Raw genomic sequence first — 71,512 nt, 5'->3', positions numbered from 1 at the left:
TCGTCAAGCTAGTTTTCATCACGCTCATATGATTCGCGTTCGTTACTTTGATAATTTGATATGTGGGAGGACCGGTGCTTGGGTACTGCCCTTCCTTGAACAAGCATCCCACTTATGATTAACCCCTCTTGCAAGCATCCGCGACTACAAAAGAAGTATTAAGGTAAACCTAACCATAGCATGAAACATGTGGATCCAAATCAGCCCCTTACGAAGCAACGCATAAACTAGGGTTTAAGCTTTTGTCACTCTAGCAACCCATCATCTACTTATTACTTCCCAATGCCTTCCTCTAGGCCCAAATAATGGTGAAGTGTCATGTAGTCAACGTTCACATAACACCACTAGAGGAAAGACAACATACATCTCATCAAAATATCGAACGAATGCCAAATTCACATGACTACTTATAGCAAGACTTCTCCCGTGTCCTCAGGAACAAACGTAACTACTCACAAATCATATTCATGTTCATAATCAGAGGGGTATTAATATGCATAAAGGATCTGAACATATGATCTTCCACCAAATAAACCAAGTAGCATCAACTACAAGGAGTAATCAACACTACTAGCAACCCACAGGTACCAATCTGAGGTTTTGAGACAAAGATCGGATACAAGAGATGAACTAGGGTTTGAGATGAGATGGTGCTGGTGAAGATGTTGATGGAGATTGACCCCCTCCCGATGAGAGGATCGATGGTGATGACGATGGTGATGATTTCCCCCTCCCGGAGGGATGTTTCCCCGGCAGAACAGCTTCGCCGGAGCCCTAGATTGGTTCTGCCAAGGTTCCGCCTCGTGGTGGCGGTGCTTCGTCCCAAAAGCTTCTTCCTTATTTTTTTCTTGGACTAAAGAGTTCATATAGCAGAAGATGGGCACCAGAGGCCTGCTAGGGGGCCCACGAGACAAGGGGCGCGCCCCCCACCCTCGTGGCTAGGGTGTGGACCCCCTCTGGTTGATTCTTTCGCCAGTATTTTTTATTAATTCCAAAAAGTGCCTCCATGAAGTTTCAGGACTTTTGGAACTGTGCATAATAGGTCTCTAATATTTGCTCCTTTTCCGGCCCAGAATTCCAGCTGCCGGCGTTCTCCCTCTTCATGTAAACCTTGTAAAATAAGAGAGAAAAGGCATAAGTATTGTGACATAATGTGTAATAACAGCCCATAATGCAATAAATATCGATATAAAAGCATGATGCAAAATGGATGTATCAGCAAGAGTCAAAGTTTTTCTCTCTATTCCTTTTTATTTTTATCCTTTGGCAAGCATCATGTGGGAGGAAAGATCTAGGCACATATGTCCAGTTGAATATGGGTAGCATGAGGAAAGATAGGCACATAACTGTTTATATAGCAATGGTGGGCGGCGGAGGGACGGACGTATGGTGCCGGAGTAGTTGCCTCGGTAACCGCGTATCATTAATGTGGGCGGCAGACGGACGGACGGACGGACGTCAATTGTGTTGTTTGAAGGCGGAGCAATCGCCTGCACCGGGAAGCGGTGTGGGCGGCGATGACCGTTTCGGGCAGAAAGCGCGCGCGGGCGAGGGAGGCGGTCTAGGTGGGCTAGGGCAGTCAGACTCGTGCTTGGCAGCGGGTCGGTCCAGCAGCCGGACATGCTGGCTCGCCAGCGAGCTCGCCGAGCTGAGCGACGACAATCAGACGATGCACGTAGCTTCCGACCAGGAGTCGGCGCCACTGTCCAAGCCGGTTCATGCCGTGTTCACCATAGAGCAGGTGCGGCCGCACTTCGCCGCCCTAATGGCGGAAGAGCTACCAACGCAGGAGGACCTGTGCTGCAACCTCCGTCTCCTCAACGAGCACCGGTGAACAAGCGAATGACAATGCCATCGCGGACATGTGGCCCTATGATCCTGGCTTCTCGAATGAGCAGCGGGCGCTGTATCAGACCATCCGTAGGGCCCGCGAGGCCCTCTCCGTCGTCCTTTGAGTTGTTGCGCTCGCCCTGGCGCCGCCGTCTCGCGTTGTCAACATGGTTAACGGACATGAGGAATGAGGAGATGACTTTACTTGGAGAGGATGACAATGGGGACCCACCAGGGCCATAGCCGCACGTACGTAAGTGCCTCCTTATTATATACAACTATATTTTTTTTGCTTCCTCCTAGTTTCCTGACATCACGGTCCCACACCATTGTCAACCTATGTAGTCAATAAACGAGAGAATTGCACAACGAGCGGCCGACAGCTGGGACCAAGCAGCTCGAGCAGTATTTGTGTCTTTGAGGTGTGAGCACTGCAGAGGTTTTCTTGAGCGATGTTTTCGTTGTTGTTCAGAGGAAAGCAGAGTATTAACTGGGCGGGCTGTGGCCCGTCTAGCCCAGGCCAGATATCCAGCCCAGATATTAATTTTTCTCAAGCTGAAAATGGCTAGCCCAGCTATACTTTTTTTTGAGGAATACCCAGGCAAGGTCAACTGGTTATTCTCCGCCCCGCTGGGCTGCAAATCTTTTCTAGGAGGGATGCATTAGGCTTAACAAGAAAATGGGCTTTAAGAAATAATAGATGGGATGTAATTATAAAAACTGAGCAGTAACTATAAAAAAATGCACCAAACACGTAATTAGTTTATAAAATATTATTTTTGGATTTTGAAAATTTTAATTTCATTAATTGTTGCGCGTGCAATATTTCGTTGGATTTTTACGTAATACAAATTTATATTGAAATTGTATTTAATCTGACTAAAAATTTCGGGATAAAAATATTTCAGATCCCATCAAAATGTGGGAAATTTTATTGAATTCTGTTTTGAACGGTTGGCTGAAATTATTAATCGTTGTCCTAGCTAGAAAATGGGTTGTACTTTTAGCAAAATGTAAATGGGCTGTAGTAAATTCCATTAGAATTCAAAAATGGGCTGTGCATTCTTACAAATCGCAAATGGGCTATAAGTTCTCTGCCACAGACTTGTGGGCCTACTAAGTTGACGCGTCCCCTAAAAAAAGTAAGTTGACGCGTATGCAAGGCTTTGTCAACTTATAGTCAACACACGGTTCTAGCAGCAATGTCCATTGGATCTCCATCCAACAGATGTCGTGCTTCTTCTTCAATCTCGGATATTCTAGTTTCAGCCGCCCAAAAAATGATTCCTTCCCCTGACATCTGGGGCGCGCCATTTCGGAGGCTGACTTGTGGGCCTACTAAGTTGACGCGTACTAAGGGCTTTGTCAACTTAGTCAATATAAACGATTCTAGCTGCATTGACCGTACGATGTCCATCCAACGGCCGTCGTGCTTCTTCAACCTCTGTTCTTCTTGCTCCAGCCGCCCAAAGCAGTGCCGGTCGTGCCGCCTGCTCCTGCGTCCCGTGGTTGGTTGTGCTGCCGCGGAGGCCTCACCGCCCCTACTACTCCCACCGCTGGCCAGGCCATCCCTGTACTCACCCACACCCCCTGTTATTCTGCGGCGACGGCAGCCTCACACCGTAGCCGAACCAGTGAACCCTCGTACTCCTCTCCGCGTGGGCATCCACTTCTGCGTCTTCCCCGGCTCCGCGTCGTCCCCTTCCTAGGCCTCGCCGTCGTCCACCGCCTTGGTGCTCTCGGCGCGGCGTGGTCAATGTGGTCAACGAACGACTTCCATCGGAAGAGTACTGTACGTGGAGAGGCTGACAGCTGGGTCCACGGCCGCAGCAAGGAAGTGCCTCCTTATTACGCGGAAAATAATGATTCCTCCACCTGACAGCAGGGACCCACCGGACGGGCCACCGTATTTCACGAAAAAAAACGTTCCCCCTGACTGCTAGGACCCACCAGCTACATCTACGCATGCAAGGAAGTGCGTCCATATTACGGGCAAAAATATGATTCACCCCCTAACTGCTGGGACCCACCAGCTACATCTTCGCACGCAAGGAAGTGCCTGACAGTCGGGACCCACCTAGTCGAAGCATACGTAGCGTTGTCATTCTGGTCACGAACGTGTACGTACATACGTTTGCTCTGTCTGCAGGCTGCAGCTATGAACCGTGGCCGTGTAAAGAAGGGCACGTGTCGTAGTAGATGCGCGCACGTAGCATGTCACGCAGTCCCGTTAATATCGTGTACACGTACGTACAGCAGCCAGGGTGCAAGAAAGTAAATACGGCTACGTACGTACATACGGGCGGGGTCTCAAACACCTACTCGCGCATACGTACGGCCAAGGCTCGTGTACATGGCTAGGTCGGAAGCGGAGAAACTGCGTCGTCGTGTTCATGGGGAGGCAACGGAATGCGTCGTGTTCATCGGGAGGCAACGAAATACGTCGTGTTCATCGGGAGCCAACCGGCTTGGACGGAACAGCCGATCGAAACGAGGCCTGGCGTACCGCAGAATGGAGGAAACGGCCTTGTGTTCGACCGCCCACGGTCGAAACGGGATCCTGTTCATCGGGAGGGGTCTCGCTGAAGGAAATATGCCCTAGAGGCAATAATAAAGTATTATTTATTTCCTTGTATCATGATAAATGTTTATTATTCATGCTAGAATTGTATTAACCGGAAACATAATACATGTGTGAATATATAGACAAACAGAGTGTCACTAGTATGCCTCTACTTGACTAGCTCGTTAATCAAAGATGGTTATGTTTCCTAGCCATAGACATAAGTTGTCATTTGATTAACGAGATCACCTCATTAGGAGAATGACGTGATTGACTTGACCCATTCCGTTAGCTTAGCACTCGATCGTTTAGTATGTTGCTATTGCTTTCTTCATGACTTATACATGTTCCTATGACTATGAGATTATGCAACTCCCGTTTACCGGAGGAACACTTTGTGTGCTACCAAACGTCACAACGTAAATGGGTGATTATAAAGGTGCTCTACAGGTGTCTCCAAAGGTACTTGTTGGGTTGGCGTATTTCGAGATTAGGATTTGTCACTCCAATTGTCGGAGAGGTATCTCTGGGCCCACTCGGTAATGCACATCACTATAAGCCTTGCAAGCATTGTGACTAATGAGTTAGTTGCGGGATGATGTGTTACGGAACGAGTAAAGAGACTTGCCGGTAACGAGATTGAACTAGGTATCGAGATACCGGCGATCAAATCTCGGGCAAGTAACATACCGGTGACAAAGGGAAAAACGTATGTTGTTATGCGGTCTGACCGATAAAGAACTTCGTAGAATATGTGGGAGCCAATATGGGCATCCAGGTCCCGCTATTGGTTATTGACCGGAGACGTGTCTCGGTCATGTCTACATAGTTCTCGAACCCGTAGGGTCCGCACGCTTAACGTTATGATGACAGTTTTATTGAGTTTTGATGTACCGAAGGAGTTCGGAGTCCCGGATGAGATCGGGGATATGACGAGGAGTCTCGAAATGGTCGAGACGTAAAATCGATAGATTGGACGACTATATTCGGACTTCGGAAAGGTTCCGAGTGATTCGGGTATTTTGCAGAGTACCGGAGAGTTACGGGAATTCGTATTGGGCCTTAATGGGCCATACGGGAAAGGAGAGAAAGGCCTCAAAAGGTGGCCGCACCCCTCCCCATGGTCTGGTCCGAATTGGACTAGGGAAGGGGGGCGCACCCTCCCTTCTTTCTCCTTCCCCCTTCCCTTCTCCTACTCCCACAAGGAAAGGAGGAGTCCTACTCCCGGTGGGAGTAGGACTCCCCCCTATGGCGCGCCTCTCCCCTTGGCCGGCTGCCTCCCCCTTGCTCCTTTATATACGGGGGCAGGGGGCACCCCAGAGACACAACAATTGATCCTTGAGATCTCTTAGCCATGTGCGGTGCCCCCTCCACCATATTACACCTCGATAATACCGTTGCGGAGCTTAGGCGAAGCCCTGCGTCGGTGGAACATCATCATCGTCACCACGCCGTCGTGCTGACGAAACTCTCCCTCAACACTCGGCTGGATTGGAGTTCGAGGGACGTCATCGAGCTGAACGTGTGTAGAACTCGGAGGTGCCGTACGTTCGGTACTTGATCGGTCGGATCGTGAAGATGTACGACTACATCAACCGCGTTGTGATAACGCTTCTGCTGTCGGTCTACGAGGGTACGTGGACAACACTCTCCCCTCTCGTTGCTATGCATCACCATGATCTTGCGTGTGCGTAGGAATTTTTTTGAAATTACTACGTTCCCCAACAGTGGCATCCGAGCCTGGTTTTATGCGTTGATGCTATGCACGAGTAGAACACAAGTGAGTTGTGGGCGATATAAGTCATACTGCTTACCAGCATGTCATACTTTGGTTCAGCGGTATTGTGAGATGAAGCGGCCCGGACCGACATTACGCGTACGCTTACGCGAGACTGGTTTCACCGTTGCGAGCACTCGTTGCTTAAAGGTGACCGGCGGGTGTCTGTCTCTCTCACTTTAGTTGAACCGAGTGTGGCTACGCCCGGTCCTTGCGAAGGTTAAAACAACACCAACTTGACAAACTATCGTTGTGGTTTTGATGCGTAGGTAAGAACGGTTCTTGCTAAGCCCGTAGCAGCCACGTAAAACATGCAACAACAAAGTAGAGGACGTCTAACTTGTTTTTGCAGGGCATGTTGTGATGTGATATGGTCAAGACATGATGTGATATAATGTGTTGTATGAGATGATCATGTTTTGTAACCGAGTTATCGGCAACTGGCAGGAGCCATATGGTTGTCGCTTTATTGTATGAGATGCAATCGCCATGTAATAGTTTTACTTTATCCCTAAGCGGTAGCGATAGTCGTAAAAGCAATAAGGTGGCGAGACGACAATGATGCTACGATGGAGATCAAGGTGTCGCGCCGGTGATGATGGTGATCATGACGGTGCTTCGGAGATGGAGATCACAAGCACGGTGCTTCGGAGATGGAGATCACAAGCACAAGATGATGATGGCCATATCATATCACTTATATTGATTGCATGTGATGTTAATCCTTTATGCATCTTATCTTGCTTTGTTTGACGGTAGCATTATAAGATGATCCTTCACTAAATTATCAAAGTATAAGTGTTCTCCCTGAGTATGCACCATTGCGAAAGTTCTTCGTGCTGAGACACCACGTGATGATCGGGTGTGATAGGCTCTACGTTCAAATACAACGGGTGCAAAACAGTTGCACACGCGGAATACTCAGGTTAAACTTGACGAGCCTAGCATATAACAGCTATGGCCTCGGAACACGGAGACCGAAAGGTCGAGCGTGAATCATATAATAGATATGATCAACATAGTGATGTTCACCATTGAAACTACTCCATCTCACGTGATGATCGGACATGGTTTAGTTGATATGGATCACGTGATCACTTAGAGGATTAGAGGGATGTCTATCTAAGTGGGAGTTCTTAAGTAATATGATTAATTGAACTTGAATTTATCATGAACTTAGTACCTGATAGTATTTTGCTTGTCTATGTTAATTGTAGATAGATGGCCCGTGTTGTTGTTCCGTTGAATTTTAATGCGTTTCTTGAGAAAGCAAAGTTGAAAGATGACGGTAGCAATTACACGGACTGGGTCCGTAACTTGAGGATTATCCTCATTGCTGCACAGAAGAATTACGTCCTGGAAGCACAGCTGGGTGCCAGGCCTGCTGCAGGAGCAACACCAGATGTTATGAACGTCTGGCAGAGCAAAGCTGATGACTACTCGATAGTTCAGTGTGCCATGCTTTACGGCATAGAACCGGGTCTTCAACGATGTTTTGAACGTCATGGAGCATATGAGATGTTCCAGGAGTTGAAGTTAATATTTCAAACAAATGCCCGAATTGAGAGATATGAAGTCTCCAATAAGTTCTTCAGCTGCAAGATGGAAGAGAATAGTTCTGTCAGTGAGCATATACTCAAAATGTCTGGGTATAACAATCACTTGATTCAACTGGGAGTTAATCTTCCGGATGATAGCGTTATTGACAGAATTCTTCAATCACTGCCACCAAGCTACAAGAGCTTCGTGATGAACTATAATATGCAAGGGATGAGTAAGACAATTCCCGAGCTCTTCGCAATGCTAAAGGCTGCGCAGGTAGAAATCAAAAAGGAACATCAAGTGTTGATGGTCAATAAGACCACCAGTTTCAAGAAAAAGGGTAAAGGGAAGAAGAAAGGGAACTTCAAGAAGAACAGCAAACAAGTTGCTGCTCAGGAGAAGAAACCCAAGTCTGGACCTAAGCCTGAAACTGAGTGCTTCTACTGCAAGCAAACTGGTCACTGGAAGTGGAACTGCCCAAAGTATTTGGCGGATAAGAAGGATGGCAAGGTGAACAAAGGTATATGTGATATACATGTTATTGATGTGTACCTTACTAATGCTCGCAGTAGCACCTGGGTATTTGATACTGGTTCTGTTGCTAATATTTGCAACTCGAAACAGGGGCTACGGATTAAGCGAAGATTGGCTAAGGACGAGGTGACGATGCGCGTGGGAAATGGTTCCAAAGTCGATGTGATCGCGGTCGGCACGCTACCTCTACATCTACCTTCGGGATTAGTTTTAGACCTAAATAATTGTTATTTGGTGCCAGCGTTGAGCATGAACATTATATCTGGATCTTGTTTGATGCGCGACGGTTATTCATTTAAATCAGCGAATAATGGTTGTTCTATTTATATGAGTAATATCTTTTATGGTCATGCACCCTTGAAGAGTGGTCTATTTTTGTTGAATCTCGATAGTAGTGATACACATATTCATAATATTGAAACCAAAAGATGCAGAGTTGATAATGATAGTGCAACTTATTTGTGGCACTGCCGTTTAGGTCATATCGGTGTAAAGCGCATGAAGAAATTCCATACTGATGGACTTTTGGAACCACTTGATTATGAATCACTTGGTACTTGCGAACCGTGCCTCATGGGCAAGATGACTAAAACACCGTTCTCCGGAACTATGGAGAGAGCAACAGATTTGTTGGAAATCATACATACAGATGTATGTGGTCCGATGAATGTTGAGGCTCGTGGCGGATATCGTTATTTTCTCACCTTCACAGATGATTTAAGCAGATATGGGTATATCTACTTAATGAAACATAAGTCTGAAACATTTGAAAAGTTCAAAGAATTTCAGAGTGAAGTTGAAAATCATCGTAACAAGAAAATAAAGTTTCTACGATCAGATCGTGGAGGAGAATATTTGAGTTACGAGTTTGGTCTACATTTGAAACAATGCGGAATAGTTTCGCAACTCACGCCACCCGGAACACCACAGCGTATATGGTGTGTCCGAACGTCGTAATCGCACTTTACTAGATATGGTGCGATCTATGATGTCTCTTACTGATTTACCGCTATCGTTTTGGGGTTATGCTTTAGAGACGGCTGCATTCACGTTAAATAGGGCACCATCAAAATCCGTTGAGACGACGCCTTATGAATTGTGGTTTGGCAAGAAACCAAGTTGTCGTTTCTTAAAGTTTGGGGCTGTGATGCTTATGTGAAGAAACTTCAACCTGATAAGCTCGAACCCAAATCGGAGAAATGTGTCTTCATAGGATACCCAAAGGAGACTGTTGGGTATACCTTCTATCACAGATCCGAAGGCAAAACTTTTGTTGCTAAATTCGGAAATTTTCTAGAGAAGGAGTTTCTCTCGAAAGAAGTGAGTGGGAGGAAAGTAGAACTTGATGAGGTAACTATACCTGCTCCCTTATTGGAAAGTAGTTCATCACAGAAACCAGTTTCTGAGACACCTACACCAATTAGTGAGGAAGTTAATGATGATGATCATGAAACTTCAGATCAAGTTATTACTGAACCTCGTAGATCAACCAGAGTAAGATCCGCACCAGAGTGGTACGGTAATCCGGTTCTGGAAGTTATGTTACTAGACCATGACGAACCTACGAACTATGAAGAAGCGATGGTGAGCCCAGATTCCGCAAAATGGCTTGAGGCCATGAAATCTGAGATGGGATCCATGTATGAGAACAAAGTATGGACTTTGGTTGACTTTCCCAATGATCGGCAAGCCATTGAAAATAAATGGATCTTCAAGAAGAAGGCTGACGCTGATGGTAATGTTACTGTCTATAAAGCTCGACTTGTTGTGAAAGGTTTTCGACAAGTTCAAGGGATTGACTACGATGAGACCTTCTCACCCGTAGCGATGCTTAAGTCTGTCCGAATCATGTTAGCAATTGCCGCATTTTATGATTATGAAATTTGGCAAATGGATGTCAAAACTGCATTCCTGAATGGATTTCTGGAAGAAGAGTTGTATATGATGCAACCAGAAGGTTTTGTCGATCCAAAGGGAGCTAACAAAGTGTGCAAGCTCCAGCGATCCATTTATGGACTGGTGCAAGCCTCTCGGAGTTGGAATAAACGCTTTGATAGTGTGATCAAAGCATTTGGTTTTATATAGACTTTTGGAGAAGCCTGTATTTACAAGAAAGTGAGTGGGAGCTCTGTAGCATTTCTGATATTATATGTGGATGACATATTACTGATTGGAAATGATATAGAATTTCTGGATAGCATAAAGGGATACTTGAATAAGAGTTTTTCAATGAAAGACCTCGGTGAAGCTGCATATATATTGGGCATCAAGATCTATAGAGATAGATCAAGACGCTTAATTGGACCTTCACAAAGCACATACCATGACAAAGTTTTGAAGAAGTTCAAAATGGATCAAGCAAAGAAAGGATTCTTGCCTGTGTTGCAAGGTGTGAAGTTGAGTAAGACTCAATGCCCGACCACTGCAGAAGATAGAGAGAAGATGAAAGATGTCCCCTATGCTTCAGCCATAGGCTCTATCATGTATGCAATGTTGTGTACCAGACCTGATGTATGCCTTGCTATAAGTCTAGCAGGAAGGTACCAAAGTAATCCAGGAGTGGATCACTGGACAGCGGTCAAGAACATCCTGAAATACCTGAAAAGGACTAAGGATATGTTTCTCGTATATGGAGGTGACAAAGAGCTCATCGTAAATGGTTACGTTGATGCAAGCTTTGACACTGATCCGGACGATTCTAAATCGCAAACCGGATACGTATTTACATTGAACGGTGGAGCTGTCAGTTGGTGCAGTTCTAAACAAAGCGTCGTGGCGGGATCTACATGTGAAGCGGAGTACATAGCTGCTTCGGAAGCAGCAACTGAAGGAGTCTGGATGAAGGAATTCATATCCGATCTAGGTGTCATACCTAGTGCATCGGGTCCTATGAAAATCTTTTGTGACAATACTGGTGCAATTGCCTTGGCAAAGGAATCCAGATTTCACAAGAGAACCAAGCACATCAAAAGACGCAAGGAAGTGCCTGACAGTCGGGACCCACCTAGTCGAAGCATACGTAGCGTTGTCATTCTGGTCACGAACGTGTACGTACATACGTTTGGCCTGTCTGCAGGCTGCAGCTATGAACCGTGGCCGTGTAAAGAAGGGCACGTGTCGTAGTAGATGCGTGCACGTAGCATGTCACGCAGTCCCGTTAATATCGTGTACACGTACGTACAGCAGCTAGGGTGCAAGAAAGTAAATACGGCTACGTACGTACATACGGGCGGGGTCTCAAACACCTACTCGCGCATACGTACGGCCAAGGCTCGTGTACATGGCTAGGTCGGAAGCGGAGAAACTGCGTCGTTGTGTTCATGGGGAGGCAACGGAATGCGTCGTGTTCATCGGGAGGCAACGGAATACGTCGTGTTCATCGGGAGCCAACCGGCTTGGACGGAACAGCTGATCGAAACGAGGCCTGGCGTACCGCAGAATGGAGGAAACGGCCTTGTGTTCGACCGCCCACGGTCGAAACGGGATCCTGTTCATCGGGAGGAGTCTGGCTGAAGGAAATATGCCCTAGAGGCAATAATGAAGTATTATTTATTTCCTTGTATCATGATAAATGTTTATTATTCATGCTAGAATTGTATTAACCGGAAACATAATACATGTGTGAATATATAGACAAACAGAGTGTCACTAGTATGCCTCTACATTACTAGCTCGTTAATCAAAGATGGTTATGTTTCCTAGCCATAGACATAAGTTGTCATTTGATTAACGAGATCACCTTATTAGGAGAATGACGTGATTGACTTGACCCATTCCGTTAGCTTAGCACTCGATCATTTAGTATGTTGCTATTGCTTTCTTCATGACTTATACATGTTCCTATGACTATGAGATTATGCAACTCCCGTTTACCGGAGGAACACTTTGTGTGCTACCAAACGTCACAACGTAAATGGGTGATTATAAAGGTGCTCTACAGGTGTCTCCAAAGGTACTTGTTGGGTTGGCGTATCTCGAGATTAGGATTTGTCACTCCAATTGTCGGAGAGGTATCTCTGGGCCCACTCGGTAATGCACATCACTATAAGCCTTGCAAGCATTGTGACTAATGAGTTAGTTGCGGGATGATGTGTTACGGAACGAGTAAAGAGACTTGCCGGTAACGAGATTGAACTAGGTATCGAGATACCGACGATCAAATCTCGGGCAAGTAACATACCGGTGACAAAGGGAACAACGTATGTTGTTATGCGGTCTGACCGATAAAGATCTTCGTAGAATATGTGGGAGCCAATACGGGCATCCAGGTCCCGCTATTGGTTATTGACCGGAGACGTGTCTCGGTCATGTCTACATAGTTCTCGAACCCGTAGGGTCCGCACGCTTAACGTTACGATGACAGTTTTATTGAGTTTTGATGTACCGAAGGAGTTCGGAGTCCCGGATGAGATCGGGGATATGACGAGGAGTCTCGAAATGGTTGAGACGTAAAAATTGATATATTGGACGACTATATTCGAACTTCGGAAAGGTTCCGAGTGATTCGGGTATTTTTCGGAGTACCGGAGAGTTACGGGAATTCGTATTGGGCCTTAATGGGCCATACGGGAAAGGAGAGAAAGGCCTCAAAAGGTGGCCGCACCCCTCCCCATGGTCTGGTCCGAATTGGACTAGGGAAGGGGGGCGCACCCTCCCTTCTTTCTCCTTCCCCCTTCCCTTCTCCTACTCCCACAAGGAAAGGAGGAGTCCTACTCCCGGTGGGAGTAGGACTCCCCCCTATGGCGCGCCTCTCCCCTTGGCCGGCTGCCTCCCCCTTGCTCCTTTATATACGGGGGCAGGGGGCACCCTAGAGACAGAACAATTGATCCTTGAGATCTCTTAGCCGTGTGCGGTGCCCCCTCCACCATATTACACCTCGATAATACCGTTGCGGAGCTTAGGCGAAGCCCTGCGTCGGTGGAACATCATCATCGTCACCACGCCGTCGTGCTGACGAAACTCTCCCTCAACACTCGGCTGGATCGGAGTTCGAGGGACGTCATCGAGCTGAATGTGTGTAGAACTCGGAGGTGCCGTACGTTCGGTACTTGATCGGTCGGATCGTGAAGACGTACGACTACATCAACCGCGTTGTGATAACGCTTCCGCTGTCGGTCTACGAAGGTACGTGGACAACACTCTCCCCTCTCGTTGCTATGCATCACCATGATCTTGCGTGTGCGTAGGAATTTTTTTGAAATTACTACGTTCCCCAACACTGGCGTACCGCAAAACGGAGGAAACATACTTCTCTTGGACCTCCTACGGTCGAAACGGGGTCCTGTTGCTCGGGAGGGGTGTGGCGTACCACAAAACGGAGGAAACAGACTTGTGTTGGAGCGCTACGGTCAAAACGGGGGTCCTGTTCATCGGGAGGGATGTGGCGTACCACAAAACAGGACTCCACGGGATACTGTTCATCTCTAGCGTCGACCTCCTCCAGCCTCCACGGGCTAGTGTTCATCCACCGTTGACCTCCTCCAGCCTCCACCTGTGACTGTTCATCCACGGGCTCCTGTTCATCCAGCCTCCACCGCTCCTCCACCGGCTACTGTTCAACCAGCCCTCTCCACGGGGTCATGTTCAACCACCCCTCCACGGGCTACTGTTCATCCAGCCCTCCACCGGTACTGTTCAACCAGCCCTCCACGGGGTCCTGTTCATCCAGCCCTCCACGGGGTCCTGTTCATCCAGCCCTCCAGGGGGTCCTGTTCATCCAGCCCTCCACGGGGTTCTGTTCATCCACCCCCAAACCGGCTCGATCGATCGGGGTCCTGTTCATCCAGCGGCAACACCATGGGGTCCTGTTCATCCAACCCCCCACCGGGAACTGTTCATCCAAACCCCCCAACAACGCTCAATGTTCATCAAGGGAAGGAGGCAACAGGGTTCGATCGGCTTCAGTTAGCAGCAGTAGCGAAGGAATCACTCGGGTTCAGTTAACGGCAACGGATCGATCGCTCGGGTTCAATAACGTAGCTAGTGCAATCACTCGGGTACAGTTAGAGCCCAACGCCTCGCTCGGGTTCAGTTAGAGCGCAATGCCTCGCACACACGCGCGTACGTGTATGAGAGAAACGCGCATCGCTCGGCCCCTGACCACCCACCATAACCGGGAACTCCCCGATATTTTCCTCGCCCTTGCTTCTACCATGGTTATTTCCGTCATGGACGGCCCAAAGAATGTCATGCAGCTGCGTCTCCGGCCCGCCCAGGATGAAAAGCCCATTTTCTGTCATGATTTTTTGTCATAGAAGTAGGAGCCCACCACATTTATGATGATACCGGGTTTTGTCACAATTATCGTCATAGAAGTGTCATAAGCATGACAGAAAAAATTTGGTTCGGCCCAAAATGTCACGGATGTGTCTTTTTTTTGTAGTGCATGCTGGAGACAGAACTGCTCACAAGCTATTGCAGTCCGAATTTTATTGGCCTACTCTCTTCAAGGATGCCCGTAAGTTTGTCTTATCTTGTGATAATGTCAAAGAATAGGTAATATCGGTAAGCGTCAAGAAATGCCTATGAATTATTCACTTGCTATTGAACCATTTGATGTTTGGGGATTTGATTACATGGGACATTTTCCTTCCTCTAATGGGTATACACATATTTTGGTTGCTGTTGATTATGTTACTAAATGGGTAGAAGCTATTCCAACTAGTAGTGCTGATCACAAAACCTCTATAAAAAATGCGTAAGGAAGTTATTTTCCTAAGGTTTGGAGTCCCTAGATATTTAATGACTGATGGTTGTTCACACTTTATTCATGGTGCTTTCCGCAAAATGCTTGCCAAGTCTGATGTTAACCATAGAATTACATCACCTTATCATCCTCAGTCTAGTGGTCAAGTTGAACTTAGCAATAGAGAAATAAAATTAATTTTGCAAAAGACTGTTCATAGGTCCTGGAAGAATTGGTCTAAGAAATTAGATGATGCACTTTGGGCTTATAGAACAGCATATAAAAATCCTATGGGTATGTCTCCTTATAAAATGGTTTATGGAAAATCTTGTCATTTGCCTCTTGAGTTAGAACATAAAGCATATTGGGCAATCAAAGAACTCAACTATGATTTCAAACTTGCCGGTGAAAAGAGGTTATTTGATATTAGCTCATTAGATGAATGGAGAACCCAAGCTTATGAAAATTCCAAATTATTTAAAGAAAAGGTTAAAAGATGGCATGATAAAAGAATCCAAAAGCATGAGTTCAATGTTGGAGAATATGTTCTTTTGTACAACTCTCGTGTCAGACTCTTTGCAGGAAAACTCCTCTCCAAATGGGAAGGACCCTATGTTATCGAGGAGGTTTATCGGTCTGGAGCTATCAAAATAAATAATGCCGAAGGTACTAACCCGAAGGTTGTTAATGGGCAACGAATAAAACATTATATCTCAAGTACACCCATTAATGTTGAAAGTAATAGTATCCAAACAATGTTATCGGAAGAACACATAAAAGAGTCCTTCCGGAACACTCCAGAATCGTGAAAAAGAGGAGGTACGTGATACGTTAAGTAAACGGACTCCGAATAATCCGCAAAAATATTTTTTTTCTCTGTTTTGGAATATTTAGAAAATTAGGAAAATGAGAAACTACCGGGAAAGTGACCCTGGTGGGCACAAGACACCAGGGCGCGCCTGGCGCGCCCAGGTGGGTTGTGCCCACCTGGTGCACCTTCCGGACTTCGTTTTTCTTCCGCTTGCTTGTTTCCCAAGATAAAAAATCTTTATATACCCCCCGAACCTATAGACCACCGTATCGCGGAGAAATCTTCTGTTCTCTTTTCTCGCTGTTTTTGCTCAGATCTATTAAGCCAGACATCATGTCTTCTTCCTCCTCCAACAACGTAGAAGAGGATGCTTGGTTGGTGAAGATCGAGTTGAAGAGAGAGGAGCCCGTAGAAGCCGTCAAGGGAGACCAGAGCAAGGAGGCTACCGTAGATCAACCCCCGGTGGTCGAGCAAGCATTTCCAGCCGAGGAAGAAGAAGATATCCTTAAACCTTACTATCCTCATCTTACTCCTACTAAGATTGAAGCTTTTCGCATCATTGAAATGGTTCATGTGCAAAATAAGTGTCTTACCCGTGAAAATATTCTGCATCAAGAGCGCATCATCTTCCTCCGGAGCGTCATTCGTCGGTTCGAGAATCTCTTGATCATGAAGGACAAGATCGCCTCTACTCCATCAACACCACCATCTTCTTCATCACCGAAAGAAAATTGAGTATCGGGTATGGGCACTCCCCTTGGCTTCCGCCAAGCTTGGGGGAGGTGCCCCGTTATCGTATCATCCCCACTATCTTTTGCCTTTACTTATTTTAGTTTGATCTTTTGCTTCAGATGAATAAAAGTTTAGTTCGATCCTTTCTTTTCAAGAGCTTGCTTAGTGATCTATCCTTGTAATCGTGTGTGAGATATATAATAAAGTTTAGTTTGAGTTTTTGCTTTCTTTACTTTCATGTTGCAATAAAAAGAAAATAAATAAATGAAAAATATCATATGCTAATCTTATGGTAGGTCATGGCACCACATAAAGAAAAGTATAAGTAGAAAATTTTATTAGAGATTGACAAACATAGCATTGGTCAATGATGCAACTCATGAAAGAATTAATAAGGGAAGGGAAGATTCACATATAAATACACTATCCTAGAAATCTTTTGTGATTGTGAGCCCCCATCAAAATATTATATGCCAAAATTGTTGACGTTGGACAAGGAAGATAACGTAATGATTTATGTTTGTTCATATTCACATAGAAGTTATATTGTCATAGATCCTTCAACATGTGGTGCTTGCCCCGATCTTTGCTAGCCAAAAATTCCGCACTAAGTAGAGATACTACTTGTGCATCCAAAAACCCTTAAACCCCTATCTTATTTTCAAGAGTCCTCCATACCTACCTTGGGATTGGGAAAAATCCCTCAAGTAAGTTGTCATCGGTGCAATAAGGCAATAAAAATTGCTTCTAAAAGTGTGAGATCATTTAGTGTAAGAGAAAATTTAGCGTTGTGCGAACTTGTGATGGTGAAGAATAAAAGCGACAGACTACATAATAAAGGTTGCTATCACAAGGGGCAATACAACGCGATGTTGTTTTGCACTAAGGGGTTGAGCATGCAAACAAATAAGCGCATGGCAACCTCTGCTTCCCTCTGCGAAGGGCTTATCTTTTACTTTTATGTATTTACTTTTATGCAAGAGTCAAAGTTTTTCTCTCTATTCCTTTTTATTTTTCTCCTTTGGCAAGCATCATGTGTGAGGAAAGATCTAGGCACATATGTCCAGTTGAATATGTGTAGCATGAGTTATTATATATTATTGACATCACCCTCGAGGTGAATACGTTGGGAGGCAAAACTATAAGCCCCTATCTTTCTATGTATCTGGTTGAAACGTTTTGCTCATGTGTATGCGGTGAGTGTTAGCAATAATAGAAGACTATATGATGGTTGAGTATGTGGGCTTGCCTAAAGGCTCCGATACGTGACCCTTCCTGAAAAGATGATGAATTGTAGTTGCAAATTTGACTGAGAACATAGTTTGTTGGTTTCTAATAGAGTTTATGCTTTATACTTCAATTGTGCGATGAATTGTCACTTATTCATGGGGAGTCTATGATAAAAGTTTTGTGTTAAAGTTTGTTGATGTTATAATAATCTACATGATGCTTCTATGTCCGTATTTTGTTTTTATCGACACCTCTCTCTCTCTCTAAGCATGTGGACATGTTTTTCGATTTTGGTTTTGGCTTGAGGACAAGCAAGGTCTAAGCTTGTGGGAGTTGATACGTCCATTTTGCATCATGTTTTCCTACTGTTATTTATGATGTTTTTATGCATAATAATGCTTTTTGGAGTAATTCTAATGCCTTTTCTCTCATAATATGCAAGGTACACACAAACAGGGAGATTTCCGGTGGCTGGAAATCTGGACTGGAAAAGCTACGTCAGACCACCTATTCTGCACAACTCCAAACAAGCTGAAACTTTACAGAGATTTTTTATGGAATATTTGAGGAATATTGGTGCCAATAAGTACCATAGGGGGCCCACCAGGTGGGCACAACCCACCTGGGCGCGCCCTGGTGGGTTGTGCTCACCCAGGCCCACCTCCGGTGCCCATCTTCTAGTATATAAGTCATTTTGACCTAGAAAAAATAAGGAGAGGACTTTCGGGACGGAGCGCCGCCGTCTCGAGGCGGAACTTGGGCAAGAGCACTTTTGCCCTCCGGTGGAGCGATTCCGCTGGGGGAACTTCCCTCCCGGAGGGGGAAATCATCGTCATCATCATCACCAACAACTCTCCCATCTTGGGGAGGGAAATCTCCATCAACATCTTCAACATCACCATCTCCTCTCAAACCCTAGTTCATCTCTTTTGTTCAATCTTTGTACCAGAACTATAGATTGGTGCTTGTGGGTGACTACTAGTGTTGATTACATCTTGTAGTTGATTACTATATGGTTTATTTGGTGGAAGATTATATGTTCAGATCCAATATGCTATTTAATACCCCTCTGATCTTGAGCATGATTATCATTTGTGAGTAGTTACTTTTGTTCTTGAGGTCACGGGAGAAATCATGTTGCAAGTAATCATGTGAACTTGATATGTGTTCGATATTTTGATAGTATGTATGTTGTGATTCCCTTAGTGGTGTCATGTGAACGTCGACTACATGACACTTCACCATATTTGGGCTTAAGGAAATGCATTGTGGAGTAGTTATTAGATGATGGGTTGCGAGAGTGACAGAAGCTTAAACCCTAGTTTATGCGCTATTCCATAAGGAGTCGATTGGATCCAAAAGTTTAATGCTATGGTTAGAATTTATTCTTAATAATTATCTCGTAGTTGCGGATGCTTGCGAGGGGGTTAATCATAAGTAGGAGGTTTGTTCAAGTAAGAACAACACCTAGGCACCGGTCTACCCACATACCAAATTATCAAAGTAGCAAACACAAATTGAATCAACATGGTGAAAGTGACTAGATGAAATTCCCGTGTACCCTCAAGAACGCTTTGCTTACTATAAGAGACCGTTTTGGCCTGTCCTTTTCCTCAAAAGGATTGGCTACCTTGCTGAACTTTTGTTAATACTATCATTACTTGCTTGTTACAAATTATCTTGCTATCAAACTACTCTGTTACTTACAATTTCAGCACTTGCAGACATTACCTTGCTGAAACCACTTGCCATTTCCTTCTGCTCCTCGTTGGGTTCGACACTCTTACTTATCGAAAAGAGCTACAATTAATCCCCTATACTTGTGGGTCATCAGACACTTCACCATATTTGGGCCTAAGGGAATGCATTGTAGAGTAGTTATTAGATGATGGGTTGCAAGAATGACAGAAGATGAAACCCTAGTTTATGCGCTATTCCTTAAGGGACCGATTCGATCCAAAAGTTTAATGCGATGGTTAGAATTTATTCTTAATACTTTTCTCGTAGTTGCAGATGCTTACGAGGGGGTTAATCATAAGTAGGAGGCTTGTTCAATTAAGAACAACACCTTAGCACAGGTCCACCCACATATAAAATTATCAAAGTAGCGAACACGAATCGAACCAACATGATGAAAGTGACTAGATGAAATTCCCGTGTACCCTCAAGAACGCTTTGCTTATTATAAGAGACCGTTTTGACATGTCCTTTGCCTCAAAAGGATTGGGCTACCTTGCTGCACTTTTGTTACCGTTATCGTTACTTGCTTGTTACAAATTATCTTGCTATCAAACTACTCTGTTACTTACAATTTCAGCACTTGCAGACATTACCTTGCTGAAAACCACTTGTCATTTCCTTCTGCTCCTCGTTGGGTTCAACAGTCTTACTTATCGAAAAGGCTACAATTGATCTCATATACTTGTGGGTCATCATGACTGTTTCTTAGTTAGGATCTTGACAATACGAAGCAATAGGTTGGTTATTAGTTAATTCCTATAATTACTTAGTCTTTTCATAAAAAAATAAAAAAGACAAAATAACGAGTCACACACTAAGCATAGAAATTATATTAAATGATTTATCAATTTTCGTTAAATCTTATAGAAAGAGGTATAATTTCTTCTTTTGCACGGATTTCAGGAAAAAAATCTCTTATCATTTTTTATTCTATCAATGGACAGAATCCAAAGACAAGATTACTTATTCTTCTTCTACGAATATCCAATTTTTACACCTAATACTCTATAGGTAGTCCGAATTGGATAGCAGCAATAATCAATTTTAGCGCGAATTGTTTGGAGGGGAAGTCTACCCTTTTTAATGGATTCGGCGCATGCAATTTCTTTTCCTCCGAGACGACCTGCAATTTTTACTTTTACTCCCCTTATATCTACTTTTTTTAGTTAATTCAATGGCTTTTTTCATTGCCTTTCGGAATGAAACTCTATTTTTTAATTGGAAAGCTATATATTCTGCAAGAATGTTAGCATGTCTATAAGGTTCTTTAACTTTTTGATAGAAATATTAAATCTCTGGTTTACAGAGTTAATTTCTTTTTGTAGATCTTTCTCTAATTCTTCGATTGCTCCTCTTTACTTTAATAAATTTGGGAATCCAGTATGGATTATGATGTGGATCGTATCAATTTCTTTTTGGATTTATATATGTGTAATTACTTCGGAACTTGAACCTGAGTCCATTTTTCTATTATGTGTAATTACTTCGGAACTTGAATCTGATTCTATTTTTCTATTCGAGCCCTTTTTCCTATTCTTTTGTATATAGTTCTTGATACAATCCCTTATTTTTTATCTTCCTGTAGACCTTCAGAATAATTTTTTGGTTGTGCGAACCGAAAGGAATGGTGTTTTTGGGTTGTACCAAGTCTGAAACCGAGTGGATTTATTTTTTGTCCCATATTTTTCTTTTCTATATTTTTTTACTGGGAATCGAAATCTTAGATGGATCTAAAGGTTATTTAGATATCTTTACTATATTTAGTACAATTTTATATGACACATGCTTTTTTATGGGGAAACTACGTCCTCGAGCTCGACGTCTGAATTTCTTCATAATAGTACTCCTACTGACTTCGGCTTTAGTAATAATTAAATTTGCTTTGTCAAAATCCCTATAATGAGTAGCATTTGCGGCTACCGAATAAACCAACTTTAAGATGGGATAAGATGCTCGATAGGGCATGAGGTTCAATATCATAACAGTTTCCTTGTAGTAACGCTAGCGAATCTCGTCAAGAACTCTTTGTGTTTGAAAACAGACATAGGGATACGTTTTTGTTCTTTGAAAACTCTCTCGAACTTAAGTAGAAGATCTGTTGGAACTTTCCTTGTGAGTTTCCTTAGCCCACTTTTCTTCTTCTTTATCCTAGGGATATACTTTACTAGTTTGAAACTTGTCACAAATAAGGTTATTCCCCGCCTACCTTTACTTTATTTTGAATCTTTTTTTCTTAATCTTTCTATTCAGAATTCAGTTAACGACGAGATTTAGTACCCTTTCTTGCATTTTCATAACTCGTGAAATGCCGAGTAGGCACGAATTCCCCCAATTTACGACCTACCATAGGATTTGTTATGTAAATAGGTATATGTTCCTTTCCATTATGAATCGCGATTGTATGGCCAACCATTGTGGGTAGAATGCTAGATGCCCGGGACCACGTTACTATTGTTTCTTTCTCCTCCTTCATATTGACTGATACGTCTTCAACGTATCTATAATTTTTTATTGTTCCATGTTGTTATATTATCAATCTTGGATGTTTAATAATCATTTTATAGTCATTTTATATCATTTTTTGGTACTAACCTATTGACATAGTGCCAAGTGCCAGTTGCTGCTTTCTGCATGTTTTTTACATCGCAGGAAATCAATACCAAACGGAGTCCAAATGCAACGAAACTTCACGGAGATTTTTTTCAACCAGAAGACACCTAATGGGCCCAGGCGCGCCCTGGTGGGTTGTGCCCACCTCGGGTGCCCCCGGACCACCTCTTTGCTCTATAAATACCCCAATATTCCCAAAACCCTAGGGGAGTCGACGAAATATTGATCCAGCCGCCGCAGAGTCCAGAACCACCAGATCCAATCTAGACACCATCTCGGATGGGGTTCACCACCTCCATTGGTGCCTCTCCGATGATGCGTGAGTAGTCCTTTGTAGACTTTCGGGTCCATAGTTAGTAGCTAGATGGCTTCCTCTCTCTCGCTGAATTCTCAATACAATGGTCTCTTGGAGATCCATAAGATGTAACTCTTTTGCGGTGTTTGTTGGGATCGATGAACTTTGAGTTTATGATCAGATCTATCTTTTTATATCCATGAAAGTATTTGAGTTTCTTTGATCTCTTTTATGCATGATCTCTTATAGCCTCGTATTTCTTCTACGATATTTGGGTTTTGTTTGGCCAACTTGATCTATTTATCTTGCAATGGGAAGAGGTGCTTTGTAGTGGGTTCGATCTTACGGTGCTTGATCCCAGTGACAGAAGGGGAACCGACACGTATGTATCGTTGCTACTAAGGATAAAACGATGGGGTCTATCTCTACATAGATAGATCTTGTCTACATCATGTCATCGTTCTTATTGCATTACTCCGTTTCTCCATGAACTTAATACACTAGATGCATGCTGGATAGCGGTCGATGTGTGGAGTAATAGTAGTAGATGCAGGCAGGAGTCGGTCTACTAATCTTGGACGTGATGCCTATGTAATGGTCATTGCCTGGATTCGTCATGATTATTTCAAGTTCTATCAATTGCCCAACAGTAATTAGTTCACCCACCGTTTGCTATTTTTCTCGAGAGAAGCCACTAGTGAAACCTACGGCCCCTGGGTCTCTTTCTCACATATTTGCCTTTGCGATCTACTTTTCTTTTGCATTTATTTCAGATCTATTAAACCAAAAATACAAAGATACCTTGCTGCATTTTATTTCTATTTATTTTATTTGGCATTCGATCTATCAATCTACTACAAATTTATCTCACGTCTGTTTGCCAACTTGAGGCGCCGTACCCGAAAGGGATTGACAACCCCTTTAACACGTCGGGTTGTGAGGATTTGTTATCTGTGTGCAGGGGCTGTTTACGTTGTGTTGCTTGGTTCTCCCACTGGTTCGATAACCTTGGTTTCATATCCGTTGTGCTGCATCATCCCTTCCTCTTTGGGGAAATACCGACGTAGCTTCAAGCGACATCAAAAGGAATTTCTGGCGTCGTTGCCGGGGAGGATCTTCAACATATACCAGGTTCCTAATCACAAATCTCATCTCCTCGCAATTTACATTATTTGCCATTTTCCTCTCGTTTTCCTCTCCCCCACTCCACAAAATTTTGCCTTTTATTCACCCCTCTTTTTCGTTCGCCGTTCTCTTGCTTTCTAGTCTTGATGGCTAGCGTTCCTACTCCTCCTTTGTCACCTGATTTTGAAGTTCTTTACTTCAAACAAAAACAAGGAGAAAATTTGAAAGATGCTTGGTACAGGCTTATGGAATCTTATCGCATTTGCAATTTAAAGGGGGGGCGCTAAGATCTTGCTTCGTAATTTTTACATTGGATTGGCTTTGCATCATAGACAACTCCTTGACTTTGCCGCTAAAGGGAATTTTATTGAGCTTGATGCCAATGCTGCCTATGGAATTTTAGAAGGAATTTTGGGAGTTCCACCTCAAAAGAAGGGGTTTTCTTTCACCCCTGAGGGAGTTCAAATGTTGGACAAACTTGGTGATTTACACAAACATATGGTTGAAATACAGAAATATAATGAACCCCTCAAACACCTCAATGGTAGTATCAATCGCATGAATACCTTGATTACTCTTTGCAACAAGCGATTGGATGATCTAAAGATGGTTTCTTTTCCGGAGAATTTGGGGAAGCGTAAAGAGCCTCCCGGGTTTGAGAAAACCCTTACAAAAGTTGCCAAAACTTCAGAAGACAAAACTTAGATCCTTGCTTTATGCCTAGCTAAGGGCGTAAAACTATAGCGCTTGTTGGGAGGCAACCCAATGAATAAAAATTATTTTTGCTTTTTGCTTTCTATTATTGAGTGTTAGCACAATTATGCTAATGTTATGATTGTGTTTTTTGTGTTTTAGTTAGTGTTTGTGCCAAGTAAAGCCTTTAGGATCTTCTTGGGTGATAGTTGTTTGATCTTGCTGAAAATAGAAACTTTTACGCTCATGAAAACAATTCTTATTTTTAACCAGAGCGTGATAAAATACCAATTTTTGCAGTAGATTAATATACAAATTACCCAGGTCGTCCTGATTTTTTAGAATATTTGGAGTTCCAGAAGTATTCGAACAAATCAGATTGCTACAGACTGTTCTGTTTTGACAGATTCTGTTTTATTTGCGTTGTGTGCTTATTTTGATGGCTCTATGGTTTTATTTGATGAGCTTTTGCCATAGAAAAGTTGGAATACATTAGATATAATGCAAAAACAAAATATGAATTGGTTTGATACAGTACTTATAGTAGTGATTTATTTTTCTTACACTAACGGATCTCACGAAGGTTTTGTTGAGTTTTGTGTGATTGAAGTTTTCAAGTTTTGGGTTATCTTACGATGGATGAAGGAGTAAGGAGTAGAAGATCCTAAGCTTGGGGATGCCCCGGCATCCCAAGCTATTATCCAAAAATGAGCAAACAACTAAGCTTAGGGATGCCCCCGAGTGGCATCCCCTCTTTCTTCTAACGACCATCGGTATTTTACTCGAAACTATATTTTTATTTGTCACATACTATGTGTTTTGCTAGGAGCGTCTTGTATGATATGAGTCTTTGCTTGTTTTATTTTGTGTTTTAAGTCTTGATTCCTTGTTGGACACACCTATTTGAGAGAGCCAAAATTATGCCATGACCTGTTAGAATTGCTCTCTATGCTTCACTTAAATCTTTTATGAGCTATGGACTTGCTCTAGTGCTTCACTTATATCTTTTTGAGCATGGTGTGCTTAGTTATTTTTGAAGAAATTCTCTCTTGCTTCACTTAAATTAATTTGAGAGAAAGAAAATTATGCTCATGATCTTCAGTTATATTTGTTTGAGCTTATGAAAAGCAACATATGAAAATTAGTTCCAAAGTGATAGATATCTAAGAAGGATATAATAAAAACTTGGGATATTTAAATTAGTGCCCCTGGTTCCTTAGTTGTGCTCACTTTTCCCCACGCTCCAAACTTTTGCTCACTTTTCCCCTCTTCCTTAGCTGAAACTCTCACAAATGCTCATAGCGGGCGTTTGCCGTCTTGACCGTCCATTGACCGTTAATTGCTGACGAGTGGGACCGAGTCTTCGTCTGACCGTTACTTGCTGATGGGTGGGACCGCAAGGAGACACGTATTGGGCAGCTTGTCTGAATCTGAAACAGATCTAGAAAGGTCGCACCGCACCACACCGCCCCGCTCCCTCGGCCGGCGTCGTGCCGCGTCCACAGCAGTTGTTTCCTCCACCCTATGCCCCTATTCCGTTCGTCGGCGACGCCGCGTCTCCGCCAGATATAGCCCACCTCCCCATCTGGGATTACATAGCGATGTTGAGTGAGGACGCCCGGAAGGCAGTCGACCGTGGAGAGGATTGGGTCGAATCCGCGGCAGATAATTCATGGATTAAACCTGGGTAAGCATCGTTTTCTCTCGAATTGACGTTCTAAGTCGTATTGTAGGTTGTATTTGACTTCTGTTTGCTTGAATCGTTCGAATTTGTGCTCAATTTTACCCGGCTAACTGAAGCCTTTGTTTCAACAAAATAGGATTGATCCCGCGCTGGCTTTCCGGCTGGCGATTAGAATGGAAACTAGTGTGCTGCGTGGTACTAAACCGCATTTAATTTCATCATTTTTCTATCCCAAAGTGGTAGAAACCAGCATATCTTTTAAAGATTTGTGAGATGAGCTCCGAAACACCTATCCCTGGAGTGATGTCGATGCTGTTGAACTAAATTATTTCAGCAGTGACGAGCAAAGATTTCTCCCACAAACTTGCAACGATCATATGCCGTTGCTTTTTGCTGGGATTGCTGGCTGCCGATTCGATAAACTCCAAATCGATGTGCTTCAGCCACGCGCAGAATGGGCGAAGGGGAAGGGAGTTCAGACATCATCTGTCTGTGCTAATAGCCAGCACCCCGGCACTCCTTGTAGGTCGACACCAAGTAAAGCAAGTGGTTCATGGAGCCACAACATGCCTGCTGCCAATTCTGGTTCCGATTCAGCTGCTGCTTCTCGTGTACCTTCTGCAGTTGGTGTAGAAGAAGATGCAGAACCTGACGAGGCAGTGCCTACAAATGATGATGAAGACGAGATGATGTTTCCTGAACTGGTCGATGTAGCCAGTCAGCAAGCAGTGGATGATGAATATACGGAGGAGCCCATCAGCCAAGCTAGGTTTGATGACACTGACGATGAAGAGAAGGTGGAGAACATGGACAGCTTAATCGAGGATGAATACGATGGTGATGACATGCCAACAATTGAGTGGAACAGGGAAAAACCTGAGCTTAGTGTAGGTACCATTTTCCAATCAATGGTGGACTGTCGGAATGCAGTGACAACATGGTGCATTATATCTGAAAACACCTATAAGATTAAAAGGAGTGAGTCAGCAAGGTTAACAGTTTTTTGTCCATATCCTAGGTGTAGGTGGAAGTTGCATGCATCTTGTATGAGAAAGAGCAAATATATTCAGCTAATCCAAGTTCAGTTAGTAATTTAGTTTCAGATCATTGAGTAAGGTTTCTTAACTGTTTTTTACCCTTTTATTTTGTTTCAGATAAAGAAAAACCCACACAAGCACACCTGTCCACCTGGAGGGGGAGGGGGGAAGGCCAAAACCAAGCTAGCAAAAACTAGGTTGGTGGCAGATGCTATATTGGTTTGGCTGAGAGAAGAACCTGGACTTGGTCCAACAGCACTCCATGGGAAGCTTTTTGAGAAGTACAAGATAGAAATTCCTTACATGAGAATTTTCAATGCTAGGGAAAAGGCTCTTGACAGAATTAATGGTCAATGGAATGACAGTTTTCAGCTGCTTTACACTTTCAAAGCTGAAGTGGAGATGGCAAGTCCAGGGAGTGTTGTAAAGATTGACAAGCATACAGTTCCATTCAAAATAAAAGGGAAGTCATTTGAGAAGGAGTGCTTCAGAAGGGCTTTTGTTTGTTTCAAGGCTTGCTGGCAGGGGTTTCTAGATGGTTGCAGGCCCTATTTGGCTGTAGATGCTACACATTTGACTGGAAGATGGAGAGGACAGCTAGTAGCAGCTTCTGCAGTTGATGGACACAACTGGCTATTCCCAGTTGCATTTGGTGTGGTGGAGGCAGAGTCTGAGGAAAGTTGGGTCTAGTTTCTGCAGCAGTTGCGCAACATTATAGGCACACCCCCAGGTTTAGCTATACACACATATGCTTGCAAGGGTTTAGAGAGTGCAGTAGAAATTGTATTCCCTGGAGTGGAGCATAGGGAATGTATGCGACACCTAGCACAGAATTTCAAAAAGAAGTTCAAAAGTAAAGTTTATGATGAGAACTTATGGCCAGCATCATACATGCAGCAAAAGGAAGCATGAACACCATTTGAGAGTGTTGTATGCTCAAAATCCTCTTGTGAAGGAGTACATGGATGCACATCATGGCAAGGTGTGGTCAATAAGCAAATTCAACGAAATCTGCAAAGTAGATTATGTGACCAGTAACCTTGCAGAGTGCTTCAATTCAAAGTTCAAGTTAGTGAAAGGGCTCTTGTTGTGGCAAGCATTTGACAAGATGAGGCAGATGATCATGATAAAGATGGCTCTTCGCAAAAGAATTGCAGAAACACAATATGTTGGTCATCAAATGCTCCCATCACTGATTAAGGCATTGCACTTGAAGGCAAGAGGATTGAAGATGAAATGTATTTGATCTGGTACATATGAGGGAGAGGTTACCTATACTGACACTAAAAATAGGGTATGGAGGTATCTTGTGAACCTAAGTACTAGAGAATGTACTTGTAGGCAATGGCAGATCCGTGGGAAGCCATGCATACATGCCCTACATCTGATGACCGTTATCAGGGGTGCAGATGGTGAAGTTGATCAATATTGCTCTGAGTATTTCTCTGTTGCCAAATTTATGGCTGCTTATGCTGACAATGTGCCTGCACTCTTGGGGAAAGATCAATGGAACATAGTAGATCCAGGGTTCAAACTCCATGCTCCTGTCATTACTAGACCACCAGGAAGACCAAGGAACCAGAGGATTAGAGCAGGTGAGGAGGGTCGTCTACCAAAGAAGCGTGCTTGCAAAAAATGTGGAGTTCTGGGGCATATTGCTAGGCTTTGTACCAATGCAGTGGATGCATCATTTGGAGAGGAGGAAAGATGGACAACAACCAATGCTGAGGAGAATGCAGCAGCAATGGAGACTGAAGATGCAGTGGTGAATGCAGCAGCAAATGAAGCATCTTGGTATGTGTTTGCATTTGTAGAATGCAGCTACCCTTTTGTTTGCATTTGTTCTCTTTTTTGCCTATGGCTTATAATTTTATTTACCAGCTCTAGGGAGAAAAGGCCAAGAGATGAAGAAGCAGAAGATTTTGAAACCATGGCCTTTGGTGGTTTTGAAGCTATAAGAGAGGAAGAGGAGGGGTAATTTTTCCAATTGTGCCTTTAAAGATTACTGAACCCATAGATGACTGTCAAATGGTCGTCAAGTGCTCGGCGAGTGGAACTACTCCATCAGCACCTCCACGGCGAAAACCCCAAGTAAAGATCAAAAGGAACAAGAGTCTGAAAGAAAAGAGCATCTCAACTAGGGAAACCAGGAGCAACACGGTGAAGCCAGCTGCAAACACAAGGAGCAAGTCGAAAATTTGAATTAAGTTGTTGGGAAATGTTTGTGTTGTCAATTTGAGGGCGAGTCGATCGCTTAAAACTTGGTAGATTTGTATTAAGATGTTGGCATCTTAAAACTTGGTAGATTTGAGCTACTGTGAAAACTTATCAGTTGTAATAATGTTGCTTCTACTTTGGTTTCTTATTTGAGTCAGAATTCAAATTTCCATCAAAATTTGAATTTAAATCAATATTTGTATTTGGGCCAAAATTTGGATTCGAGCCAAAGTTGAAGTTGAACATTAGAGGTTCATTGCTTTGTGCGGTGTATTTGATCGAGCATTTGAAGTCCAATATTTGTAGGTGAACAGTCCAAATGAGAAATGTGCTAGAAACGAGCTCGAAAGCTAGGGTAAACAGCCCTATTTGAAATCAAGTTTTTTTTGACCTTGTCTAAATGAGGCATATATATGTTTATTAACACTTGTTCCATATATATATAGGGTAAAAACAAAGTCTCACTATTTATCGATTAATATTCATTTGAACTTGATTTCAACAGATCACTTCAAAAAATGATTTTTCAAAAAAACGCCCCTATACTGAGTTTATATTTTTTATGGTAACTAGGTCTCATAAACGGACGAACTACATTTTTTTATATTTTTGCGAGTTTTTCTAATTTAGTTATGGCCATTTGAAATCTGGTCAAACCCTAATTTAGTTGGTATCAGAGCTGACTACCTGTAGGAATCCCCTTCCACACTCCTTGGCCGAAGTTGAGTCTAGTCGCTGAAAACTGTTTTACTAACATGGCTGTGCGGCCCATGGGCCCACGTCACCATTAGGTGGTATTAGGATCTTTTATTCCTTGACCTATACTCTGGGACTCTGATCTCTCTTCTATTCGGGTTAAATGATTTTGCTAAAATCTAACTCTAGGTTCTCGTTACCACTTCCTACCGGAGAGCCCCTTCATTACAGATGATCGACTGCTTCAACAGAAGATTCTGACGATACTCTCCGATGTTCTCACGATACTTTGTGCCATTCCCTTCCATCGATAAACCCTATGGATAACCACGTACACTTGCCATTCATACAATGATTCCCCGTTGATCTTGTTATTACAAGATACCTGGGAATTCTCTCTATTGTTTCGACAATACTTTGTGCCTACTGCCTTACAATTCTTAGCCACATGAATACCCCTACGGTAAATTCCTCGCACTTATCGAGTATCCGCTCATTCCCAGTTGTTCATGTGTTTCACAAAAGTCTTCGAGATACTATTCGATCTTTCGAAAATCCTAAGCAGTCTATTGCTCTTGAAATTCTTGCTTGCTTGCATTATGTTTAATCCCATAAGTCTCGTAATCTTATTGGCATCCCTTGTCATTATCATTTTGAGTACGTTGATTCAATTTGTTGCGAATGCTCGTAATCCTCAATCAGATCCTAGGATTCATCCTTCCGGCTCAGACGTCATTTGGATATGAGCTGGTTCTTGACCAATCAATGCCTTGATCGGTTGTATCCCTAAGTCTATTCAACTTATCCATCCCTAATCAGAGCATTGCTTCCGATCCCTTGTCTTGGAATTCATAATTCCTTTGCATTTAAGCTTTGAGTTAGTCAGTTGTTTCTATAATCCGATGCACTTGCATTCCTTCTTCCTTTGATAGAGTACCGATACTCACATCAGCTCCGTTGTAGACCACCGGACCTCTTGTTGGATTATTATCCGACAGTGTCCTTCATATTCAAATAACCTTGTGAGTCTTTCCACGGATATATAAAGCCTTGGGTAAATTGTATCCTCTGTTTTCTCAACCATGCTCTGTTTTCGAGCTGGTGGTATTTACTATTGAAGCTTGTGGTATATGTTTCCACGATACCCTGACGGGTTGAACCTATGCCTTCCTTAATATGTGTGAACTCGGAAGTTTTCACAAGTCATACTCATCTGGTATTTCACCAGGTAAAACTTTCAACACTAATGCCTTTATCAAAGCGAGAAGTGAATGGAAGGTTATACATTGAAGAAGTTGGAGTCGACCTTGAACCTTGCGTTCATGCCCATGGACACGATGTATAACTTATCATGGAAGCTGCTCATAAAAATAATTACCCCCCTTGTTATAAGTTCATCTTGTATCCATGGTTCGATCATTTATGATCATGGTTTCCGACCATGTTCTCCTTTAAATACCATTTCTTGTGCAAGTTTAAGCACTTGTCTTTTGCAGAGTAATACCCCAGTCCAACCTCTACTTTGATTTGTCGTCGAGTATTACCCCCTGGTATCTCAATATTATCACGGAACTGCATAACTTCTTATGAGTTCTTCATCAAGTGCTACATTCTCATTGATTCCAATTTTTCACGGGCTCTGAGTTATTAAACACTCAAAGACACCGATAACTGACTCAAGTCCGCATCGCGATTAAGCAACTCTTGGTAACCTTCATTACTTACGAGTTTGAACTCAATCATGTCATTCCTAGCCTGCTTGGCTATATCCTTGTCGTGCCGATTTTAACTGTGCTACCTGGTCTTTCATCCCGGAGCAAAAAAAATTCGACGGTGAGCTAATCCTACGTCGATCTTCCTCGTCATATCATTTGTCCTTGAACAACAAGCTTGATTTAGAGTTTGTGTCGTACCCATGGTTCCAGTAACCTTTTGTTTCATCATTCCTTTAACTTGATGTCATCGCCGATCGATTACAGCTTCATGAAGTCTCTCAACAAATGTGTCATGATCATCATCAACATTTTGACTCCTTCCAGGATACCAATTGAATTCTTGATGAGAAATACCATCCTTCCTCTCGATGATTTGTGTTATCATCGACCACCATATTGCCTTCCCTCCAACACAAACTTGTTCGTGTTTTGTGTTATACCTTGAGTTCCTTGCAACCCATCATTTGTTCTTCTTTACCTTGGAGTATTACCATCTTTTATGTCAAGAATGTCGTGAGAATTTCACCACCTCTTAAAAATTCTTGGTACAGTGATGCTTCTCGCCATCACCATTCTTTTCTTAGTCCCCGTGTTGAGTGAACTCTGTTGTGCGAATTTATTATCTCTAGCTACCCTATTGCTTCAAAGTTAATGGACAATAATTCCAATTTAGTGTGTTGGTTGCTCAATCGCCATTTCGACGTTGGTCGTGCAACCCAGCCCATATTTTTGGTACACCTTTCAACCAATGTTTAATTGTGTATGTTTTCCTCGAGCATACCTCATTATATCATTTGATTTGACAAATGTTATCTCCTTGTTCACATAATTGTGGAAATCCATCATTTGGGAATTCTTGATGAATTGTCGCTGAGTCCATCAGCCATCTCCTCATCCTCTCCTTGGTTAAATGATGAACTCATGATTAGGAACTCGCTTCCATAGATCATTTCCGAGAATCTCACAATGTCATCTCGTCAAATTGTGTTGCACCTTTTCTTCTCAGGCATCCTGAGTCTGAGGTATCCTGACACCAATCGGATCTGAATCTCGGTCAGATATGATGGTTGGGAAATATTTCCAAGAGTTATAACATTGGTCTCTACATAACCCGGTAAGGTGGTGTCTTTGCTTATCACCCCTGGCCAGAGGACCTATTGTTATAGTTTTCTTTTTCGCAAGGCTAGCCATTCTTCCATGAGGAAATTGTAAGACTTATTCTACAAGTTGTTCCTGATGGATCCTTCATGTATCCAAAGTCCGACCTTGCTTGAAGACCCCGTCAATGCTATCTCGAAGCATGACTGTGGTACTCCGATCTTCAATAAGAACATTTGAAGCACCATGCTAAATTTCCTTTATCAATTTTTCAAACACCGTTGTTTGGGTAATGTCATGAACTTCCTCTCCCCTAACCTAAATGATTTTCTACGTTATATCCTGTCATGGATATCATGCTCTGCTTGTCCTTGGGAAGGATATACCCCTGAATTATGTGTTTAAACACATTTTTCTTTCCATTGTTCTGTTTAATTTCATAATCATATTATCCTTTCCATTGTTTGGTTTGACCTTTCTTGAGGTCTATATGATCTAAGCAGTAATATTCTCCTGCTTATGTAAACACCTCGGTGTAAAATTTTGTCAGTAAGACCCTGTTACTTTTGTTGATGACATTCCGGTAACCACCGATGGACGAGATCTTTGCCTACTGGTCCGCCTCGTTTCAACAAGCAGGAAAATGGTTCTCTTCGTCCCTCGCCCTTGGTACCAACGATGCTGCCAACATAACTGGCCGGTTATTCTCTGACATGCCTTGCTTACATGATCGTGCAAGACGTCACCCCTCTTCCTACTTTTTACCCACATGGTGGGCCCATAACCCACAGTTCCACGGGATCGAAACCTGACTCTCCTGTACACCCCCGGTTTCCAATGTTACTCCTCGCACGTGGCCTCGTATATAATTCACGAGCCACCTCCCGAAAGATCATCAAGTCTGGTATCAGACACAATGCTTATTCCCGATTGCTCTGAACCCCATTCACACTCTCGGTTGGGCGTTAAATGATTACCCATCCGCTTAAAACTTCTCACGCCTTCTTTTATCTCTCTCGGTGATTTTCCCAAGTTTCAATTCGAGAGATACTTTCTACCACATTCCCTGAGTTATAAACCGGATACCGACCTTGTAGAGTTCCGTTCTTCCGAAGTTACCCCTTATCCTTTTCGTAAGTACGATGGAGTTCCCGAAGAAAGGATGCCGACTTCATCATGATGACCTCAAGCTGAAGTATGAAGACATCAGCGTTATGGATCGACCTATTCGAGGAGAGCAACCAAGACTGAGAAGACCCGTTAGAATTTCGTAACCAGAACTCCTCCCCCCTTATACACCTCTTAAATCTCGGGACGAGATTTCTTGTAGTGGAGGAGAATTGTGACGCCCGGATAATTAAACTACAGTAATCCTCTACTAATGGTGCCACGTCACCTCCGTTATTGTTGCTAATCTCTTGTTAGTTCAAAAAACCGATTCAAATTCAAATTCAAAATCAAGCAAACAATAAAAGTTTTCGAATATTAAAACTAAAATGTTCGGAGTGAAGCAAATAATGCACAGGTAATTATGGTGGAGAAACCACACCTTTATAAAATATTTAAATACTATAAGATAAATAAAACAGTAACGAAAACTATTTTTTAAATACTTTTAGTTATTAAATAATTATGAAACTATTTTAGCTTGGGTAGCAAGTTAATGTTGCAAGTGGCATATTTGGTAATATCAAATACGGTGCCATTTTGGTATTTTGCTAACACAAAAATAAAAGGAAACTAAAAGAAAACAGAAAAGTAAAATAAATAAAAGAAAAGAAAACTAGCAGAAAACAAAATGAGAGAAGGAAACCCCCTCCCACTGGGCTCAGGCCCAGCAGGCCACCGGCCCAGCTGCCGGCCAGCCCAGCCGGCGCTCCCTTATCATCTCCCCCTCTCCCCCGAAACCCTAATCTAACCGCACCACTCACCCCCACTCGCGCCCCCACTCTTCCTCTCCCCCGATCCAATTGGGATCGGGCCCGACGCCGCGCCTCCCCGGATCCCGTCGCCGGAACCACGCCGCTCGCCTCTCCGTTGTCGACACGTCCCCGTCCTCCTCACCACCGGCCTGCCTCCCCACCGCGCGTCATCCCCGTCGACCACCCTGACCCTCGCTCCCCCGTCCCTACGAACCCCGATGAGGCCTGGGCCCTCCTCTCTCCTGTCCCCGTGTGCACGCACGCGCACTCGCTCGCGCCGTGCTGCCGTGCCGCGCGCGCATGCCCCCGCATCCCCGCGCCGTCTCCACCTCACACCCGCGCTCGCGTCCTCACCGAGCCCACTGCCCCGCAGCCCCGCTCGCCGCGCACCGGTCGCGTGCTGGCCACGGCCCACGTTCGCCACAGCTCTGGATCGCCGGTGCCCCGCCCACCTTCTGCTCGCGCGCGCGCCAGCCCCCACCTGCGCCTGGCCTCGCGCGCTGCCGTGTCTCGCAGCACCCATGGCCACGCCCCTCGCCCACACTGGCCATCCGCCTCGCTCAAAAGCCGGCGATGCTACAGTCGTCCCTGGCGCCGGCCGTCGTCACCATCACGTGCGCGATGCCGGACCACTCCCGTAGGTCCAAACCGCAGGCCCGGAGACCCCCTGTACCGCGTTTCCAGCCATCTCCGGCAAAGTGCCACCGCGGGAGAGGCTTGCCGGAGCTCTCGCCGGCACCTGCGTATGAGGCACCGCCCCAGGGCCACTCGCTGGGTCGCTGACCGGTGGCCCCAGTGTGCCAATGGCAAGTGGGCCTAGCCCCAAAACGAAAATGGATAATAAAAAGAAATATAAAAATAAGAAATAAAAATATTAATTAATCAATCAATCAATCAATTAATTAATTGTGTTTAATTAACCTAATAGCTAATTAACCTAACTAACAAATGTTAATTAGCTAATCAGTCAATGACAGCTGGGACCCACACGTCAGTTTGACCAGTCAACACCTCTGTTGACTGCTGATGATGTCAGCATGCACTATTCTGGATAATGTTGAATTAAATTAATTAAATAAATTCTAAAAATGATTTAAAACTTTAGAAAATAATATAAAATAAATCGTAGCTCAGATGAAAATACTTTCTACATGAAACTTGCTCAGAACGACGAGACGAATCCGAATACACAGCCCGTTCGTCTGCCACACACCCCTAGCATATAGAACACGCAACTTTCCCCCTCCGTTTCATTTGGCCGAAAACGCGAAACGCCGGGGATACTTTCCCGAATGTTTCTCCCCTTCGCCGGTATCACCTCTTACCGCGTTAGGGCACACCTAACACCGTTGTTTTCTTTGTCATGCATCGTTATGCATCTGTTTGCATTGTATTCATTGTTTCTTCCCCCTCTTCTCTCCGGTAGACTACGAGACCGACGCCGCTGCTGGTGCCCCGACCGACTACGCTGTTGACGACCCCTACTTGCCAGAGCAACCAGGCAAGCCCCCCCCTTGATCACCAGATATCGCCTATTCTTCTCTATACTGCTTGCATTAGAGTAGTGTAGCATGTTACTGCTTTCCGATAATCCTATTCTGATGCATAGTTTGTCCTTGCTCCTACTGTTGTTACCTTTACCTGCATCCTACATGCATAGTATAGGATGCTAGTATTCCATCAGTGGCCCTACATTCTTGTCCGTCTGCCATGCTATACTATCGGGCCCTGATCACTAGGGAGGTGATCACGGGTATATGCTAAATACTTTATACTGTTACATTACTTATGATACTGTTCGGAGATGGGGGCCGAAGGGGCAGGTGGCTCCATCCCGGTAGAGGTGGGCCTGGGTTCCCGACGGCCCCCGACTGTTACTTTGTGGCGGAGCGACAGGGCAGGTTGAGACCACCTAGGAGAGAGGTGGGCCTGGCCCTGGTCGGCGTTCACAGATACTTCAATTAACACGCTTAACGAGATCTTGGTATTTGATCTGAGTCTGGCCACTGGCCTATACGCACTAACCAACTACGCGGGAACAGTTATGGGCACTCGACGTCGTGGTATCAGCCGAAGCCTTCTTGACGTCAGCGACTGAGCGGCGCACGCCGGATTGGTACGTAAGCCTGCTCTTGTGTTAAGGGGGCTAGTTCTGCTTCCGGGCGCCCTCGCAACGTGCAGGTGTGCAATGGGCGATGGGCCCGGACCCCTGCGCCATAGGATTTAGACCGACGTGCTGACCTCTCTATTGTGCCTAGGTGGGGCTGCGACATGTTGATCTTTCGAGGCCGGGCATGACCCAGGAAAGTGTGTCCGGCCAAATGGGATCGAGCGTGTTGGGTAATGTGGTGCACCCCTGCAGGGAAGTTTATCTATTCGAATAGTCGTGTCCCTCGGTAAAAGGACGACCCGGAGTTGTACCTTGACCTTATGACAACTAGAACCGGATACTTAATAAAACACACCCTTCCAAGTGCCAGATATAACCCGGTGATTGCTCTCACACAGGGCGACGAGGGGAGGATCGCCGGGTAGGATTATGCTATGCGATGATACTTGGTGAACTTACCATCTACTCTCTTCTACATGCTGCAAGATGGAGGCTGCCAGAAGCGTAGTCTTCGACAGGACTAGCTATCCCCCTCTTATTCTGGCATTCTGCAGTTCAGTCCACCGATATTGCCCCTTTACACAGATACCCATGCATATGTAGTGTAGATCCTTGCTTGCGAGTACTTTGGATGAGTACTCACGGTTGCTTTTCTCCCTCTTTTCCCCCTTTGCATTCTTCTTGGTTGTCGCAACCAGATGCTGGAGTCCAGGAGCTGGAGATCCCGAGGATGATTCTACGTGGAGTTCGGCTTCGAGTAGTAGTTTGGAGGTCCCAGGCAGGAGGCCTTGCCTTTTCGACCGTTGCTACTTTTGTGCTAGCCTTCTTAAGGCAAACTTGTTTAACTTATGTCTGTACTCATATATTGTTGCTTCCACTGACTCGTCTATGATCGAGCACTTGTATTCGAGCCCTCGAGGCCCCTGGCTTGTAATATGATGCTTGTATGACTTATTTATGTTTTTAGAGTTGTGTTGTGATATCTTCCCGTGAGTCCCTGATCTTGATCGTACACGTTTGCGTGCATGATTAGTGTACGATTGAATCGGGGGCGTCACATCACTAGATGCGTGCGTGGCAGCGTTCGCATGCATAGCGGGCTACATCGATGCCAAAGTCGGGCATGCATAGTAGGCTGCATCCATCCATAGCAGGCTTTTTGAATTTATTACCAACAAACTAACGGGCCCGTCCTATGAACACAAACACGGCCCAACCAGCGAAGCCACAGCCACAGTCAACGGAGTCCAACGTGGCCCCACAAGTCAGTTAACGGCCAAGATGGCAAACGTCTGTTATGAACATTTGTGAGAGTTTCAGCTAAGGGAGTGGGGAAAAGTGAGCAAAAGTTTGGAGCGTGGGGAAAACTGAGCACAACTAAGGAATTAGGGGCACATATGGAATAAGCCCTAAAAACTTTCATGAAGATCACTGGACAAAATAAACTTGATTCTTAGTAATAGTTTTGAGATATGATGATGTGATATGTGAGTTACGTTGATGAGTAATTATGCTTTAGTAAGAATATTGGTGTTAAGGTTTGTGATTCCCTATGCAAGCACGAAAGTCAATAATTATGCAATGAAATTATATCCTACTTGTGGTGCATTATTCGGTGTTAATTATGCTTAATGCTCACTTATGAGATTATTCGTTTCTTGGTTGGTCGCTTCTCAATCTTTTGCTAGCCTTCATTTTGCACTAAGTATGATCTCTACTTGTGCATCCAAAATCCTTCAATCCAGTTTTTCCACATGAGTCCACTATATCTACCTATATGCGATATTCTTTTGCCGTTCTAAGCAAATTTGTATGTGCCATCTCTAATTTTCAAAATAAACTTCTCTTTTGTGTGTTCGTTCCGCTCGCGGAGCGGTGAGGGGTGGCTAATATTTTCCATGCTAGATGTGTTATTCTCACGATGAGTGTTTATTCACTTGTCATTGCATGAGATTAAGGCAAAGGTATTAGGGATGCCCGGTCCCGAAATGAAAAATGAATTTACTTTATGTTGTCAAATAATAAATTCCTTGGAAAGTGCTGGTATGGAGGGCAACCGTGGATACCGCTAGCCATGGAAAGTGAAAGTATGGTTGAAAAAGGAATAAACTTTATTTTTTGTTTGGAAACCGCCTATGATATATCTGTCATGGAAAGTGTTAGGAACTCTAAGTCGTTTTCGTTGGTGGAAGGATACACCTCCCAAAATGTTTTTATCTCTCAATTTTTCGCTTTGAGCTCTGGCACCTCTACAAATCCCTACTTCCCTCTGTGAAGGGCCTTTCTTTTACTTTATGCAACTTTTATTTTTGAATTTGAGTCTCCATCTTCTCTTATAAAAGCACCAACTAGGAGGCAATATGATCGTACTTGAGTATTGGGTGTAGTTAATATGCGAGTGTGTTTCATGAATGGATCAATAGTTGAGCATGATGGGCTACGGATAACTTATTTTAGCGTCGATATTTTGAAAGACATGGTTGCTTGTTGATATGCTTGAGTATTTAAATTATCATGTCAAAACTAGACTATTGCTTTGAATCACATAAAAGTCCAAATGTCCATGCTATAAAGAAAAGATTATGATATGACATGATAGGCAGCATTCCACATCAAAAATTATGTTTTTATCACTTACCTACTCGAGGACGAGTAGGAGTTAAGCTTGGGGATGTTGATACATCTCCAACGTATCTATAATTTTTTATTGTTCCATGCTGTTATATTATCAATCTTGGATGTTTTATAACCATTTTATAGTCATTTTATATCATTTTTTGGTACTAACCTATTGACATAGTGCCAAGTGCCAGTTGTTGTTTTCTGCATGTTTTTTACATCGCAGGAAATCAATACCAAACGGAGTCCAAATGCAACGAAACTTCACAGAGATTTTTTTTTTACCAGAAGACACCTAATGGGCCCTGGTTGCGCCTGGGAGTGCTCCGAGGAGAACACAACCCACCAGGGCGCGCCAGGAGGCCCAGGCGTGCCCTGGTGGGTTGTGCCCACCTCGGGTGCCCCCCGGACCGCCTCTTTGCTCTATAAATACCCCAATATTCCCAAAACCGTAGGAGAGTCAACGAAATATTGATACAGCCGCCGCAGAGTCCAGAACCACCAGATCCAATCTAGACACCATCTCGGATGGGGTTCACCACCTCCATTGGTGCCTCTCCGATGATGCGTGAGTAGTTCTTTGTAGACCTTCGGGTCCGTAGTTAGTAGCTAGATGGCTTCCTCTCTCTCGCTGAATTCTCAATACAATGGTCTCTTTGAGATCCATATGATGTAACTCTTTTGCGGTGTGTTTGTTGGGATCGATGAACTTTGAGTTTATGATCAGATCTATCTTTTTATATCCATGAAAGTATTTGAGTTTCTTTGATCTCTTTTATGCATGACCTCTTATAGCCTCGTATTTCTTCTCCGATATTTGGGTTTCGTTAGGCCAACTTGATCTACTTATCTTGCAATGGGAAGAGGTGCTTTGTAGTGGGTTCGATCTTACGGTGCTTGATCCCAGTGACAGAAGGGGAACCGACACGTATGTATCGTTGCTACTAAGGATAAAACGATGGGGTCTATCTCTACATAGATAGATCTTGTCTACATCATGTCATCGTTCTTATTGCATTACTCCGTTTCTCCATGAACTTAAGACACTAGATGCATGCTGGATAGTGGTCGATGTGTGGAGTAATAATAGTATATGCAGGCAGGAGTCGGTCTACTAATCTTGGACGTGATGCCTATGTAATGATCATTGCCTGGATATCGTCATGATTATTTCAAGTTCTATCAATTGCCCAACAGTAATTTGTTTACCCACCGTTTGCTATTTTTCTCGAGGGAAACCACTAGTGAAACCTACGGCCCCGGGGTCTCTTTCTCACATATTTGCCTTTGCGATCTACTTTTCTTTTGCATTTATTTTCAGATCTATTAAACCAAAAATACAAAAATACCTTGCTGCGTATTATTTCTATTTATTTTATTTGGCGTTCGATCTATCAATCTACTACAAATTTATCTCACGTCCGTTTGCCAACTTGAGGCGCCGTACCCGAAAGGGATTGACAACCCCTTTAACACGTCGGGTTGCGAGGATTTGTTATCTGCGTGCAGGGGTTGTTTATGTTGTGTTGCTTGGTTCTCCTACTGGTTCGATAACCTTGGTTTCATATCTGAGGGAAATACCTACTGCCGCTGTGCTGCATCATCCCTTCCTCTTTGGGGAAATACCGACGTAGCTTCAAGCGACATCATTGACCTTTTCTATCTTTGCCAATAAATGAGGAGCTACAAAAGGATTCAGTTTTTTCGTGTCACAACTGATTACTCCTTTTTTCCTTTTTAAAGAGTGGCATTCTATGTCCAATATAATAATGATCAATGGAAAAAAGATAAAAAATCCTTTAGCTGGATAAGGGGCGGACGTAGCCAAGTGGATCAAGGCAGTGGATTGTGAATCCACCATGCGCGGGTTCAATTCCCGCCGTTCGCCCATCGCATTATTGCAAATTCCAAAAATGCAATTTTCCATATTCCTAGTTACGTATTTACTTACGGCGGCGAAGAATAAAACTATCGCTATATTTTTTTCCTTTTCCTAGTTCTTCTTCCAAGCGCAAGATAACCCCAAGGGGTTGTGGGTTTTTTTTCTACCAATGGGAGCTTTCCCTTCACCGCTACCATGGGGGTGGTCCACAGGGTTCATAACTACCCCTCTTACTACGGGGCGTTTACCTAGCCAACACTTAGATCCGGCTCTACCCAAACTTTTTTGGTTCACCCCAACATTACCCACTTGTCCGACTGTTGCCAAGCAGTTTTGGGATACTAAACGGACCTCCCTAGATGGTAATCTTAAAGTGGTCGATTTACCCTCTTTTGCAATGAGTTTCGCTACAACACCTGCTGCTCTAGCTAATTGCCCACCCCTTCCACGTGTGATTTCTATGTTATGCATGGCCGTGCCTAAGGGCATATTGATTGAAGTAGATTCTTCTTTTCTCTCAAAAAACCCTTCCCAAACTGTACAAGCTTCTTCCAAAGCATACGGCTTTCTAGATGTATATGGCGATCTCTAGACAGATGGATCTTATATGAATCATATGATGAAGTACCACATGAGTGGATATATAGGAAAGGAATCCAAATCTGCCGAATCGCTCATGTTATGATCTTCTACATCCTAGGTCTCTGCGTTCCGTCATCTGGCTTATGTTCTTCATGTAGCATTCAGATCGAATGACTCTACGAAATTACATCGATACTTCCACATATTATGGGTAACGTAGGAGACATCCCTATTTTCCCCGGGGGTCTTAATTACCACTGCTTAGCTTTCAATTTGCCTCTGACCATCAAATTAAATGTGAATAACCCGTCCTCCTCTCTTTGAAACAAGGGGCGCTTCCGGTTCTGTGTGTGCTTCAAACAATTTTATCTTCTCCATATTACAAAATCTCTAGAGCCAATAATTTTCTATGAGGAACTACTGAACTCAATCACTTGCTGCCGTTACTCAACAGTTTTCTGTTGAGGTCTATCCCGTAGAGGTAGTCAAATTGGATCAGTGATCGTTCTAGGTTTCATCATAAACCTAATTGGTTACTTCCAATTACGTAAATCAATAGTTCAAACCGCACTCAAAGGTAGGGCATTTCCCATTGATATAGGAACTTTTGTACCAGAAACAATAGTATCTCCAATTATAGCCCCTCTGGGATGTAAAATATATCTATTCTCACCATCCCCATAGTGTATGAGACAAATGTATGCATTTCGATTAGGGTTGTATTCTATGGTTACAATTCTACCAGATATGTCTTTTTGATTTCGTCGAAAATCTATTTTACGGTATAGGCGCTTATGACCTCCCCCTCTATGCCTTGCGGTAATGATTCCTTTGGAATTACGACCTTTACCACAACGGTGTCGTCCATGGATCAAATTATTTCGTGGATTGGATTTCACTTGCCTGTCTACGGTTTCCTTGCGTGTGCTCGGGATAGGTGTTTTGTATAAATGTTTCGCCGTATTATTAAATATTCTCCTTTAGTTTTTTCTCTATCTAGAAGTGGAATAGAATAACATGGTTGAAGGATAATGATCATACGTCTGTAATGCATTGTATGGCCCAGAATAGGTCCTATTCTTCTACCTTTTCCAGGTAGTCAATGGCTATTCATAGCTACCACCTTAACACCAAGAAGAGTTCGACCCAATGCTTTATTTCTGTCTTAGTGAATCCCGATTCGACATTAAAAGTATATTGATTCTTTCCCAATAAACGATGTTTTTTTGTAAATACTGCGTATTTGATTCCATCCATAAATCGACTTTCCCTCCTATGCTCTGAGTTCCAGTATTGATAAGAATTCGAGTTCTTACTGTTCTTATGTTATGGTATGAATATACCATACCAATTCGCTATGTATGGATGATGGATGAGATTCCATGGATAGAGAGCCAGTTCCAATAGACTTATGGAATGTTCCCGTTCGTGTGCATCCAGCAGGAATTGAACCCACAAATTTACCAATTATGGGTTGGGCGCTTTAACCATTTAGCCATGGATGCTTAACAGGGATCATCGTACATCATAAATAACCAATTTTCATATAGAAAGACATATCATATGAAAATGGAATCGAAATATTCCGAGATGGCAAATATTTGGAGATGACTATGAAAATACCTCTCTGGATCCTCGAATTGAAAGAGAGATTGAGAGGGATCAAGAATCCTAATTCTCGCTATTTGGAATGGATCCAATTCTATTGAGTCTGACTCATAGTGAGCATTTCTCTTTAGCAAAGAATGACCTTGGTTATCAAAGGATTGAACAACCGGGATCCATTTACTTATGATACCTAGTTGGCATTGGTAACAAGGATCTAATGAATTATGAGTTTAATAGATCCTCTTTAGCAGAAAGACGTATATTCCTTGCTCATTATCAGATAATCACTTATTCCCAAACCTCGTGTGGGACTAATCATTTTAATTTACCATCTCATGGAAAACCCTTTTCGTTCCGCTTAGCCCTATCAGGTATTTTAGTGATAGGTTCTGTAGGAACTGGACGATCCTATTTGGTAAAATACCTAACGAAAAATTACGATTTTCCTTTCATTAAGTTACGAGGGCTTCTTATTCCACAAGAACGAAAGCTATGAATTTGTATGGATTTCAAGGCATATGCCCATGGTCATGGCCACATCCATGGCATGGTTCATAATAACATGTCCAAATTTGGCACACCCATTGGTGCTACCATGGCGGACAATGTTTGCATAGCAATAACATATTTTATGGAATAAAAATTTATTTTTCCATTTTTTTCAAGTGCTAGAAATGTATTTTTCTATGAAGTAAGTGCCAGAAATAAGTTATAAAATTGTGCCATTTTTCATCCAAACTAGACCACATTGGATGCACACTGCCCAAGTTTCATGAATAATCTAGTTTTATTTCTATATTTCATACATTTACTGAATTTCTAGAGATTTATCAAAACTTGGTCAAATATGAACTACAGGTGTCATGTATCTTAGTCTTGAAAATGGAAAGAAAAAAAATCATGTTTAGCTTGTGAATTTGTGGTGTAGGCACTAGGCACAACCAAAGTTGGAATTCCCAACCATCTGCTAGGATTCGTCAACCCTGCAAGTTTGGCCATATTTAAAAAAACAAAGACAATGAAAAAAGCCTCAAAAGATGAAATCCTTGTGCATGGAGCCCTTTTGTGTGAACTACTTACTAGGAAAATTCATAGACTTGCAATAAAACAAGTTCAAAAAAACTTCACAAAATGGCATATCTACCATGAACTTGTATGGATTTCAAGGCACCCATGGTCATGGCCACATCCATGGCATAGTTCATAATAACATGTACAAATATGGCACACTCGTGGGTGTTACCATGGTGGACAATTAACTTTTGCATAGCAATTATATATTTTTGGAATAAAAACCTATTTTCCATTTTTCAGATGTTAGAAATGTCTTTTTTTTTGTGAAGTTGGTGCCTGAAATAAGTTATAAAATTGGGTCTTGACATTTTTCATCCAAAGTAGACCACATTGGATGCACACTGGCCAGGTTTCATGGATTATCTAGTTTTATTTCTACATTTCATCCATTTCCTGAATTTCTAGAGATTTATCAGAACTTGGTCAGATTTGAACTATATGTATCATGTATCTTGGTCCTGAAAACTGGAAAAAAAATGATGTTTAGCTTTTGAATTGGTGGTGTAAGCACTGGGCACAACAAAAGTTGAAATTCCCAACCATCTTCTAGGATTGGTCAACCTTGTAAGTTTGACCACATTTTGGAAAAAAAGTAAAGAAAATGAAAAATGCCTCAAAAATGAAATCCATGTGCATGGAGCCCTTTTGTGTGAACTAGTTACTAGGAAAAATCGTAGGCTTGCAATAAAACAAGTTTGAATTTTTTTTCAAAAAATGGCCTATCTACTATTTACTTGTATGGATTTCAAGGCATATGCCCATGGTCATGGCCACATTAATGGCATAATTCATAATAACATGTCCAAATTTGGCCCACCCATGGGTGTTATCATGGTGGACAATGTTTGCATAGCAAATATATATTTTTGGAATAAAAACTTACTTTTCCATTTTTCAAGTGCTCGAAATGACTTTTTTGTGAAGTGCCTGAAATAAGTTATAAAATTGGGTCTTGCCATTTTTCATTCTAATTAGACCACATTGGATGCACACTTCCCAATTTCATGAATTATCTTGTTTTATTTCTATATGTCATCCATTTACTGAATTTCTAGAGATTTATGATAACTTGGTCAAATTTGAACTCAAGGTGTCATGTATCTTGGTCCTGAAAATTGGAAAAAAATCATGTTTACCTTTTGAATTGGTGGTGTAGGCACTAGGCACAACCAAAGTTGAAATTCCCAACCATCTGCCAGGATTTGTCAACATTGCACGTTTGACCATATTTTGAAAAAAGAAAAGAAAAATGAAATCTTTGTGCATGGAGCCCTTTTGTGTGAACTAGTTACTGGTAAAAAATCATAGACTTGCAGTGAAAAAACTTTGAAAAAAAACTTCAAAAAATGGCCTATCTGCTATGAACTTGTATGGATTTTAAGGCATATGCCCATGGTCATGGCCACATCCATGGCATAGTTCATAATTACATGTACAAATTTGGCACACCCATGGGTGCTACCACGGCGGACAATGTTTGCATGGCAATTATATTTTTTGGAATAGAAACTTATTTTTCCATTTTCAAGTGCTAGAAATGACTTGTTCTGTGAAGTAAGTGCCAGAAATAAGTTATGAAATTGGGTCTAGCCATTTTTCATCCAAACTAGACCACATTGGATGCACACTACCCAAGTTTCATGAATTATCTAGTTTTATTTCTATATTTCATCCATTTGAGATTTATCAGAACTTGGTCAGATTTGAATTACAAGTGTTACGTATCTTAGTCCTGAAAAATGGAAAAAAATCATGTTTAGCTTGTGAATTGGTGGTGTAGGCACTGGGCATAACCAAAGTTGAAATTCCCAACCATCTGCTAGGATTCGTCAACCTTTCAAGTTTGACCACATTTTGAAAAAAAAATCAAAGAAAATGAAAAGGCCTCAAAAAATGAAATCCTTGTGCATGGTTCCCTTTTGTGTGAACTAGTTACTGGGAAAAATCATAGACTTGCAATAAAACAAGTTTGAAAAAAAAACCTTCACAAAATGGCCTATCTACAATGAAGGTATGGTTTTTCTGTAAAAACCAAAAATAAGCAGAAAACAACAATCGGTACTAAGCACTGGATTAATATGTTAGCCCATAGAAACAATATAAAAGTGCACCAAAACTATTTAGAACTTATTTAAATATAACATGAATACTTCATAAATTATTGATCTGTTGGAGACGTGTTTCAGGGCCAACTTAGTTTCCCACAATAAGCAGATAACACATTCGTTTACATATCATGAGAATAATTCTATAGCTGGCCGAATGAGCTCTACTAAGGCCTCCTTTGGTTTGTAGGAATCTTGTAGGAATTTCATAGGATAGGATTTTCAAAGGAAAAAATTCCAATGGAGCCCTTTGGTTTGTAGGAATGGATTCCTATTCCTATGTAGGATAGGGTCCAATCCTTCACATTTCAAAGGAAAAAAACATTAGCCTAGACTCAATGGAAAAACTCCTATCCTATGCATCAAATGACATCTCTTTCTTCATAGGAATTAAGATGCATGTCATCTCACTTCCTATGAAATTCTTATTCCTACAATATTCCTATCCTATGAACCAAAGGAGGCCTAAATGGTTTCTTTGATTCGCATGATTCTAAAAACATATGAATAGAAAAACATAGGATTTTTTTGGCGGATGGAAAAACATAGGATTATAATGTAATGCACATTTGAATCCTGCAAGATTCTCATTTATTTTACTGTATCATAGAAAAAAATTGAAGAATTATTTCCAAAAGGTTGGAGTGGATGCTAAAGTTACTATGAAATGTAGTGCAAAAGAATCCTTAATTAGGAAAAATGCCTGCATGATTCAATCATATGAATCAAACAAACAATTTAGGGAAAAAATCCTACGGATTATATTCCTCCAAAATTCCTTTGAATTAAAGGGCCCATTAGGTTTTTTGCGGGAAACAAGCCATTAGTTTTGAGTTATAAAGCTATTCTAAAACGAATATTGTCGATGTTTTTGTTGATTTTACGCAACCTCTTCACGAGTGATCCTAGGCGGCAACTTGATACTACTCGATTAAGAGGCTGAGGGTCTTTCCCACTTTTCTAAAAAGGTGGCAATGCATGATATGTATGAAATCTGATATGCTTGCTTGAATACTACTCCTTCGTTTTAATAAGTAAGGTTTCGATGGCTCTTTGCCAGCTCATCAGCACCGTAGAGGAGGTCGGGAAATCTCTTTTGGAGTGCTGGATCTGGTTGTTTCTATTGTTATGCAGGTGATCGTCAAAGGTGTCTTTAGACGGAGTAGATGCCGCCGCTTCGTATCTCGTACTGTAGTTCCTTTCATGACTTACGACTTTCGACCAGCTTCGGCATCCACAGGAAGGCTTGTGAGGTTATGTCTCCCTAGGTTTATCTGGTCGTATCTAGGTTGTTCATCCCACCCTCTTCGTTGTCGCCTTCTTCAGGGTGACAATCTATTTTCCAGACCGTTGTCGTCGGTATCTTCTAACTATAACTGGACTTCTCGGCCGCTGCATCAACAAAGTTTTCTTGGCTCCGATGGTGTTTCAGTGGTTCGGAGGTGGCATCGAGCTTCCCTCACGATGCGCCAATAGCGAGTCTGAGAGGAGTTTCCCCAATGGCCGGTGTGTAATTTATTAATTTTGTCCAGATGCAGTTGTAAGGGTTGGTCAACTTTAATATATGTTCTTCAGAAACACTAAAAATCTTGACGTCAAACTTTTAGGCATGGCAAATCTAACGTTTTTATGGCAATGCATATTAGCGTGATTATGACAAATTTAGTCTAAAAGCACGGCAATTTTCAGACAAAAAATGAACTGAGACGAGCTTGTCATGCTCGCCAACTAAATTTTCCATCATCGGGGAACATAATTTGCCATAAAAAATGTTCGATTTGTCATGGTTAAAAATCCCAGATTTGCAGTGGAATCCGTGATCTTTGTTATTTTCTCATAAAAATATAATCCAGATATCAGTGTAAAAAACTAGGAGTAGTATATATTTTAAAACCATTGCATTATTAGATGTTCTTTATAACGGCATAGTAGGTAATGTAATTCCCGCAAAAAAAAGTAATGTTATTCCCAAAAAAAATAGATAATGTTATCGCAAGTTTGGCCAGTGCAGGTGAGCCCGCTGACCGTCCGTCCCACAGAAACTCGCAAGAACCGAGGGCAAAAACAGGAAAAAAATAACTTCGGTCCCCACATCGCCGCGCACCGCCTGCCTAACGCACCGTGTCGACCGCTCCACCACACGTAGGACGAAGGGAGCCGGAGAAGCCCAGACAGCCTCCTTGCCGCCAGCGAGCCGCCGTGCAATGCCGCAATAGGAATCACGAATGTCCCGAAGGTGCCACCCTCCGTCTGCGTCGCGGTATAATCCAATCGAATCCATCCGTTTGTGGGACTTGGGAATTCCGTTATTCTTCAGATCAGGTGAGCTTAATAGCCTAGCCCCTGAACTGTGATCCGGTTCTTGGTTTCGCTCGATCTGATTGGAATCTGCGAGCAATTTTGCTTTCTTTATTTTGTCGCCTCAATTCTAGGAGTTTGACGCTCCTGTTGGGCAATCCGATTGGACAATGTTGGAGTTACACTTGTAGCAAATCTTGCAGAGGACACCCCATTTTGTGCGAGCTTTGGCCATGCTGTTGAATGTCCCAATTTTACCGTTTCAGATCTCAGAGTTTGCCCTGGTAGACATATGGGATCCCTAGATAATATATCTCTGCGTTCTTCTCATGGAAATGTAGATTGGATTTTCGATTCGTCACAAAGAAATAGGGGGTGTAAAAATGCCCCCTTCATTCCCCGAAGATTTGTCATGTGTGTGTCATACACTTGCACATGTATTCTAATCTGTTTATTTTGTTTCGCAGGTAGGATTTGTCAGGCTGGTGACGACTGAAGGTGATTCACTTGAGCTCGTGTTGGAAGAGGCAATTGTCTAGTGACAAAGTCACCACTGCGTCGTCCCAGGTTCATTTGCTCGGTTCTGATGAGAGTGGTGGGTTGCAGACTGGTTTCATTCGACTCCTCCGTGTTCCGATATCCGAAGCGTGATGAAGAGAGGGACTCTGTCTTCTCTAACATTCCTCTTTGAGTCTGAACCAGTCTGTCGATAGACCATCATAAAAATTCAGGCTTTGTGCTTATATAATGGAAGAGAGGAGTGTTTTGACCCAGCGTTATGAAATCGGGAGGCAATTAGGACAAGGCACCTTTGCAAAGGTATACTATGCTCGCAATCTAGCAAATGGTCAGTCTGTTGCCATAAAAATACTCGATAAGGACAAGATCTTGAAGGTTGGTCTCGTGGATCAGATAAAGAGGGAGATCTCGATAATGAGAATTGTAAGGCATCCGAATGTTCTGCAGCTTTTTGAGGTAATGGCTACCAGGAGCAAGATTTACTTCGTTCTGGAGTACGCTAAAGGCGGTGAGCTTTTCAACAAATTAGCCAAGGGGAAGCTTACTGAGGAGGGGGCAAGGACATATTTTCACCAGTTGATCTCTGCTATAGATTATTGCCACAGTAGAGGTGTTTACCATCGTGACTTGAAGCCTGAAAACCTACTAGTGGATGAGTATGGGACCCTTAGGGTCTCTGATTTTGGTTTAAGTGCGCTAACCAAGTCAAAGTGGCGAGATGGTCTGCTCCACACCGCATGTGGAACTCCGGCTTATGTTGCTCCGGAAGTGCTCAGCAGGAAAGGCTACAACGGTGCAAAGGCAGATGTATGGTCTTGTGGAGTGATTCTGTTTGTTCTTGTTGCCGGTTATCTTCCTTTCCATGAAAGAAACCTTATGGAGTTGTATAGAAAGATTGCTAAGGCTGAGTACAGATGCCCTCGTTATTTTTCCACTGAGCTGAAGGAGCTCCTTAGTGGGATCCTTGATCCAGATCCTAATACTAGAATGTCCATCGCAAGGATAAAGAGAAGTCCTTGGTATAGGAAGCCGGTTGAGAGAACACCACTGAGAAAAGACAAGACTTATGCGAGTGAAGCTGCTGCGTCTGGCCTTGCACGTCGCAACAGTTCCGATGGACCGGCGAGCATGAATGCATTTAATATCATTTCCCTCACTCCTGGGTTCGATCTATCTGGTTTGTTCGATGAAAGATATAGCCAAAGGGAGGCCCGGTTTGCTTCCAATGAGCCGCCAGCAGCTGTATTTGTGAAGCTGGAGGAACTTGCCCAACGCATGAAGCTTAAAGTTACAAAGAAAGACAATGGAGCGATGAAATTGGCCGCACCGAGGGAAGGAAAGAAGGGTACTCTTGAGTTTGAAGCAGAAATCTATGAGCTCACGTCGTCTTTTCTCTTAGTCGAGTTGAAGAAGACCAATGGTGACACTATGGAGTACCAGAAACTGTTGAAAGAAGACATTAGGCCATCACTCAAGGACATTGTTTGGTCATGGCATGGCGATGTTCAGCAGCAGGCACAGCTACCTCAGGATCCACAGTGGCCACCACAGCAGCAGGCACAGCAACCTCAGGATCGACAGTGGCCGCCGCCGCTCCCACCACAGCGGTTAGAACATTTAGCTGCAAATGCCCCACTGCCACAATAATCTAACTGAAATCGCTATCGAACACACACATATTTCATGGTGAGACCCACAACCATATTTGCCTCTTAGATTAGTAAATGTGCTTGCAGTTCTCACCTAGATGTCTACCATTGTTGGGAACGAAGGCTTGGTTTTTCCCCATTTCTGTAAAATTGTTTTTGAATATACAGAAATGGTGCCTCTTCAGATTGTTATCGCTGCAGAAAACAGTGATTTGTAATTTTGGGGTATAATGATGGTTGCATTTAAGTTCTGTAGGATTCTCCTATTGGGTTGTTTTATTATTTGAGAAATACATCTCCTTCTGATAATATATGACTGTTGCGATTTGTGAACTGATACTTAAGAAACTATCAGCGCTTGTTAGCATGCTCTGTGGCAACCAGGAGGAAACAGTAAGATGTTGGCCTTTGACTCATGCCCTACCAATTTTCATCAACCATTAACCAGCCAAACAAAATTGGCTAGAGGAAATAAAATGGCAAGGCTTGTTGAAAGGGAAGAACCCGAAACAAAAAAGACGAGGAAGAAAACGCTTCTCCCTCCCTCCCCGAGGCGCTCCCGAGGGCGCCCCCAGGAGGAAACCCTAGCGTCGCCTCCCCGTCCCCCTCCCTCGCCGCCGCCGGGGGCGTCGCCGGCCTAAGGCCGCGTGGCGTTGGCGACGGCGGGGCGGCTCCCTCCCATGCGCAGCTGGTGGCATCGCGGGGCGCCTCCCCTCTTCTTGGTGGCGTCGGGTTGGCCCTGCTCCGGCCCTTTCCCTCATACCGGCGTCCTGTGGCCGCCGGCGCCGCCTCCTCCCCTCCCTCCAGCGCGTCTAGGGGCTCCGGTACCCAGGGGTCGGCTGGCGGCGGATCTGGCCTCCTGCTCTGTCCTGGATGGTGGTGGTTGGCGGGGGCAACGGATCTGGGCATTCCTGCTCAAATCCGGTGGATTGTGATGGTAGGCGATGGCAGGGGTGGCCGGCGGCCCTGATGTGGTGGTGGTGATGCGACTGGTGTTCTCGCTGCTCTGGTGCGGAGTGGTGGGGCTCCAGGCGGATCTAGCCAGGGCGTGGAGGCATTGGTGTTGTGGTGGTGGCAGATCAGCTGCAGCGGTGGTTGGCTTCTTCCGGCGTCGGCTCGTCTGTAGGCGGTCTGTGTCGGCCTTCGACCCCTTTCCTCGTCGCCTGGCCGTTACTTTCGTCGAAGGGTCGGCCATCTCCCGGCTGCGGTCCATCGCTCGTCTCGCGCCTAGCAGCAGGACTGACCTTGTCTCGCGCCTGGTAGCAGGACTGAACTCGTCTCGCACCCAGCAACAGGACCATGCTCGTCTCGCGCTCAGCGGCAGGACCGAGCTCGTCTCGCGTCCGGTGCCGCAGGACGGGTCGATGGAGGCCAATTTTGGCCGACCCATTGGGTCTCGGCACTGGGGGCCGCCCAGGGGTGCGAAAAGGCGGGTCCTTTTCGCTCGTGTCTTTGGTTGGGGTAGCGGCGGCCCTGGTAGTGGTTCCGCGGTGCTCATGGGCAGAGCCCGCAGCTTGGTGCTGCTCGATTGCCACGGCCGTGTGGGCGGTGTGGTAGCCGGGATGTGGCGTTTGATGGCGGTGAGTGATCGCCGGGGTGAAAACCCGCTCTATCTTCGGACGGACCGGCGGCAGCAAAGCTCATTCCCTTCTTAAAGGCGTCGTCACGGCTCTCATTGTCCGTCGTATTGCTCCAAGAAAAACTCTATCCTCAGATCGAGCGATGGCGGCGCTACAGTGTCGTCCCTTTTTTAAAGGCGCCGCCTTGAAGCCCACGGTTCATCATATGCAGCTTCACTTATTCGCGATGGCATGTTCAAGGCTATCGCTCCGGCCGCTCTTGCAGTGCTAGGGATGGTGTTGCTACGCTCAGCGCCTATGTGTGTTGTGGGGGCGTGCGTTTGTACTAGGACAAGAATTGTAAAGTTTCATATGATGCTACTATTCATGTATTTCATTCAAAGGAATGGAGCAAGAGAAAACTGTAGGATTTTTTATCTTAAATGTCACTTTCAAAGAAAAATCATAGAAATTTTAATATCCACTTGGCCCTCCTTTTCAAATTCAAGGCAAAAGCCTTTTTCGGTAATAAAATGGCAAGATCTGTGCAAGGATTGCGAGGCACTGGCAAGATTACAAGATTTTGGCAAACAAGCAAGCGAAAGCCAAGTATTATAGCACTATTGGTAGGGCAAATTTGGCCACCAACAGATCAAGCCATTTCTTGTGACAATGGCTATCATATATGCCCGGTGCAACTAGTTTAGATGCATTTAACCATGCAAACCAAACATAATCAGGGGCACTAGGTCAGACAGTACATTACATGAATAAATAGTACCATCAATTTAAACCTCACTGATAAAAATCAAGATACAAAGTACATCAACAGACAGCTCGGACACACATGCAGAGTTTCAGGGAAGCCTCTCCAGGAATTCAGACAAAGCGGAGAACAGATCAGGACAGCGTATGCCACAATCAGCTTGTCCAACGCCAATCCATGTTGTGATTAGATGATGCGAACAATGCCATCCCTTATCATTATCCTGTTTGCATCTTGCATCCTCTGAAAAACGCAGAGAAATGAATTTTAATATCCCAGATATAAAGAAGCGAAGTGTATCAGTGCCTCACTGAAGAAAACCCTGAATTAAACCATACCTCCAGGATGAACTCTACTTGGCCTCTAGTGTAAGCAACAGCTGCATCTCTGTTGACTGTTTGCTCAACTTCATCAATGGACATTTGATCAACATGGTTTGCCAGCACATGCTGTCCAAGAATTGCCTCAAATGCTTCCATTCTGCACATTACAAAATCACAAGGGAAACAAAACAATTCAGCCACAAAGAAGAGTCAAACAAGGTTCAAATTTTGCAAATTTCAGGCAAAGCAATGACCTCTGTGAAGAAACATCCTGATCATTTGATGCATTGCCTGAGCCTCCATCAACATCCATTGGGTCGTTGCCAGAGCTGCGAAGAGGAAGAGTACAGAAAAAGCACATGAGGACATAGTATTCAAGATTGCAAACAATTATTTGTGGTCTTTTCAATTTGCAGCAAAACAGTAAATTGCTTTCATGAGTTTGCACACCTAGCTAAATGTGTTAAACATGTGTGATGTGCAGTGTTTTGGGCTTTTGGCATACCAAGTTGTGTCAAGACATTGGTTAGCCATGATTGTTACTGCTTCTGAGTATTCAGTAAAGCTCTCTTTATCAAAAAGTAGAGTACTTCAGTGAAATCTAAAGCTCTGTAAAGCGGAGTTGATGTTCTATCTTCGTTCTGATTGGATTGCATGTCAACAAAAAAATCCTAATATGCGGCTTAGTTACCTCCATTGAACATTCGTTTGGCTACATAAAGGGGGATGGATGGAGTTCAATTCTCTAACAAAATAACTCGCATTCTCAGGACTACAGTTAAATAGAGACAGGCTATTTTCTGGAAAAGTCCAACTAGGAGGGGCCATTTCCATATTAAAAAGGATGACTCGGTTCTTAATAAAGAACACTTGACACTGCATAAAGCTGTAAACTCACCTTCCATGCACGTCTGCATTGCCACCGCTTGCGCCTCCAGGCACATCTACATTATCACCATCTGCACCTGCATCTTGTTCAGCTTGTTGTTTCTCAGTCGCCCTCTGCTCACGGTCTTCCATGTCAGTCAATTCCTTATGGAATATTGCAAAATTCAGAACTTGCAGTGCAGCCTCGACATCAATTTTAAGAACCTGCAACAAGATACAGGTGATGTCACTATATTTTCTCAACGAAAATTGTACTGTGTCTGCTATCTTTCAAACTAATGAATACAGCTATTTCCAAAAATAGAACGGTAGCCTAATCTTATAAACAAGCATCACAAGCACATTGCTTCTCTAGATAGTTGTTGGAGGTAACTTGCTTTGGTAATTGGATTTGTATGGAGCAAAATACCTCGTGTCTCAGTTTCATCTTTGCATGGGCAGTAGATAGACGAATTATTGTTTCCAGCGTCCTCGCAGTAATTGGAAGGGTACCTCCACCAGACTATAAAAATGCAAGTATGAGGCACTGACAACCATAAACACATACCATAAACAAGAAAGGACCCATGATCACCTTTGCATTTGCACCACCATCTCTGAGCTCAGCATATGTAGTTGCAATGTGGTCAGATGCCTGGAAGAGCACAAAATGTTTAGATTCTAAAGCTAATGACTCATTCTTTTACACACATTGTTGTTTTCCTTGTATTCTATGGCAGGCGACTCCCCAGATTTCAAAATATAAGGCACATTTGACTTTTCACAGTTTCCAATGCAGGACTTTGACTAAAATTTCACTTATAAAATGCTTAAGAAATAAGTGAAAAACATGACACCCAAAGTATTTTACAGGATAAATAGAACAATACCCATTCTTACATGCTAAATCCTTACACTTTCATAAATACCATAAACTTATGTGCCTTATCTTATGGAAAAGCAGGAGTATTATGCTAACACATGAATATTTTCACATGCAATAGAAAAGGCTACCGACAAAGCAAAAAACAGAAAAGTAGTATTGTACACAGCATAATTGTAATCAGAGATTGTACTCAATGATGGAGGCAGTGGGAACTGCTACTAGTTATACACATTAGTAACAACAAATGGAGCTGATAGACTAGAAGAATATCTCATCTCATATGCAAAGTTACCTCATCAGTGAGCCTAGGCTGAATAAGGTTCTTTGCATAATGTATATATTTCTTCAGGAATTTGATAGTCAGCCTGTCCTGTTTGGCCTTCTTGCCCCGCCTTCTATCCTGCCCATGCAGCATTCTATCATATTTAACAAATATGGCTGCATTGGCATCACCATCTTCTTCTTCAGCATATCCTGCTTTATCAAAAGACCTTGCTCCTGCAGTTAACAGGTTTATTTTATTTAATTTAGCACTTGGAAAGAACTGGAATGCCCTGAAATAAATCTCACTGTCATGTAAACCACAAAATTACCTCCATCATCAGCGCAGTATCTATGCATCCGTGCAACATGTTCCGAAATCTGGCGATCGATCTCAGCATCCATTTGATCAAGAACAATAAAAAGCAAATCAAAACGAGAGAGCAGTGAATCTGGAAGCCCAATGTTCTTTGTTGGTGTTATTGAACGATCATACTGTCATGCAACCAAAAATTATCATCAGAAAACATAAATTTTACCAGTAGAATGACATTAACAGCACAGAAAAGAACTTGCAAGAACTTACAGATCCATATATTGGATTTGCTGCAGCAATTACACTACATCTCGCATTGAGCGATGCATGTATTCCTGCCTTGGCAATGGTCACAGTTTGCTGTTCCATAACTTCGTGTATAGCAACTCGGTCTTGATCATTCATCTTATCAAACTCATCAATGCAGACAACGCCACGATCAGCAAGAACCATGGCACCAGCCTCAAGCCTTCTTTCCCCTGGACACAGGCATTTGGTTAGAACTTGTACAAAAACCAAACATAAGTGTATGGACAACTTTCAGCAACTTACCAGTCTCTTGGTCAGAAGTGACAGCAGCAGTCAAACCAACACCAGATGAACCCCTTCCAGTTGTTGAGATAGCCAAAGGGGCTATGTTCATAACAGCTCTCAGAAGCTGGGACTTGGCAACAGAAGGATCTCCCACCATCATCATGTTTATATCTCTGCATATGAAAGATACATGATGAGCATTACAACCAAGGAAAACATATAGCAGCAGCAATTATCTGATGTATAAACACCAACCCTCTCAAGTGAGTTCCATTTTTCAAATTCTTCTCAACACCACCAAGCATTAAGAGTACAACTGCCTTCTTTATCCAGATATGGCCATAAATTGATGGAGCAAGTGAATTCCCCAGCAAGTCAAATGTGTCATTTCTCCTTGATATTTCTTTCATCCGCTTCAGATCTTCCCGAGTATAGACAGGTGCATTAGCCTCTTTGTTCAGAAGTGAAACATTATTTGCAATAAGGACAGTCCTGTAGGTATAGAAATACAAAACCACATCAGATCATACCAACTAGATATTTTAAATTTGCCTTATGTGAAGGCAGTAGATAAACTAACCTGAAGACACCACTAACACTGCCCTTGCTTTTCCCTGGAAGAGCCTTGTATAGACCAACAATTGAGACACGGTCACCTGGCTTACAACAATCTACAAGATCATCTTCCACAATAACATCCACAGTTCTTGGGAGCTGTCCAGGGGCAGCATTTTCAGGCACCTCTTGCATGGACAATGTCTGGTGATCCTTGTATTGACACATCCCATACTCGGTGACCAACAAATTGCCATTTTCATCCTAAGCAATTCAGATTTTAGCCATACAACATGGAAGAGGCTTCCTTGAATCAAAATAAATGGAAATAGAACATAAAAGCATACCCTAGTTGGATAAACTGAACCAGTAGGTAAGCCTACAAAAGATGTGATGTCCCTGTATTCACGTGACATAAAAGCCGCGGTGGCAGGGCAGTAGTGAACACTCTTAACAACCTTCGGCCTTACCAGAGAGCCTATTATTTAGAAAATAAAAGAACATTAGCACCAGGGGAGTAAAGACATTACACCAAAATATTATGTTATCTTCATCATATAAAATACTCATGAATTATGTAGATGCTGGCACCTGACAAGGATTTCACATGCTAGTTAGCTACACTTAGATTGCCATCTGGTCAGTTAAATTGGCTGCACTCACACCACAAGTGCAAAACTAGATGTTTAATGTACTAATCAAGTGTCTGAGAAAGCTTAACATCCACATTATGGTGGTATCTGCACTGCCTTAAACCTAATACGGGCGACAGTTTATCTCTCTTTGATTTATTTGGCTGTTCCACGATTTCAACCCTAGATCTATTCCCCACGAGAAAGAGAAATGCTAGAATACGACAGGAACTTTCCGATAATTTCTGACCAGTTTAATTAATACTAATACAAGATTGACATCATGAATCACATCAACTGAACGGCATAAAACCAGATTACGGTGGGGAGAAAGGGATTCAATTACATTTGGTGACGATGCCCTCGACGCAGACCATGGTGCCGATGAAGGAGGACATAAGGTCCCTGGGCGTGACCCTGTGGAAGCCAAACGGCCCGGTGAACCCGACGAGCACGCGCTCCCCTTCCTTGAGGAACTTGGGATCCAGGTTCCTGGCCACCTCCGTCACGGCGTCCGACGCCGGCTGCATGAACTCCCCGGGGCTCCGTATCACCCTACAGATTCAACAAAATGGGTCACCACCGAATCGACCGGGCAAATCGGCCGCGCACGAGTGGAGGAGAAAGGGAGGCGGGAGGGGGGGCTGACCTGCGGGCGAGGTCGAGGTTATGGTTGCGGAGGTCGTCCATGCCGATGGTGAGCCGGTGGCGCTTGCTCTGCACCATGTCGCGCACGGCCTGCATGTACACCCCCTTCCCGACCTGCGGAAGCGGCAGAGGGGCAAAACGTCATAAAGGAGCCGGGCGAGCGACCGGGGGGGAAGGGGGCAAGGGGGATGCGCGCTTACGTCTTGGTCGAGGAAGTCGAGGAAGGCGCGCTTGTTGGCCGCCATGGCCTCCTCGTTGACGTCCATGGCTGCCGCCGCCGCCGCTGCTTCGGGGGTGGGAGGGGAGAGCGGGAGGGAGAGGGGAGATGCGAGTGGGGAATGTGGCGGCGGGGTCTGGGGATGGGTTTGGATTTGGGGACGAAAGGGGGCGCGTTTTAGGCGGGAGGGGGCGGGAGATGCTGGCGGGAAGGGTGCGTTTTCGCGCGCTCTGGAGCGGCCACCGACTGGACCACGTGTGGGCCCCACGGATCGATTCATGGGCCGGAAATGTAACTGTCCTACTGGGCGGATCCTCTCCCTGTCTCCTCTCACTCACCAGGACCTGGGCCACGGGGATCCGGGCCGATGCTATTTTGCTAAGGGTGCGGCCCATCGACGGCCGTTTACCACATTCGGCCCAGAATACCACGGCCTGGACCCCTCAAGAAAAAAAAAGTATCCCACGGCCTGGAAAAGTGGAGGTCCCCCAACTCTGTCGAGCTCCAACCGGCCAGATTTGTCAACGCCGGCGCCGGGATTGAGTTGTATTGCGAGACTCCAGGATTGAGCGATGTACCGGAGAGGCGAGGCCAGGGCGACAACTTGGAACGAGGCCGCTGCGGCCATTACCGGCGAGGGATCCAGGGCTCTCCACCGACACAGGGAAGAGGAAGCAACACGACGGCGCATCCACGCTTCAAACCACAGATAAACCTGGGTAAGTACTCTCACTTCCTCGGGGCATTTCTAACTGATCCTACGGAGGATCCGCCGAGTAAACTCTTAGTGAGGTATTTTTACTCCATTAAGATTTAGACGGACCTAACCGATCTCCTATATAATAGGGTGAAAATCAAATATGTGTAAGTTCAACCTAGTTTCGACCGAAATTTGAATAAATTAAACATAAGTTTAACCTAGTCGAACACATTGTCTTGACAACCAAACTTTAAACATAAATTCAAACTTAAACTACACTAAACTCTAAACATAGACTACTCATCATCACCATCCTTGCCATAGTAGAGGTCGAGTCAATCTTGCCTCGACATGCCACCGCCCATTGGGTTCGGGCCCGTGTCGTTGTCGCCGGAGTTGGGGAAGATGCGCCACCTCTCCTAGGCATCGAACTCCTTCTCTGTGCCACTTACTCCTCGTCGTCGGAGATGACGATGACCTCGCCGTTGACCGCCCGCCCCGCCTCCACGAGCCCGGGGTACTGGCGGCGGAGGTCTGCCATGTACTCCTCGTCGGCGGCCTCTGACGCGAAGTTCTTCCTCGCCTCCCGGTCCTCCCGAGCCATCGCCAAGGTCACCACACCCGGCGTCGACGGGACGAGGTGGACCGGCGCCGTCCCAAACGGGAAGTTTAGACACGCCGCCGCACCATGGAGCCGAACTTGCCACCGGTCGTACCGAGCGTGGCGAGCTCCACCGTGTGGAACGACTCGATCCACTTTTTGGTGTGGGTCTCGCAGTCGGTGATCTCCGTAGCCCAAGTCCCTCACGCTCGCTAGCGGGCGCCGAGGTATTTCCTCTGCGGTTCCCACGACGGAGGGAGCTCGGGGAAGTCGGCGATGTGGCGGGCGGTGGCCGCATCAGAGGGGCGGCGGCTGCTTAAGGACGCGCCGCTTGAAGACGAACCGCGAGCGTGGCGGCGCGGATCCGCGCTGTGGATCGGCGGCGGGGAGCGATGGCGATGGGATCCGGCCATTGGAATGTAGGGGCGCCAGGGAACGACGGAGGGAGTCGCCGGCGGCGGGGGATCGGGAGGAGAAGAGGAAGAGGAGGCGAAGTGAATTTTTTTTACTCGGCCGCCGAACGGTGGAGTAAATATAGAGGCGGCGGCGTGGCTGAGGACTATTTATTCTCCACCAGCGCCGATTAGGGATCGGCTAGGTCCCAGCTAGAGAAGTAAAACCGGGTTTTACTTTTCTAAATGGTTATTGGGATCGGTTTGAAATACCCTCAGTGAGTCCCGGGAGAGAGAATTTACAGGTTATCACACCAAAATTTTGGGAACCAGGATCAGCTGCTAAACATCCACCTTGATCATATAGCATATACCAACTAATTACACATGTACTACTAGTACTCCGGTTGTGAATTGTGGGCCGAACCAGGAGCACATTTATTCCGGTTGTAAAAACACAGCTGAATAAAGTACTACGGCCTGGGAAGATAACTAACTACACTACACTACCCTACACGACCTTGGTGCAGGAGGATGCCCGGGCCTGCTGCCTCTTCTTCCTGTGCTTCTGCCTGGCCAGGAGCAGCGCGTACACCACGAACCCCAGCCTGCGCCGCCTGGGGTGGAACTGCTTGCGGGACGCGCCGTCGTGGTCGATCCTCATCGGCGAGTACATCTCGTACTTCTGGCTCAGCATCTGCCCCAGCGACACCTTCTTCTTCTTCGTTGAGCTCGCCGTCTTACCAGCAGTCTTCCCGGTGGTGGCAGTTTCGAACTCACAGTCGAGCTTCATGCTCAGGATCTGCCCGATGGACATCGCCTTGGTGCTCTTCGGCGTGGTGGCCACCAGGCTCAGGCCGTTCACGTCGTAGATCCCCGTGCCCGCCGCCTTCCGGGGTGTCACCGGCGTTGCCGAGGTCTTGAACTTCACAGCATTATTGCTGTTAATGTTACCGGTCGGTCGCCAGTTCAGGATTATTTGGTCAGACCGCAGCCTCCGGAGCGCATCTTCGGCTGCGAGCTTAGCTTTGTTTGCGGCCTCCTCCCTCTTCAGGGCCTCCTCCAGAACCTTCCTGCTGGACTCGACAGCGGCCATTGCCTCGTCCACTCTTTCCAAAACTTCTGCCTTGCCCTGGTTTGCCTGATCGAGCTCCTGCATTGCCGCGTCTATTCTGTTCCTAGAGGCAACCTCTGCTTCTTCCGCTTCGCGCAGGAGCTTGGAGTGTTCTTCGACAGAAAGTGTGACGTCAGATGTAGCACTCTCCGGGTCCTCCACGTTGCGTCGTTTTCCCATCTCCGCGAGGGCATAAGCTTCCCCCCTCCTTGAGGCTTCCTTCAACTTTTCGGCCATGACAATCCTGAACTGAAGAGTCTTCGCCTTAGACCTCGTGTGCTCAATTGTGGAAGTTAATTCACCAATCTCGAGCTTCGAATCCTCGACCATCTTCCTGTGCTTGTCTTTTTCAGCATTCAACTGCTTCATCTGCAGCCATATGTCATAAGGTTCCAGCACAGGTTTCGGGTCTTTTGCTGCTTGTAGCTGCGCGGCAGTTTTGCTCAACTCTGCTTCCAATGCTGAAGCTTTCTCCATATTCAACTGCACCCTCTCACGGGTTCTCTCAAGGGATGCTTTCTCCTCCTCTATCTGGCACTTAAACATCTTGACAGTGTCCATGCTCAGGAATGCTTTTGCCTGATTCAGCTTCATCAGTGTGGCTAGTGGAGACTGTATGGTATTTATGCTCTGGATCAGTGGCCCCGTATGGTCATCCATTTTCTGTTCTATTTTAGGAAGTGGATGGATCTTCATGGTATCAGCATGATCTATTGCTGCATTTCCACACTCTGATGTTGCCTTCTCTATCTGTAACTTCAAGTCATCAATAACCTGCTTTGTTGACTCCAACTCTTTCAGCACCTTGAATGTTTCGCTTTCCTTAACAAAGAGCCCCATCTCGACCTTCACAGTTTGTTCCTCAACTTTCATGAGTTCTACCTCCTGGAAAAAATGACACCACATGAAACAAAATCAATTTACTTATTCGAACAATAAAGATGTATAGCAGGAACATGACTTACTAAGGTGAAATCAAGAATGGAGTAAGGAACACGAACAAGATCTTCAACAAAATATGACCCAGAACAGTGTTAGAGCCAGAAGCAATCATGTTGCCTTAATTTCACACCAAATCGTCCTCACTACGCAATCCACCATACATGGTATTTTTAGGGAAACATCAGTGCCCCACACGTACAAATGTACATAGAAGGACTGTCAAGGACTCACACTAGCAGAGTACTGTAGTACTTCACTTGCTCTGTTAGTGTATACTTACAGTGCACAACGCATCCTGCTCGTGATGCCGTAGCAATTACACCATTAGGCTAGCATTATTGGCACGTTCTTACAGTTCCTCCGCAGCATACGAACCTTGCAATACTACTCGATGCTCAGATATCCCTGAATTTCTTCCAGGATTAATGTAAATTTACTTCGCTAACAGGGAAAGTGACAACCTATTTCGCCGGATGCCCGTAACCAATCAGCCTCAAGATCCAACAGTGGAGCATTACTACTTGCAAATTTGCAGTGTCGGGCAAGCCAGGCTACCTGCTGGTGCTAAACGCCATTATGAAATGGATCCCCAGAGCCCCCACGGCGTCATGTCACGGTCTCCCGCAACAACCACTGCTCGCTGGAACCACTCCACTTGAAAAGGGAAACAAGTATGTTTTGCGGCTGCGATTTGCAAAGTGTCTCTCCTCCCTCGAATCATTCGCATCTTGATTCGCGGCAGCGAGATTTCGAAGCAAACGGCGCGGCGAGAACGCGAGGAAAGCGGCGGTTATATTAAACGGAGAAATGAGAAAGCGCTTTGAGAGGGAAAGCAGATGTGACGGCCACCAGCACAGCGTCGCCACTCGGCACCAGCTGCGTGAAAGAAAAAGCCTGTATAATAGATGCGGGTGGGGAGGGGGAGGGGATGTGGGTGAGACTGACCTCCGGCCGGAGCTGGAGCGGCGGCGGCGGCGGCGACGGCGGCTGGCGCCACGGGGAGACGGCGCCGCCGCCGAAGCGGTCGACGGCCTGGCGCACGGACTCGAACTGCGACGACGTGTCCACCTCGCCGCGCCCCCGCATTGCCGCCAGCACCAGCGCCTCGCCGGCCTGCGCGTGCGCCGCTACTTCCGCCATGGCCCCGTCGTTTCCACGGGGTAGGCGGCCGCGGGTGAGGGTGAGACGGTAGCTCAGCGGGAGTGGGGTGGAGTGGAGAGTGTGGACTGAGTGAGGGCGTGGGATGCCCTCCCGTGAACCCCGCGGCCGCGGGTTTTGGGGCAGTGTTTCCTTTGGGTCGCGGTGTGTCCGGTAGCGCCTATAATAAAGCCTTTTTAGCGCGGCACGGCACGGGGAGCCGTGATTAGCAGATGCCGGTGGTAGTGCGCGAGTAACTGCGCCGGTCAGCCGGGGATGAAAAGATCGTCAGATGGGGCGGGTGGGGGCACCGGGCCGGGCCGGCCACTGCTACGGTTGTGTACGCCGTACGACATGCTCACGCCCACGGGAGGAAGATCCGTGTGTATCGCGCCGTTTAGCATTTCACCGTGATCAGTCAATCTGAACTGGCGTAGTAAAACAGTAGTTCTGCCTGTGATTTTTTTTTTTTGCGCGGGAGTTCTGCCTGTGATGTCAACGTGACGTTTTACGGGCCAGTTAACGATGCGCAGCGCCTGACGGCTGCAGGTCGATGGATTATTTTTAGATGGATTCCGTGATAATATAAAGGTGCACGCCGGCCGCCGCTAATGTAAATGATGAGATCCACCGTTTGAACAGCCCGCGGCACGCGCGCTCTCGTGAGAGGGACGTGTCATGCACGCCGTTGCTCTCTCCTGTGTCCGCGTGCTTACGCCCAACTTATAATCCGAAAGTCGAGTGCTGCTATGAGGCCCGGACCCTGACGGTGGGGCCCACCGCGCCTCTAAAAGCCGAGGCCCCACCCGACAGACAACGCCACATGATTGAGAGAAGGGGCCAGAGGCCGGGTTCTTGGGATCTAGTGCCATGCATATGTTTACAGTACATGCAATGTCGGTGGCAGGCTCGGGCTCTGTGGATTTGGCGGTTTCCACTATCGTTTTGCAGGTTAATCATGTGATTTGAGCGCTAACCTCTTCCTTTCTCCCATCCTTGGTATAGTATAAGAGCGAAACAACGGTATACTGTACCGTACTAGTAAAAAGTAAGAACCACGTAGTGGCCTAGTTTATACAGTGCACCAGTATTACTATATCCTACCTGATTTGGAGCCCGGTTTATATATCGTCCCTAACGAACACCCACTCTAAACTCGGTTAAGTACTTCCTCCGATTCAAATTAATTGGTGCAGCTTCTATACAATGCTCATTTTACATTATATAGACGCTGCGTTGATTAGTTTGTGTCAGAGAAAGTAGTATGAATTTAAGTCAGTTATTCGCTCACTCGGACCAATGCCTAAACTCCGAGCTTGTGCTTCCCATGTAGTGATGTAGATTTCGAGACGGTCGGAATAGAGAAACTACCCTCTGCAGTACAGAGAGGCGTGCCGTGGAATCATGGCAAATGAAAAGCAGATCTACTCACCATTCGATGTACGGACGGTGCAGTTACATAGTTCTACAGTCCTCGCACGCTGCTATATGCGTCCCTGTAATTTTTCTGTCGCTCGGGGAGCACTCGTGTTTACCGCGGGCCTGTCTTGTCTTGTGCCTTGGATATGGGGCCCATGGATCGTGCCGAATGCAGCAGCATCCAACGCGGAAAAAATTTCGAGGCCAGAAATGGGCTGCCGGAAAACGGGTCGGGCCTATATCGTATGCACGTAATCAAGCCTAGCAAACCACGTGCGCGCCCACATTTTGACCGCACCACATATTTCGGGATTTTCTCAAAAAAAAAAATCGGGAAGTTCTAAAAAAAGGGGAAAACAAGCAAATTGCACAAACCACCAATTATTGGTGTCAATTTTGCACATTTTTTTTTAGAAAAGGAGGATGACCCCCGGCCTCTGCATCTGGGCGATGCATACGGCCACTTTATTCATTATTCTCATAAGACCTTACAAAAAATACAACAGTAGGACTAAAGCCGCCGTCTAAGCAACAGACTGTCGCTACACCTATCCAGTTGATGAAGGGGCGCAGATAGCCTGGGCCTAATACCAAACAGACATCGCAGCCAAACCTAACATCTAAGGCCTGGGGTCCCATCCAGGACGCCTGCCGGGCATGGGTCTCATCGGTCCGGCGTGCACTCAGAGGCCGCCGCCGCCAACTGCCACCGCTCCATCTTCAGAACTGTACTGATGCATCAACCTTGCTCGGTCCAGCTATCGTCGACGCCACCACGGCGCCTAACGGCACCTCCTCCCTGCACGCAATCAGCTAAGCACGTCGCGGTCGCCACTGATACACCTCAGCACCATGCTGCCAAGTACCACCAGCCGACACAGCTTGAAGTCTTTGAAAGATCTGTCGTGCGTAGCACCTGCCGACCAGGCATGACAAAGCGTAGCACCTGTCTGTCAGGCATGACTTGACATCTCCACCAAAGCTCCGTGCAAGATGAAGCCGCTCCACCTCCAGCCTCTCTGAACGGGAGCACCCCAGGAAGACACGGCGAAGAGTTGAGCACCACAATCACCACGAGAGCCGGACCAGCCGACCGCCATGGCGAAGCGACACCACTAAAGAGAGAACCGCCGCCATCAGGAACGCCAAGAACGCACTGCAGCTGTCCCACCTCCCGGCAGACCCAAAGCGGCGCCTTCAAGAAGGTCACGGAGCCGGGCACCGCCGCCGCCCAACCAAAGTTGTGGGTTTTCACCCGGGTGCAGGAGGAGGACGAGGGGGGGAGTTGGATCTCGAAGCCGCCTTCAAGAAGGAAACAGCGCCCGGAGCGCCGCCGGCGTCGTGGCCGCCGCAACCGGCCAAGAAATTACTCCGATCCAGAGCTCGCAACCCCACATTCACGCAGTCAGCCGCCGGATCCGGCGGGACTGACGAAGAGGAAGCAGCAGCACAGGGGCGCCGTCTTCAGATCTGGCGAAGGAGAGCAGCAGGGGATCCCTCCAACGCGGTTTTGTTGTACAAAACACCACATATTGGTGCCATTCGTTGCAAATAAGTCTAATCCAGTGTTTAGATACATTATGTGATTTTTTACGGGTGGGTTCCCACCCATAAGTGCATGCGTGGCGGCACATCGGTCAAACCGAGGACCTCCAATTGCGGTTTTAATTAGCTCATTCAAAAAATTGCAGCTAATTGGAGGTAACTCAAACATGTATCCAGTATTATTCTTGAAAAAATGCAGCTCATTCGGACCAAAGGTTTGGAAGATATTGAGAGTTTTAGTTGTTTAATTCAAATTTTGGTTCAAAATTCAACATTTAAAAAAATATAAATAGTAAACCATAAATGTATTCGACGTTGATCTGGGAAAAATCTCAACTCATTTGCAATAGAAGTTTGGAAGATATTGAGAGTTCTAGTTGTTTTATTCAAAATTTGGTTCAAAATTCAACATTCAAAAAAACTATAAATAGCAAGCCATAAATGTATCCGATGTTGATCTGGGAAAATCTCAACTCATTTGCAGTAGAAGTTTGGGAGATATTGAGAGTTTTAGTTGTTTAATTCAAACTTTGGTTCAAAATTCATCTTCTTCAGAAAATACTATAAACATAGTAAAACATAAATGTATGCAACATTGATCTGGGAAAATCTCAACTCATTTGGAGTAGAAGTTTGGAAAATATTGTCAATTTTAGTTCGCTCTTCAGTTTTTTTGTTTGAAATTTTAAGATTTCTAGAAAAAAGTAAAAACATTTCAGTAAACTGTACATGTACTTGATACTAATCTGAGAAAATTTCGTCTCAGTTGGACCGAAGGTTTTGGAGATATTGATGTATTAGTTGAACGACTAATGTTACGGGTTTTCTTCGCCACGGTTGCACTTACTGGTGGGACCCACACGTAGAAAATCACATCAATGTTAGACCTATCTGAAATGAATGGCACCAATATAGGATGTTCTATGCAACAAACTCGTAAGGAAGGTGTTCTGTGCAAAATTGATACCATTGATGGTTTATGCAATTTCCTCTTAGGGAAAACCTTAGACGTAGAGGTCGGGGATCAACCTCCTTTTCAAAATATATGTGAACCATAAGAATAGACTGTGCACACACAAAAATGTCACCTTTTTAGCACAAGTTCTTGTGCGTCCTTTTTTTTTACACAGTACATATACACGCGCATACACTCATCCCTATAAACGCACACACGCACACTCTTATGAGCACGTCCGAAAGACTGAGCCGGTATATTATCTTGAAATTTACGAAGTCACCGTAGGCACCTCGTCGTCGACGGAAACGTCTCCTCCCACTGAATGCGCATCGCCGGAAATCCTGAAATAAATTCAGAAATAAATACGAGAACAAGGACTTAAACCCTGGTGGGCTGAAGATATCATGGTCCCTCTAACTATCCAACCACAAGTTGGTTCGTCCATTGTTATGTAACATGTTCAGTTTTTTCGAGAAAAAAAACAAATGTAGCATGCTCAACCAAGTTTTCAGAAACGAATTTTTGTTAGAAAAGACCACCTGCGCTTTCGTATTGGCAGAAAAAACCACCTTCAGACCATATTGACAAAAAAGACCATGTCCGCTGTGGCGGCAGGTGTGGCAGCCAACATGTGGCACCTGCCGCCATGGTGTGAGGCGGCCGGACCTGCCGCCACAGGGTGAGGCGGCACCTCCGACGTAACAGGTTTTCCAGCCGCTCGGCGTATTTTAACGGAATGGGTGGCACTGCGCGATGCGACAGCAGGCGGTAGATACACGATATTTGAGGGCTGCGCGTGCGATGGTTTATCTCAAGGTTGTTTATCCATCCAAAACAAAACAGCCGTAAGTCGTCAGCTCACACCTTGTAACACACCAGAAAGTCAGACACAGCAGCCGGAATATTTTAATCAGGATCTGCATGGCTGAGAGTGCTAGTGTTGTGATTAGAAAGTCTGATTAACAGCACATCTATTAATACGATCGACACATGCATGTACTAATTTGATTAACAAGAATGATGTCGATCGATCACGTCTAACACTGCTGCCCGCTGTCGTGTGGCGCAGCATCTGCGCCGGCTGCCGCCATAAGGCGTGGCGGCAGGCTCCACGTAGCCTGGCTGCGAGGCCCACAAGCCCACCGTTCCGTTCAAATAAGCCACGCGGGAGGAAAACCTGTTATGCCGGACCTGCCGCCTCAGCCCATGGCGGCCAGTCCGCCGGGTGTCGGCTGCCGCACCTGCCGCGACGATGGACATGGTCTTTTTTGTCAATATGGTCTGAAGGCGGTCCTTTTTGTTAATACGATAGCTCAGGTGGTCTTTTCTGACAAAAATATTCTTCAGAAACGAGAGATGAAATAAAAATATAAAATCGAATGGGCTCTCAAACGAGGTGCAAGTTGCATACCGTGATGGCACTTGTGCCGTCAGGCCCGTCATTCGCCGAAACAGTCAAATGTTCCAGCGATCAATTTACCCCGCGTGTGCTGTAAAGCATGTGTTTGTCAACGACTATGCGGTACGCACGTGCATGGGAGAGAGAAGAGCACAGCGAGATCCGAAATGCGATGGATGGTCAAAGCTCAAGATCATCCGAGAGGCAGAAATTCTGCGTCTGTATCTCTGTTTCTTAACACGTGAAACTTTGTCCGCGCGCGGATAATTATGAAGTTCTGCTGTAGATGCGTAGTACCCCTCCGTTCCTAAATATAAGCCTTTGAAGAGATTTCACTATGGACCATATACGGAGCAAAATGAGTGAATCTATACTCTAAAATGCATCTAGTATGTGGTCCATATATAATGAAATATCTACAAAGACTTATATTTAGGAACAGAGGGAGTATATTCAAGATGATTGACGTGACACATGCGTGATTACTTTAGACGAAAATATAACAAAAATGGTTAGTAGGAACGGAGTAAGATCCGTTCTCGCGGCCGCCGCCGGCAAGCATGCGTGGATGTCCTCCGGTTCAACGGTTTGTCAGCAGATTGATCACGTACAACTTGAATTTGTGGGAGCGAGTGAGTTCGCAGGACCGTGCAAATGGGGCGTGGCCTCGAGCTTTCGCTCGATCGCTGTCCGCTGAGGTGCTCTTCCAGTTCTAGTGGTGCAGAGATGGAGGGTTAATTTGCTGATGTTTTCCGGATGATGTCGAGGGTTTCGTGCCCGCCTAGCTCTGTCGAGTCGAGCGTGCATGCATGTTTCAGCACGTTCCTGCAGTAGTAGTATTTGCCAGGCGGACTAGTTCATGCATGCGTGTGGCGCGACTATGTCAAAGCAAAAACCTTTCAGAGGGAAAACAGGACGACCGTTTTATTGGTGGCCTTTATCAACTTCTTCTTCTGAGCCAAATGAGGGTATACTCGTATTCCTATAGGCTATAGCTCGTGTGTGCAGAGCTGAACTGCTGGAACTGAACCCTTCAGTAGAACGCATGGTGGGCTGGAGTGAGAAGAGAAGCAGCAGGACGGGTGTGGCGCTGGTCGTTTGCCTTCTGCCGAAGCCGCCTTACAATGCTGCAGACTGTAGTTGTACCATGTATGAGTCTGGGCTGTCTGGTCCCATGTTATTGGATGGTGGCAGCCGGTCAAGACTTGTAAATTTTGAGAGATGTTACTGTGCTGACATTCCGGGCATGGTGGCAATTTTAGTTGTCATGAAGATGACAAATTTAGTTAGCAAGCACGATAAATCCTGGCAAAAAATAAAATAAAATAAGCTGAACTGATTTGGCAAGCTTGCCAACTAAACTTGCCATCCAAGAATTACACAAATTGCCATAAAAATCGTTTGCAATTGCCATGTCTTCGAGTGAAATGTTCGTTGTTTATGAGTGTTCTCTATTTTTCAACCTATGTAGTATGCACCGGCGGAGCTTCAGCCAGGCTCAATGGGCCATGGCCCGCCCATTGCTGGAGCAGTATTTTTACGAAGATTAGCCCACAACGCTGACCTACATGCAGAGCAGGAACACATCAGCCTCACTAAAGCATTCGTTCGGTTGGTCCTTTGATAAGAGCACTCAACGGAGGAGCTCAAAGTCCGGCATCGCACATCAGCCGTCGGCTGCCACGACGTTCGCCACCATGGTCGAATGTCATGACTTATTTTGTGCTCTCTAGCCCGCCCAACTTTTCTTTTGTAGCTCCGCCACTGGTATTATGTAGAACATGGTTTGGTTAATGAAATTTGAGGGACTCCCTTCTTTGATAAAGAAAAAAAAAGATACGCATCACTATATAGAGCTAGGAAGCGATTATGCCTTTTGTCTTCCTCAAAGTGGGCTCATGGTTTTAGTTTCCGCCAAGCGGAAGTGTCCGGTATCTTCTTTCATCCTCACCACTCCACCTACACCGTCGGCCGCTCACCAAGCGAGATCCACCACTAAGTCACAATTCTACTACGCCCCTATAAGGCTATAAGGACTTCATGAAGACCCTCATTGCCCATCGGCCCCCTAGTGTCACCCCATTGTAGATCTCCTTCCTCACTCGTTGTTGATCATACCCCTCCATATTTTTCCACCTTTCCTTCCGTCCTTCGTCCCCACGATCACGTAAATGACTTCTCCCTGCTCATAATTCCAAAAGTTTGCCCGCTAAGCATATTTTTTGAATAAAGATATAAAGAGAATCTTAGTATGATTAATACAAAGGAAAACAAAAGCCAAGTACAATGGACAAATGACTAGACACAAAAAGACTAGTAAAAAATAAAACTACATTGAAAATCATACTAGCCTTCTTCTTCCTTCAATTATACGCCTCCCGTCCGAAATTGAAAAGTGCATTGAACCAACAATAAAGGAAAGGGACACCCGCAAATGCCCTCACTATACCACTCGGCCCTTGAGGCTGCAGTAGTCTCTCGCACCTTGAGACGACTTTAATAAATCGCTAAAGCAGCATCTTGGAGCATCACCCCTTGTAGTACAAGCCTGCAACCCATACCACCAGTTCATAGGGTTGGAGAAACCGGATCATGTCACAAAACAACAAGGAAGAAGATATTGAAGTCGCCACACCAATAACCAGTCAATGGCTCTCCTTGAAAGACACATCAACTGCCAAGATCTGAAGGGAATCAACATGTATGGAACATAACTCCCACATGCCCTTCGAGCACTAGATCGTACATCGGCGTGGTAG

The 71,512-nt window shown here is 44.7% G+C and overlaps 3 protein-coding genes and 1 non-coding gene across 5 annotated transcripts; 2 read left to right on the top strand and 2 right to left on the bottom strand.

Moving 5' to 3' along the window:
* Positions 1–41,079: 41,079 nt before the first annotated feature.
* Positions 41,080–41,153, top strand: TRNAH-GUG (transfer RNA histidin (anticodon GUG)). The gene has a single exon. It is a non-coding gene; the product is annotated as a tRNA-His (tRNA).
* Positions 41,154–48,570: 7,417 nt separating this feature from the next.
* Positions 48,571–51,234, top strand: LOC109786686 (CBL-interacting protein kinase 28). Of its 2 annotated transcripts, XM_073499570.1 has the most exons (3): positions 48,930–49,098; positions 49,282–49,312; positions 49,569–51,234. In XM_073499570.1, the coding sequence occupies exons 1-3, from the start codon at positions 49,048–49,050 to the stop codon at positions 50,978–50,980; spliced, it is 1,494 nt and encodes a 497-aa protein (XP_073355671.1). In that variant the 5' UTR covers positions 48,930–49,047; the 3' UTR covers positions 50,981–51,234. The 2 variants fall into 2 exon arrangements, with proteins under 2 accessions (XP_020200849.1, XP_073355671.1); XM_020345260.4 differs by lacking the exon at positions 48,930–49,098 and adding an exon at positions 48,571–48,838 and having other exon boundaries at positions 49,282–51,234.
* A 1,919-nt stretch (positions 51,235–53,153) lies between these two features.
* On the bottom strand, positions 53,154–58,697 carry LOC109786684 (DNA replication licensing factor MCM3). The gene is made up of 16 exons (XM_020345258.4): positions 58,530–58,697; positions 58,331–58,443; positions 58,028–58,236; positions 57,397–57,527; positions 57,075–57,313; positions 56,750–56,986; positions 56,513–56,667; positions 56,231–56,439; positions 55,977–56,139; positions 55,676–55,881; positions 55,093–55,152; positions 54,928–55,020; positions 54,529–54,722; positions 53,885–53,959; positions 53,646–53,787; positions 53,154–53,550 (listed from the first exon to the last, which is right to left on the bottom strand). Exons 1-16 carry the CDS (start codon positions 58,593–58,595, stop codon positions 53,494–53,496), a joined length of 2,349 nt encoding a protein of 782 aa, XP_020200847.1. The 5' UTR covers positions 58,596–58,697; the 3' UTR covers positions 53,154–53,493.
* Positions 58,698–60,537: 1,840 nt separating this feature from the next.
* LOC109786685 (WEB family protein At2g38370) lies at positions 60,538–63,588 on the bottom strand. Its single transcript, XM_020345259.4, has 2 exons — positions 63,241–63,588; positions 60,538–62,238 (listed from the first exon to the last, which is right to left on the bottom strand). The coding sequence occupies exons 1-2, from the start codon at positions 63,433–63,435 to the stop codon at positions 60,751–60,753; spliced, it is 1,683 nt and encodes a 560-aa protein (XP_020200848.1). The 5' UTR covers positions 63,436–63,588; the 3' UTR covers positions 60,538–60,750.
* Between the last annotated feature and the right edge of the window lie 7,924 nt (positions 63,589–71,512).

This window comes from Aegilops tauschii, chromosome 1, assembly GCF_002575655.3.
Source record: "Aegilops tauschii subsp. strangulata cultivar AL8/78 chromosome 1, Aet v6.0, whole genome shotgun sequence".
NCBI lineage: Eukaryota > Viridiplantae > Streptophyta > Magnoliopsida > Poales > Poaceae > Aegilops > Aegilops tauschii.
The sequence above is the reverse complement of the archived record's forward strand: the minus strand, read 5'-3'. Positions and strand labels throughout refer to the sequence as shown.

What these genes read in the sequence shown, in the direction of transcription:
- LOC109786686 (XM_073499570.1), top strand. Translation starts at nt 49,048, where the DNA reads ATGCTGTTGAATGTCCCAATTTTACCGTTTCAGATCTCAGAGTTTGCC. An exon ending in AGATCTCAGAGTTTGCCCTG is followed by an intron (nt 49,099 to 49,281) that starts GTAGACATATGG and finishes TTTGTTTCGCAG; the next exon opens with GTAGGATTTGTCAGGCTGGT. An exon ending in CAGGCTGGTGACGACTGAAG is followed by an intron (nt 49,313 to 49,568) that starts GTGATTCACTTG and finishes ATATAATGGAAG; the next exon opens with AGAGGAGTGTTTTGACCCAG.
- LOC109786684 (XM_020345258.4), bottom strand. Translation starts at nt 58,595, where the DNA reads ATGGACGTCAACGAGGAGGCCATGGCGGCCAACAAGCGCGCCTTCCTC. An exon ending in AATGGAACTCACTTGAGAGG is followed by an intron (nt 56,668 to 56,749) that starts GTTGGTGTTTAT and finishes TTTCATATGCAG; the next exon opens with AGATATAAACATGATGATGG. An exon ending in CACTTCTGACCAAGAGACTG is followed by an intron (nt 56,440 to 56,512) that starts GTAAGTTGCTGA and finishes GCCTGTGTCCAG; the next exon opens with GGGAAAGAAGGCTTGAGGCT.
- LOC109786685 (XM_020345259.4), bottom strand. Translation starts at nt 63,435, where the DNA reads ATGGCGGAAGTAGCGGCGCACGCGCAGGCCGGCGAGGCGCTGGTGCTG. An exon ending in CGCTCCAGCTCCGGCCGGAG is followed by an intron (nt 62,239 to 63,240) that starts GTCAGTCTCACC and finishes CATTTTTTCCAG; the next exon opens with GAGGTAGAACTCATGAAAGT.